General features: G+C 36.4%; 1 pseudogene; it reads left to right on the forward strand.

The window, feature by feature from the left end:
- Positions 1 to 38,118: 38,118 nt before the first annotated feature.
- LOC117998463 lies at positions 38,119 to 45,378 on the forward strand (annotated as a pseudogene).
- Positions 45,379 to 72,089: the final 26,711 nt, after the last annotated feature.

The following is a 72,089-nucleotide window of genomic DNA, read 5'->3' on the forward strand; positions in this document are numbered from 1 at the left end:
ATGTTCAGGTCTCCCCAGCAACAGCAACATGCACTCCATAGAAGCTGCCAAATGAAAACAGGAATACAAATAGAGTGGTACACTGTCACTTAAGTAAATCACATCAGCCTTGAAGACTGGGGAAGGTGGCAGGGCAAACTGGACTTTCTTGAAGACAAGATTAAAGAGCAGTTCAGGGAAAAGTCACTGAAATGAATACTTCATATTCAAAGGCAACATATATTTACAGAAAATGAAATCTTGGTTAAAACATTTTTGAATCATGTCTAAATGTTCCCTATAAACTAGAAAGATTTTGCTTGATTTACTTGGTTCAATTTCTAGGCTTTTCCACCCTCTGTGCTACTGGCAAGCTATCAATCATCAAAGCTGTAATCAGATTTTGCCGAAGGCCACCGGCATCATTTTCAATCATTTAAACTTTGCCAGCCTGCCTCCCTTCTTTATGAATCACAGAGATTAATGTGAAAGGATTTTTAAATGCATTTTAGAAAAATTAGCAAATTATGATTGTTCTTTAACTCACAGCTCACCATTTCACCAGGCATTATGCATAGTCTTTATTGTGGCTCCTAACAGCTTTATTGCTGGGAGGAAGAAAAATAGCAAAGGCATTCTATACTTAATACTGGGATGGCTCTTTGAACAGATAATGCATATATTCAAAACAGAAAGCTTTAGATAAATGTGCTTTTGTCATAATATTTTTCTTCCAAATTATTTTCCTGAATAAATACCTCCCAAAGTAGACTATGGTTTAAATAGCAATTCTTATTTATTTTTTTTAAATGACATATTTTTTTAGGCTGGTTCACCTTTTGAAATTCATAGACTCTTCAGGTACAAGATTTTTGTTTCAATTTAAACAAGAACATTTTTAGACTTCAACCTAAATATTTTCTTTCAAAAGCTTTTTCCAGTCCATTGAAATCAGATTTATTATGCTTTCCTCTTTATGTAAACATTGCATTCTCATTTTAAAGTAGGAAATGAAAGAATAAATTATAGCAATAAATTTAAAATGACCTAAAATCCCATCAGCCTGAGGTAGAACCCATTAATTTTAAGACAATAATTACATATATGTAGATTTATTTTAACATCTTTATTCTTCATCATTCCTCTCTTTCTCTTGTTCTTTCTTTTTCTTATATATTTTCCCTTTTGTCCTCATACTTCAATACCCTTATACTGTTCTTCCTCCTTAAAACCAAAGTTAGCAACTTGATGAATTCCTTCATATTTCCCCATATTCATATAAAACATACAGATGATTATGTAAAATATACACATACATGTGCACACATACAGCAGGCAAAAAGTCATCAAGGACATAGTTGAACACAACAATAACACAAATCAATTGGATATAATTGATATCTATAGACTAATTCATCTAGCAACAGAAGAATACACATTCTTCTCAAGCTAATATTAAATATCCATCAAGATACACCACATTCTGGGCCACAGAACATACATAACATATTTAAAAGAATAGAAATCCTACAATGTCTTTTTTTCAGACAACAATGGAATTGAACTGGAAACCAGTAACAGAAAGATGACTGGGAAATGCAAAAATATGCAGAGATTAAAAAACACAATTCTAAATAACACAGGAGTCAAAGAAGAAATCTCAAGAGAAATTGAACATTTGTAATTAGATGAAAATGAAAATGCAACTTATCAAAATTAGTGGGATGCAGCAAAAGCAGCGCACAGAGGGAAATTTATAGCATTGGAGGTATATTTTTAAAAGGAAGAAAGATCTAAAATTAAGCATATAAGTTTCCATGCTGGGAAACTAGAAAGAGAGAATTTAAACAAATTTAATCAATAACTTTCCAAAACAGAAAACACCAGGCCTTGATGAGTTCACTGGTGAATTCTACTAAAAATTTAAGGAAGAAATTATACAATATTTTCTTTCTTTTTTTTAGATTTTATTTATTTATTTGACAGAGAGAGATAGCGAGAGCAGGAACACAAGCAGGGGGAGTGGAAGAGGGAGAAGCAGGCTTCCCACAGAGCAGGGAGCCCAAAGCAGGGCTCCATCCCAGGACCCTGGGATCATGACCTGAGCCAAAGACAGACGCTTAATGACTGAGCCACCCAGGCACCCCAATTATACCAATTTTCTAAAATCTCTTAAGGAAAATGGAAGCAAAGAGAATACTTCCCAACCTTCTGAGGACAGCAATACCTCAATACCAAAACCAGACAAAGAAACTACAAGAAAGCTACATACCAATATTTCTCATGAACATGGATGCAAAAACCCTCAACAAAATATTAATAAATCAAGTCCAACAGTGAATAAAATGAATTATACATGATGATTAAGTGGGCTTTAGCCCAGGTATGCAAAGCTGTTTCAACATTTGAAAATCAATTAATATAAACCATCATATATACAGACTAAAAGAAAAAAAATCACATAATCCTATCCAAAAAATGCAGTAAGAGCATTTAACAAAATCCAACACTGATATATGATTAAAACAAAACAAAACACCCTCTAGGTAAATTAGGAATAGAAGGGAAAATCCTCAGCTTGATAAAGAATACTTAAAAATCCTATAGCTAATGGACTCTGAGAAACAAACTGACGGTTCTAGAGGGGAGGGGAGTGGGGGGATGGGTTAGCCTGGTGATGGGTATTAAAGAGGGCACATATTGAATGGAGCACTGGGTGTTATATGCAAACAATGAACCATGGAACACTACATCAAAAACTAATGATGTAATGTATGGTGATTAACATAACATAAAAAAATAAAATTTAAAAAAATCCTATAGCTAACATCAAACTTGATTGTAAGAAATTTACACTTTCCTGTTAAGATCAGATACAAGGCAAGGATGTCCCTTCTCACCACTTATTTTCAACACTGTACTGGAGTACAAATACCTAATGCAATAAGAAAGAAGGGGGGGAAATATACAGATTGAGAAAAAAATACATAAAACTGTATTTTCACATGACATGTCCACCTTTGTAGAAAATCTGAAAGAAGCAACAACAAAACTCCTGGTACCAATAAGCAATTATAGCAAGGTTATAGACTATAGTTTAATACATGGAAGGCAATTGCTTTCCTGTATACCAGCAAGTGGAATTTAATTTGAAGTTGAAAATTTAACATTTACATTAACACTTCAAAAAATGAAATACTTAGGTATAAATCTAACAAAATATATATAAGACCTGTATAAGGAACACTACAAGACTCTGATGAACGAAATCAAAGAAATCAAAGAATTAAATAAATGCAGAGATGTCTATGTCCATGGATAGGAAGGCTCTATATTGTTAAGATGTCAATTTTTCCCTACTTGATCTATAAATTCAATGCAATTTCAGTAAAAAACACCAGTAGGTTATTTTGTGGCTATCAACAAACTGATCCTAATGTTTAATGGAGAGGCAAAGAACCCAGAATAGGCAACACAATATTGAAGGAGAAGAACTTTGAGACTTACTGTAATAATGATGTAATCAAGACAGTATGATATTGGGATGCCTGAGTGGCCCAGTCAGTTAAGCGGCTGCCTTTGGCTCAGGTCATGATCCCAGGGTCCTGGGATTGAGTCCCACATTGGGCTCCTTGCTATGCAGGGAGCCTGCTTCTCCCTCTGCCTGCCATTGCCCCTGCTTGTGCTTGCTCTCTATCTCTCTCTCCCTCTATCTCTGACAAATAAATAAAATCTTAAAAAAAAAACAACAAACCAGTATGATATTAATGAAAGACTAGACAAGTAGATGAATGGAACAAAATAGATAACCCAACAACAGACTCAAATACAGTCAACTAATCTTTCACAAAGGAGCAAGGACAATATGATGCAGCAAAAGTATTCTCTTCACCAAATGGTGCTGGAACAACTGGGCATCTACATGCAAGAACATGAATCTAGACACAAACCTTACATCCTTCACAAAAATTAACTCAAAATGGATCACAGACCTAAATGTAAAATGCAAAATTGTAAATCTAGCAGATAACATGGGAGAAAACCTATATAACCTTGGGTATGGCAAAGACTATTTTAGGTATAGTATCAATGGCAAGATCTATGAAAGAAATAATTGAGAAGCCAAATTTCATTAAAATGATAAACTTCTGCTCTGTGAAAGACACTATCGAGAGAAGGAGAATACAAGCCAGAATGGGAGAAAATATTTGCAAAAGACACATCTGATAAAGGACTGTTACACAAAATAGACAAAAAACAAAGCTCAGCAATAAGAACCAGATTAAATAATAGGCCAAAGATCTTAACAGATACCTCATCAAAGATATGCAGATGACAAGCATATGAAAAGATGCTCCTTATTATATATCATCAGGGAAATGCAAATTAAAGTAACAATGAGATACTACTATATACCTATTTTAATGGCCCATATCTGGAACACTGAAAACACCAAATACTGCTGAGGATTTGGAGCAAGAGGAACTCTCTTCATTTGCTGGTGGGAATGGAAATTGGTACAGCCACATTGAGACTGTGCGGCAGTTTCTTATAAAACCAAACCTACTGTTACCAAATGACACAGGAGGTGTGCTCCTTGGTATTTGCCCAAAAGAGTTGATTACTTATGTCCACACAAAAATCTGCCCTTGATATTTACAGCAGCTTTATCTATAATTGTCAAAATTTGGAAGCAACCAAGATGTCCTTCAATAGGTGAATGAATAAATAAACTACTGTACATCTAGACAATGGAATATTATTCAGTCCTAAAAACAAATGAACTATCACACCATGAGAAGACATGGGGGAATCTTAAATGCATATTATTAAATGAAAGAAGCCATCTGAAAAGGCCTTTATGATTCCAACTACATGACATTCCAGAAAAAGCAAAACTATGGGGACAATATGAAAATGGGTAGTTGTCAATGTTTGGAAAATTGAGGGAGCAAAGATTAGGAAGAGCGTGGAGGAATTTTAGGGCAGTGAAATATTCTTTATGATACTATAATGATAGTCACATGCCATTATACATTTGTCCAAACCCATAGAATGTACAACACCAAGACTGAACCGTAATGTAAACTATGGACTTTGGAGGATCATGATGTGTCAGTGTAGGTTCAACGATTGTAACAATTGTATAACTATTATGGACGAGGTTAATAGGGAAGATTATGCATTTGTGAGGGTGAATGTATATGGGTAATCTCTCTACATAAAAGTGCTCTTAAATAGTCTTTCTAAAAAAAGTTTGAAGGGTAATTTTGAGTCTATTCATGAAAGAATTTAATTTGCTTCTGGATATGTAGTGAGGCCAGAGTCCCATTGTCTTAATTCAGTGTTTGCAATTATTCAAAGCTTTGTTTTATTCTTTTGAGAGAATTTCCAGTTTACTTTTATTTTCAGAAAGTAGCACATCTGGGTTCAAAAATTTAGGTTGTCTATTAGTGTCCTTCTTCCTTGGTAGGCCATGAATTCTAATGTTTTGTTCTCCTGGATACTGTAAAATTTTTTAAAGCTCTGCTTCATTTCTCTGCCATGACTTTTATTTTCAGAAGTAGCAGGGATAACCGACATTTAGAAACTATCTCAAGGGGAGAAACAGCACCAAACAAATGTCAACTTTTTTTTTTTAATTCCCTTGTCTTCTAAATTGGCCCAGCAAATTAACAATATCTTTGATACTTCTCTCATTCCTTCAAAGAGATTCCTATTTAATACTATATTTAGTTTAATACTTGTTCTTAGTGGGAAAGTTTGTCTGAAACAAAATAATAATCTGGAAGCAGCATCCTTTTATAAATTTCCTATCCATGTCCTTGTTCATTTTTTTCTTGTGGATCAGTTGTCTTCTAAAATAAATTATTAATTACTAATATTGTGTAATTTTGCATATTATTTTAATAGGTGAGTATCAATAACTATACCTTTCACAAATGAAGAAAACTTTGCTTTCCTTTTGATTTTTTTAACCAAAAATATTTAATGATTTCCTATCTGTGAAATACTATACCAGGTGCTAGAAATACAGTGAATAAGACAGTGACAGGGTAATACATATATAAATATATATATAAATATATATATACACACAGACATATGTAATATCTCCACTGAATTAGATGTATATATACACATATTCATATATACATATGTATTTATATACATATTTACATATATACCCACATATATACATATATATGTATATTAAGTGGAAAATGCATAACACTTGTTCATATTTTAGCCAGCTAATTCCTGGCCTGCATGTGCCTTTTTATGACATATCCTCCCTAGATTTACAGAGCTCTCTTCTGAAATACTATTTCTTGAGCATTGATACTTAACTTGTCAGCAGAATTTCTGCACAGCAGCTAGATAAACCTTATGTATTTGAGGGTCTTTGATTTATTGTTTTTTTTTTCAGTTTCAAGGGGCTTCTCAAAGGGCATTTTAAATTTGGTATTAGAATGAATTGTGCCCTTGGCAATGTAATTTTTATACACAGATGGACCATCTGTCCTTGTTATGAAGCAATATCGTATAAGCATAATACAATCTTCATTGAATCCTCTGAGACCATATAACATTCTGGACAACTGAAAAGACTCTTTCCTGGAATTAGATATGGAACACTACAGAATATTCCTGGCTCTCTTTGGTTGCAGGGGTACATTATGTACTAGGGCCAACACTTTTATGGCTCAAGAAAGTCATGATCTGAATCATCTGGAGTTCAGAAACTTGTTTAAACATTTCAGAGAAGAAATAAATTGTAGGAAAAATGTGATATTTAAGGTTAGTATGCAGGAGCTTATCTAAGACATTGATAGTCTTCCATCTCATTTGTTTTAAGGATAAATCTATTACAAATAGAAATCCAATGCTTTTAACAGAGTAGATGCTGACAATCTAAAACTAAGTGGAAAAAACCACCTCCAATAAATTCATCAGTCAGTGATCATTATTCTTTCATTTTATCATATTCCCAGAAATAAACTTGAATTTAATTCATAGAACTTCAGGAATCTGCTATTAGCTGAATAAGAACAGCAAAAACCTGATCTTACAGGGTACATTATTCACTATTATGAGTTATTTGATACCCAAACTTTGAACTTCATCTCAAACTAGGTACTTGATGAAATTAAAAAGAAAAAAAACGAGTAGTGTCTTTGTTTATATATTTACTATTTTAAAAGTAAAAAAATAGAAAGTATTGGCAAATAATTTTAAATGCTGTTTTGGGTAGATTTTTTAATTGGGGGTCTATCTTGAAGGCTAGGATTCAGCTGGTTAAAGTTCTGGCATCATGCAGAATTCTTACCATCTTTTTAATCTGGAAAAGTTGCCCAGAAACAAGAGGATTTTAGGTAGGCTTTAGAGGCCATATGTGGTAAAACCAGAAGGATTTTTCTACCATGTCCACTTCGACAAACTGCCACCTTCTCTTACAATTGCTAAGAAAATAACCCCAAATAGATCAAGTCCTCCCTATGCCTCAACACCCTCCTCTCCTCAGATTAAAGTTAGTTAATCCAAACAGCACAATTATTTTAAAATGAGTTAATCAGAGGATGAATATGTCAGGAATTTAATCACTCTTGTGATAAGATAGCACAAATGGACCCTCAATGTCATTCATCCAACCCCACTGTTTTGTTCACAAAGAGCCTGAAGCCCACAGACATTTGAAAAGTCACAAAGTTAGTGGTCTAAGTAGAAGGAAATACTTGGTTCTGTTATTCTTAGACTAGGACCCTTTCTACCCTAGAACACAAGCTTGCTAGCTTGAACTAGCCCAGATAAAAAATTTCATGCTGAACCTTCCATTACACATTGCCCATCCACAAATTTGAAATGGTCTTGAGAAATTATGCTGTTCAAGAGATTTTCATAAGCAAATAAAATAGAAACAAATTAAGTGATTTCACCTTAATTTCTTATCTGGCATTTCTCCTAAAACCTGTTTTTTTAATATCACCACTAGTTCAAATACAGTTAGAAATGATTTTCAGAAATTACTTGTTTGGAGATCCTCTGGGTCCCATCAATGAATTGGAATTCTGAGGACTCAGGAGGAATACTCTTTAGATAGCCACATCCCTCATGGCAACATTTATTTACATGACTTATAGCATAAACACATTTAAAAGGGACCATTGTGAATTTTCCAATATACCAAAGAATACAGTCTGTGTGACATATCAGCATATTTGGGGAGGGGGGAATTGGGATGGGATCATGTATACCATGACATTTAAATGTCCACAGCCCTATGTGGTTTTCTTGGGAAAAAAATGGATTTTACCATTCCTACTCATTTTCATGCAATGTCTTAATTGTGCTAGAGGCAAAAAATTGTACAATGTGATAAGTAATCAGCCATGCACTACTCTTTCGAGAATGAAACCTATGGAAGATTTTTAATTATCATGAGATGGCATGAACACTTCTACTCTATAAAAGCAACAGAGCTCTTTTCTCTTTGACCACTTTCACCTAAATTTTACCAAAAACTTTCTGAGGTTAAAGTAGAATTTACAGTTTGTCCTTTCCTTTTTCCTTAATAGTCAACTATTGTCTAAATATTGAGTCCAAGGCCACAGTTTGGAAATATACAAATGTAGCTCTCATTTTAAGTTAACAGGAAGATCTTTAATTCAAAAACAGGCGTCCAAAATGACTGCACTTCATTCTTCACTCAAGAACAGACATATCCTCACTACTCTACTACAGTTCTATTGTGTCTGATTATTAAAATTACCAAATGGGTAGTGAGTCTCTGCCATGCTCTAGACATTGTGCTTCTCATATTCTAGTGAGAAGAGACAAAAAAAATTGAACACATGTATCATGTCAGGTGGTGGCACATGAGAAGAAAGATAAAGCAGGAAAGGGACATGGAGAATGAGGCATCATGTGGGTGCTATTTTCTATACAGACATGGAGAGAGAACTCTCTACTAAGGCGATACTTGAAAAGAGTTTGGAAGCCAATGGGGGAGTGAATCATGTGTATGTCTGGAAAAAGAGCATTGTAGAAAAGGAAAAGACAAGTTCAAGGGCCCTAAAATAGGGGTGTGCTTAGCATGTTAAAGGAAAAACAATGGACGCCGAGGTAGCTGAAGAGGAATGACTGAGAGGTTAAGTTACAAGGAATGAGGTGGGAGAGATGGTAGGGGTTAGGTCATAAGGGACTTTGACTTTTGCTCTGAGATAGAAAACCATCCCACTGGTTTTGGAGGGTTTTGAGCATAGAGTTAAGGAATAGTGACTGATTGGTGAAGAATAGACAAACAGGTTAAAAGTAGAAACAGGGAACCAAGTTAGGAGTCTACTGTAACGATCTACATGAGAAATATGGCAGCTTGGATCAAGTAATAACTGATGAACATATGGTCTATTCTTTCTCAGTAATCCTTCCCTAACCTGGTAGACTCTACCTACTCAAGCAGCCTTCCCTTTGCTGAAACTGCCATCAAGAACTTCTGGAGTCTGCCACATTCTTTCTCCTTTCTAGCCTAGGCCATCACCACTACTGTGATGAGCACGATAAGCATTGAGGTAGACTCTCAAATCTATTCAAATATTTGGAGACCTAGGGAGGCTCACAAGTGCAAACTATTAAATTCATTCTGTCCTCACAATGGACACCCCTCCCCTCTTAGCTCTAGTTGGGTCTCACATTATTTGGTTTCTCCCAGACTGTAGGGGAAAGCTACCTGTGCCACGGGTTTTCCCCTCTACCCATACCTAGAGGTAGACAAGTGTACATGTGTGAGCATCTCTTCTGCCCTCCTTCCTTTTAATCTCTTCTGGGATAAAACAGTTAACTTCTCTTGAATGATCGTTGCGCCATATTATTGTCATTTTTAAGCAACAAGAGTTAGTCTAAGTATAATAGGGATGCTTATTCTCTAAGACAAGAGAAATACAAAGATCTGAGTCTGAGCTTTGTTCTTTGCAGAATTGCTAAAGACGACTGATGGCTTTGCTAAAGAAGTCAAGTCCCTACTTTCTCATTATCTGGGGTGAAACACCTAATAGTTCAAACCTGTTGGCTAGCTCTGTTCATGGTTCATCTCTTTCTAAGAGGTCTTTTGACCAAATACTGAGGTATTGACAGTCCAAGTATATTACAATATTGTCACCAACTGAAGATCAAAAGCTCACAATTGTCATTCAAGAATTTAGTGAAAGCTAATACACATTTATACATCTCTTGCTCTCTCTCAAAATTATCATCTTTAATATATTATATATTATAATTTTTAAATATATTATATATTAATACATTTTGTGGAAAAGCCATAATAATCTGTAGAAGCTTAGATAAAAAGATTCATACAATGATGCAGATTTTTGCAGTCAGCAAAAAGGGTGGAGTAAGGATCAAATTCAAATCAAAATATCTCCTCCATAAAAACAATAAGACCACCACCAAAAACTGAATCAAAGCTTTTTTTAGAACTCTGGAAAGTAACCAAATGTTTGCAGCAATCTGGGGAATGCTTAGTAAAGAAAAACAGCTGACTCTCAGTGAGAACTCCAAGGTTTGTGGCAATTTAACTTACACTATTCCCAGGTCTCCCTCCCCAGATCTGCAGTATCCTTGAAAACCAATAGTCCATAGTCACAGTAAAAAACAACCTGGAAAAGGCAGAACAGTGTTAGAGCTACTTCAAAGCCCAATTCCCAGGGATTTCTCATTATATGACCTGTCTTTTGGCTTCCTGGAATATCACAGTTATGAAAATGATTTTATTTGACTTGACTCAGCATACACAATACAAAAAGCCTTTTGCCCCAAGGCATTTATTGAAAACCACATGTAATTGTTAAACATTATGGCTGCCTAAAGTTCTTTAACAGGGCAAACGAGTGGCTAGCCAAAAAGCTTAATAGGAAAAGCTAGGGAATGAAATGCCCATAAGTGGATTTGAAAAGATCAAAAATATTTCTGGGAAACTAGGTCATGCATATGAAAAAGACAGTGCATATGCGCAGGAAAGACCTAAGAAGGTCCTAAACTCTCATTTGTGGCTGATCTTGAGGCTCTGTGCAAGCAGAAATTGAAGGTTAATATGGAATTGTAAACTGCCTGGCTGAGTGAAAACACCAAACAAAAACAGGGATGTCTCAACAAAGACTAAGAGACTTACTGGCTCCAGGCATCAAAGGAAATATCTATCCAATCACTGACTACTGAGCTAACTGAGCAAAGGCTTTAATGGCCACAGATAATAAAAAATAGAGATTCACATAATTAATTTTAAAAAACCACTAAAACAATTATAACAAAAACAGTAGAAAATGGGAAGAATCTGATTTCTAGAAATGTCACATTATACTATTTAAAATGCTCAATTTTCAACAACAACAACAAAAAAAACTGTAAGTCTTGCAAAGAAATAAAAAAGCATGCCCCACAGAGAGAAAAATAAAGCAATCAATAGAAAGAGAACCTGAGGAAGCCCAGACATTGGGTTTACTAGATGAAGACTTTAAATCAGGTATATTAAGCATCTTTAAAATCCTAAAGAAAACCATGTCTACAGGAAAAAAAGGAACTATAAAAATGTTATCTAACTAAATAGAAAATATCAAAAATATATAGAAGTCATTTAAAAAACAAATATAAATTGTGGAGTCTAAAAAGATAATAACTGAAATGAAAAAATAATCACTAGAGGGGCATAATAACAGATTTTAACAAGCAGAAGAAAGAATCAGCAAAATAAAGACAAGTCAGTTAAGATGAAACAGACTGAAAACCAAAAAGAATGAGATAACTGAACAGAGGCTTAGAGACTTGTGAGGCCCCATCAAGTACCTATACATGCATGCACATTCTGGAGGAATCCCAGAACACAAGAGAAAGGATCTGAAAGAGAACTTAAAGAAACAATGGCTAAGATATATCAAATTTTATAAATAACATTAATCTATGTTTCCAAGAAGTTCAACAAATTCCAAGTAGGATAACTCAAGGATCTCTATACCTAGACACATCACAATCAAACTGGCAAAGACAAAGAATCTTGAAAGCAGCAGAGAAGGGGCATCTCCCCATGTACAAGGGTATGTCAAGGAGATTAAAATCTGATTCAGTATCAGAAATCACGGAAACCAGAAGAGAGCGAGGTGACATTCAAATTGCTAAAAACAAAAACAAAAACTGTCAACCAAGAATTCTATATCAAATCTAATTACCCTTTAAATATGAAAAAGTAAGAAAACATTCTCAAATAAACCTAAGAGAATTTGTCCATAGCAGATCTGCCATAAAGAGATGTCTTAAGACTGGAGAGAAACACTAGACACTAAAAGAAATCCACATGAACAATAACACTATTAAAAATGATGACATAGGTAAATATAAAAGACAAATAATAAACATGTGTTTGATTGTAACAATTTTTTCCATTTGATTTAAAAAGACAACTTCATAAAGTACTAATTATACCTGGACTGATGTATATATAATATAGAAATATGCAATTTATAAGACAATAACAACACAAAGAAAGAGGGAATGGAGCTATAAAAGAGTAAAGTTTTGCCATGTTATGAATTATGAATAATAATCCTCAGAGCAGCCCCTATAAAATGATTTTTATTTTTTATTTTTATTTTTTTTAAAGAATTTATTTATTTATTTGACAGAGAGAGACAGTCAGAGCACGAACACAAGCAGGGGGGGTGGGAGAGGGAGAAGCAGGCTCCCCACTTATCAGGGAGCCCGATGCAGGGGCTCGACCCCAGGACCCTGGGATCATGACCTGAGCCGAAGGCAGATGCTTAACAACTGAGCCACCCAGGCGCCCCTAAAATGATTTTTAAATAATATAGTAAAGGAAATGAAAAGGGATTTAAAATAGGACACTGGAACATATACATTTAATACAAAATAAGATAGTAATGGAGAAATATATATGTGAAAAAATAGAAAATAAATAACCAGTGGCAGATGTAATTATATTAAATTTAAATTCATTAACGATTACAATTATAATAAAGAGACTGGTAGAAAAGAGTTTTAAATGATGCAACTATATAGCGATTCAAATACAAAAGCATGTTGAAGGCAAAAAGATGAAAACATATATGTACCATGAAACATCAACAGAAGAAAACTTGGATTGGGTGTACCAGGATCAGACAAATAGACTTTAAGACCAAATTGTTTAGTAGGGACGAAGAAAGGCATTTTATGATAAATCTAGCAACCTGTTAAGAAAATATGTAAGCCTCTAACAAAAGGGTCCCAAAATACATGAAGCAGAAACTGACAGAACTGTGAATTGAAGGGAGAAATAAACAATTCAGTAATGATAGTTGCAGAATTTAGTACTACAATTCAATAATGTATTGAGTGACAAGACAGAAGTTCAGCAAGGAAATAGAAGACCTTAATAATAAAAACCAACTAGACCTGAACAGTTGTTTATAAAACAGTCCACTCAAAGACATCAGAATACACATGGTTCTCAAGTGTACATGTAGCATTTTCCAGGATAAAGTATATGTTCATCTTTAAAACAAGTCTCAATATATTTAAAAGATTTGAAATCATACAAAGTATGTTCTCTGAACACAACAAAATGAAAAAGAAATGAATAACAAAAGGAAAGTTAGGATATTTACAAAATGTAAAAATTAATACATTCATGAAAAACCAAGAGATCAAAGAAGAAATCACAATTACAGTAGTAAATATTTTGAGATGAATGAAAACAAAAACACAAAATGCCAAAATTTTCTGGATGCAGCAAAAGCAGACTTCAAGGGAAAATCATAATTATAAATACACATCAAAAAAGAAAGATCTCAAATCAATACCTATTCTTCTACCTTAGGAACCAGCAAAAGAAGAGCAGACTAACTCCAAAGCAAGCAAAATTAGGAATTAATAAATATTAGAAACCAAGTAAGAGAAAAAAAACCAAAATAAATGTTAGAAAACAAATAAGAAAGCCAAAATCAACAAAAAGATAGTTTTTTGGAAGTATCAGCTAAATTGACACACCTTTAGCTAGACTGGCTAAGAAAACAAGAAGACTCAAATTACTAAAATCAGGAATAAGAAAGTAACTACTGACCTTAGAGAAAAAAGAAGTTTTATTAAATTACTATGAGCAATTGCAGGTCAAATAAACTTGTAGAAATAAACAAAATATTAAAACTCATTCAAAATAAATAAAAATTCTGGGTAGACATATAACAAGGAATTGAGGTAGTAATTAGAAAACAAAAAAATTCTCAAGTCCAGTACCAGAGGGCCCCACCAGTAAGTTCTACCATAAACATAAAGAAGAACAGATCCTTCACAAACTGTCAAACATTAGACAAGGAGAAACCAAGTCATGCTGTGAGGTCAGTGTTACCCTGATAACAACACCAGACTAAGATTTAAAAGGAAAGCAAAAACAAAAAACCAAATACCAAAATTTACCACCACAAAAATTCTCAATAAAGTAAAAAGCTAAACCCAGAAACACATGCAAAACATACACCATGACCATGTGGAATTTATCTCAAGAACCCCAGACTGATTCACATGTGAATATCAATTAATTAAGAGGAAAAACCTACACAATTAATAAAGGAGAAAAGCCAGTACAAAAAAAAAAGATACAGAAAAATCATTTGATAAAGTCCAGTACACTTTAATCAGAAAAACTTTCCACAAAGTAGGAATATAACTGCCTCGACATGATAAAGTTATCTATGAAAACCCATAGTAACTCCATACTAGTAACTCCATACTAAATGTTGACAGACTGAAAACTTTCTAAGATCAGGAACAAGGCATAGATGTCTCTTTTCTCATACTTTTATTCAACATTGTACTGAAGTTTAAAAAATTAGGCAAGAAAAAAAACCCAGCTGTTTTGGAAAGAAAAAAGGAAAGAGTGCTTTTTGCAAATGACATAAACTTACACATAGAAAATTCTAAGGAATCTATCAAAAAAAAAAAACTATTAGAACAATAAACAAGTATAGCAAGCTGAAGGATAAAAACACATATACAAAATTCAATTATTTTTCTAAATATTAAATGGAAGAATCCAAAAATGAAATTTAAAAAATAATTTCCTCTGAAATAGCATCAGCAATAATAAAATACTTAATGAATAAATTTATCAATTCATTCCTGCAAAATAAGAGAAGTTTAAGACTTACACACTGTGAACCATGAAACACTGTTGAAATAAAATAATGAAGGCCTAGATAAATGGAAAGATTTAATGTCATTAAAATGGCAATACATCTCAAATTCATTATCAAAATTTCAATTGCCTTTAAATTTTTTTTTCATTTTTCTTTTTTCATTTTTTAATGCTTTTTTGCAGAAACTAAGTGATCCTAAAATTCGTTTTGAAGTGCAATGGACCCAAGGTAGCCAAAACTTGAAAAAGAATAAAATTGGAGGGCTCACTGTACCCAATTTCAAAAGTTACTACAAAGCTACAGTAATCCAGATAATAGTAGTACTGACATAGGGATAGATCTATAGATCAATGGAATAAAATTGAGAGTTGATAGACCAGTAGACAGGCAGGTAAGTAGACGGATGGATATCCACACACACATGCTCTCACACAACCATTTATATATATGTCTTAGTAACGTGTAGTGCGGTCAATTTTTAATATACAGTTGACCCTTGAACAACACAGAGGTTAGGGGTGGTAAAACTGCAGACAGTTAAAAATCCACATATAATTTTTGATTTCCCCAAAATTTAACTAATAGCCTTATCGATAACTTAAACACTTGATTAATGCATATTTTGTCTGTTATAATGTATTATATAATACTATACTCTTACAAAAAGGGAGGGGAAAATGTTAAGAAAATCATGAGAAAATAAATTTACAGGACTGTATTTACCCAAAAAAGTCGATGTATATGTGGACTTGTGCGGTTCAAACCTGCATTGTTCAAAGGTCTACTGTATTATTTTTGAAATACAGATTTAGGCTATGACTGAAGAACAATGGCCACCTAGTAAAAGTATATCTAAATTTCAATAGAGTTATTTTATATAAGAAGAAAGCAGCCCTGCCAAAGAATGTAAGTACTTGTATGCAATTGGTAAAAATCAACCTAGATGTTGATCCAGCTAGATTTATGAAATTACATTTTTTTCTGTCTTAGTATCATCTGATAGTTTTAAATATGCTTTATTCACTTTTCTGCAGTTACATCCCAGATGACTGTAGAAAATAAAGTTAGCAGTATCCTAGTAAATATATAAAGAGAAAATTAAATTACCTTTTTAAGAGTGGCAAAATAAGTATGATTGGACAGAGAAAGCAATGGAGTAATCTTTCTGACACCTGGGCAATCTTTATCTCTAGGCAATAATGCAGACCTTCTTCTTTACCAACCAAGGTGCCTAATTGACTTCTACATTATGTGGGCTACAACCTTGCTTCTAGCCACTGATTGGAAATATATCATTGTCCTACTTTAAAGATCGAGACACCTGCCTTGAGCTATAACAACTGAACACTGAATAACAAGGCAAATAAATTATCAAGCCCCAGAAGCCTGGCTTCTGTAATGAAGTCTTTTGTTACTTTTCAAAAGTAATCCTTGGGATATGCAGAATGGGAAACAATACTTTCATTGATGAGAAATGAAGATTATTCTCTTTCCTATGATGAAAATTTATGAGAACAAATAGCAAAAAGGAATTGCATAATGCCAATGTGTTAACAGAAAAGTTTTTTTTCCCCCCAAAGTATGATGTGTGATAGGAATAAGAGAAAGTTCTTCATTTCCATAAAGCCCACTACCAACCCAGAAGATTAAGATGATGTTGCAGGCTTAAATTACTATTCCTTAATTACATGGTTCAGGTAAATAAATGCCAGCTAGGATTATTTATTAGTTTAAAAGCCCCTGGAAGTCTTATATCACTGCATAATAAATTACCACAAATTTAGTGGCTTAAGACAAAACATTTTTTCATGGTTTCTGTAGGTCAAAAGTCCGGATACGGCTTAGCTTAGTCCTCTGCTCTGGGTCTAAAAAATGCTATACTCAACAATTCACTTGGGCTACATTCTCATCTGAAGGCTTGACTGGAAAATAATTAGTTTCAAACTCATTCAGTTTGTTGGCAAATTCCTTTCCTTAAGGTTGTATGACTGAGGAGTCCAAACTTTTTGCTTATTGACTAGAAACCATCCTCAGGCCCTAGAGATGATGCACAGTTCCTAATGTCCCCTATTAGGCACCTTACCACATAGACTTCTCCAACATGGCTACTTACTTCTTAAAACCCACAGAGTCTCAATCTGCTAAGATGGAGTCTCATAATAAAATGTAACATCCCATCATCTTTGCCATATAACATAACTAATTAGGGGAGTGAGATTCCACACCTCTGTCATAGTGGTTAGAAAAAAGGCACAAGTCCTGCCTACACTCAAGGGGATCACAAAAGCATATATACATCAAAAGATAGGGATGGTTGAGTAGGACTCTAGTCTGCCTACCACAACTGCTCTTTGGCTACTTCCAGACCCAAAAACTTATTCCAAAGACCTAGTAGTTTAAAAATCTATCTTCAAAATAAGGCAGACATTGCTGGGACTCATTTTATGCTTCAATAACTAATAGGCATCGATCGCTTCCTTCAGGAATATCACTGCAATAACAACCAGTTAATTGGTGCCAACATGCTGGAACTCTAATATTCTCATCAACACCCCATTGGTTATATCCATGAACCTTGCATCAAAACTCCAGTGATAGGAATACAAATACAACTCCTAAATAGAGGCCAATTTAAAAGATAGCAACACAAGCTGCAGTGTAATCTCCCATGGGAGGATGCTGTGTGCATCCTTATGCCTTTGTATTCTGGGCATAACTTTCTTTTGCTTCTAAAACTAGTAAGCTCAGCTCTTGGTGCCTTGAGGACCCAATTAATTGAAGGCCAAAATAGAACATTCCCTCTCACTTTTTTTTTTTCAACTGCAATTATCTGAAGCTGAAAACACATGCACCTGTGGTATCCTAGGGATAAGTGGAACCATACCTGTCACCTGTACATATCTGTAAGGAGGCAAAAGTCCAGAAATCCACCCAGGTGCTTGGCTTGCTTTAAAAATATTTATATATACTTTGTTCTCTTTCATTTTGAGGGACTAAATTATGCATCAGACTCAGGTCTTGAACTGATGACAGGTTGATTCAAAAACAAGCTTTCATTGCTTGCTGCTTTGACCTAGCACTGAATCATTTCCAAAGCAAATCTCAATTCTGGCAAAATTGATAAATTCTTGGGGAAAAAGGCATGAAGGTCTCAGGTGGGAAAAACACAGTTGTGGACTGAGGGGGCAGGACATCTTAGGTTTCCAGGAAACAGGCAACATCCATCCATATTTGTTTTCCTTTGTAATTCTTGAAACTAACCTTCCATGCTGACCTATTTGAGAAAAAGAATTAGTCCCCACTGCCATTTAAGTACAGGCCATTATCTTGTAAATATAAGGCATTTTAAAATATTTTTTAGCTCTCTTGCTCAATAAGAAGATAAAGAAGATGGTAAAATCTTTATATAAACACCTCATAGCCCACTCCCTCCCTCTGCAAAGCAGCCTTCAGAGGCAAAATCATCTATTCAACATTTTCACCAAACACAAATTCTTACAAGCTTGTAGGGGTAGGGAGAGGTGGGATAACTCCAGAGAAGAAGAAAGCCCCTCCTGGTTTGAGTGGGAAGTGGACTGGAATGAGAGAGGGGAAAGAAAAATCATGGTAAATGGCTTAGAGGTACAATGATATATTTCCAGTGGTTTTAATGAATTGCATTTTAAAAGATGTCGATTCGGTAGTTCTCAATCCTGGCTGCACATTAAAACTACTTGGGGAGCTTTTAAAAATGCTAATACCAGGGCCTAATCTAGACTAATTATACCAGTATCTCTAAAGGTGAGGCCCTGGCATGAGCTTGATTTGAAAGCATCCCAGGTGATTATAATGTGCAGCTATGGCGGAAAACCTCTGCTTCAAGCTAGAAAATATCAATTTCGTATGAACACACACGCCTTCCTCAGTGCTAATTCTCTTGGGTTACACTTGAAAATTCTGGGGCACATCCACAAATCGTCACCAAATTCTCTGAGATGGTGCTCTGAATAATTTTTTTGAGCTTTCAAAATTATGATGCAACCCTCTTGGCTGATCTATGATTCATAGGCTTTTAGAAACCACTGCTCTAGGCTGATATCTTGCTTCTTTTTTCTTATTAACCAATAACCATTCGGGGTTCAGGATAAAACACTGTCTTGGAAAAATTGTTGTTTACTAGACTCACAAATGTTTATGTCCCATCAACTTTGGGCTTACATAGACAAAGATACATAATACTTGGTTCTTGTCCACATATTGCCAGCAATCTGAAAAGCCTCCCATTTAGTGGTATGTTATTGCTCCAGGGATTCAAAGAAGGAAGAAGTCATGGGGAGCTTGTGAAGGCAGATAAATCCTTCATAAGGAATACACATAAGGGATAGCTAAGATTAGAGCTACTAACGAAAATATGCAGAGAGGTGTTTATGGAACATAAACAGAGAGATAAAAGGTTAAAACATCTTTGAGAAATAGTAAACATGTTTTATGCTGAGCCATTGGGTTAGATGATACCGAAATAGAGCCCAAGAGAAGACTGAATGCCAGCGTTCAGGGTTTAATCCTAGAGGTAACAGATCATGGTTAAAGTTTATGAAGATGTTTTCACATTTATTAAGGTGGACAGTAACAACTCTAACCACAAACAGGCACATTTTATGACTAATTATTGATGGAGATATTAGCCAAAGGTGAATTAAATATCTATAGTCTTTGTGTGAGTAAACTGGACATTTATTCAGTGTCCAGATATTTTCTATTTACTAGCCTTTTCCATCTGCATCTTGTCATATTTTTGCAAAGCATATATACATACATGTGAATACACACATAATTCAATGTGAGGTGAAAAAAATAAATCCTTTCTACATGTTGCTTGTCCTTTAAAGAGGATCATGCCAAGAGGGTGAAGTAAAGATATTCAAAACTCAGAGACAGTGAGATCTCGGGGGAAGAGGACTGGGATTTTAGTTTCTTTCCGGTAGGAATTAACAGTGTTACCTTAGGAAAATTGCCTCCAATTCAAGCAGTAAATTTCTACACACACAGAGAAAGAGGGGTGGGGTGGGGGAGGGAGAGTGGGAGAGGAAGGAGAGAGAGAGAGAGAAAGAAAGTCCTTAATATTTCCAGAATTACATGGCATAAATGTTTTTGTGCTTTGGATACTCTTCAGTGAATAAACCTTACCTTCTGTCAACAGTAAGATAATAAAATATCTATTTTCAAGTGAGTTATTAGAATACATTTGGGATCAATTGGCTGACATCATGATCATTTGCAGTTTGCCAAAAATTCAACCTTTGCCCTCACTATGGCCACATCCTAACACTCTGCAAAACATATACAGGTGCAAAAAAATAAATAAATAAAGGAAAAAATAAATACCAACTAGTCGTAATTGATCATAGCACATCTGCACAGCAGTCTCACCCTGCTTCTAAATTAAAACCAAGCTATTTTCACTACATTTAAGGACTTCTATAGATTTACCATGAATTTAATAGCAGCTGTTACTATCTTTCAAAAATTGCATAAATCAGATTTTTAAGTGATTTCTTACCACAGTGAAAATTTTCAGGAAGAAAAAATGGGACACCTGGATGGCTCAGTTGGTTAAGATTTCGACTCTTATTTTGGCTCAGGTCATGATCTCAGGGTTGTGTGCTGGGGCTCTGTGCTGGACATGGAGCTTGGTCAAGATTCTCTCTCTCCTTCTCCATCTGCTCCTCCCACCATCTCTCTCCCTCTCCAAAAAAAAAAAAAAAAAAAAAAAATTTCAGGGAAGTATTTTTTTATTGCATTATAATTAATATACAGTGTTGTGTAGTTTCAGGTGTACAATACAGTGATAAACAATTCTGTACATTACTCAGTGCTCATCATAAGTGTACTCTTTAATCCCATCACCTAGTTCAACCCCATCCCCATATCTTCCTCCCCTCTGGTAACCATCAGTTTGTTCTCTATATTTAAAAGTCTCTTTTGTCTCATTTTTTTTTTCCATTTGTTTTGTTTCTCAAATTCCGCATGAGTGAAATCATATGGTATTTGTCTTTCGCTGGCTGACTTATCTTACTTAGCATTGTGCCCTCCAGATCTATCCATGTTGTTGCAAATGGCAAGATTTCATTCTTTTTTGTGGCTAATATTCCATTCCACCAAATACATAACACTTCCTTATCCATTCATTTATCTATGGACACTTGGGCTTCTTCCATAATTTGGCTATTGTAAATAATGCTGCAATAAACATAGGTATGCCTATATCCTTTCAAATTAGTGTTTTTGTATTCTTGAGTTAATACCCAGTAGTGGGATTACTGGATCATACAGTAATTCTATTTTTAATTCTTTTGAGGAACCTCCATTCCGTTTTCCACAATGGCTGCACCACTTTGCATTCCCACCAACAGTATACAAGGGTTCCTTTTCAGAGAGAACTTTTATTCCATGTACAGATATATAAAGATGTTTAAACATAGGCAGGTAAGAAAGTTAAAAGAAACCAAAAGGAAATACCTTCAAGCTCACTGAGAAAACAAAAACTTGTATTGCATCCATTTTCATGAACTTATTCAATGGATTATAAATCAGTTGGTAGACCAGTGCTACAGAGGAATTTGAGACAAAAATGCTTTTGATGAAATGGCTCAAAACTAGTCAAATCAAACATTTTCCAGAGACTAACCTTCCCTTTGCCCTTAGAAATCATCCTAAATGTGAGCAGTATGTTGTATAGAATTAAGAATAAAACTCAATATATTTGTACCACACTCGCCATGATCCATGACAGTGGCTTTCCAGGCTTTCTGCTAATTCTTCTTTCACTTCCATGCACATACATGTTTCTCAAGCTTAAAAAAACCTGATTCTAAAACATTTAAAATACAGAATAGTGCAATGAACTAATACCTATTACTAACTTTCAACAATTAACACATGACCAAACTTGTTTTATGCAAACTTCCTACATTCCCTGTTTTCCTTCCTAGCTGAGTTAGCATGTCGTTTCTTCTGTGAATACTTCCGTATGCAACTGTAAAAAATATTTTTTTATTAAATCATTAAACTATCATACCTAAAATAATTCAAAATAATTGTAATCAAATATCCAGTCATTATCCAAATGTTTTTTTTTTTGTATAGTTTTGTTCTTTAAATCACAGCCCAAAGAGGTACTACATACTTAGTATAAATATCTGACTCTTTTATAGTTTAAATTTCTAGTAAAAATCATTTGTGAAGATTTAGAATGTACAGAAAATTTAAAAAATAGTACAGAAGTTCCCATATATGTCACACTCAGTTCCCCTATTGTTAAAAATCCTACATTACTATGGTACATTTGTTATAATTATTGAACCAAAACTGATAAATTATTACCTAGAGTCCATACTTCAATTTCCTTAGATTTTTTTCCTAAGGTTTTTTCTTGTTCCAGGATCCCATTCAAAATACATTATGTTTAGTTACCTGGTCTTCTTTGGCTCCTCTTGGTTGTAACAACTTTTCATTTTCCTTTGTTACTGATGACTTTGACAGCTTTGAGTACTAGCCATGTATTTGTAGAATATCCCTCTACTGGGATTAAACTAGGTTATGAATTTTAGAAAGAAGATAAGAGATACAGTGCCATTTTCATCACAGAAGTATACACTATCTACTTGGCTTAAGTTACTGTTAATGTTGACCCTGATCACCTTGCTGAGGTAGTGTTTGTCAGGTCTCCATGTAAAATTATTCTCCCTTTCAACCCTCTTTTTCCACGCTGCACTTTTTATAATCAAGTCCCTCCATGCAGTACACACTTAAGGCATGAACAGTTATGCTCCACCTTCTTGAGCATAGAGTATCTACAGAACTATTTGAAAATATTTTTTTGCATTGTACATTTTTCACAACTTTCCATTTATGTATTCATTCAACTTTTTAATTTTATCAGTCTGGACCCACAAATATTTTATATGTGGAGTTATATTTTTCTTCGTACTTCCATTCCAATACTACTTTATTTTGTTGCTCAAAGTGTTCTAGGTATGGCCTTTGGGGCTTCCTTTAGCAGACTTCTTAGTCCCTTTGACATAGTATCATCACAACATTTTGTTTTTAAGCACTTCCTTACTTTCAGGCACTCCAGTCTCATCCTGTATGTTTCCCCACAGCAGTCCTAGAATCAGCCATTTCTCTAAGAATCTTAGTTCCTTTTATTGGAGAATGGTATTAGAAACCAAATTCTGGGTACTAGGGGTGCTCATCCTTGTTACTGGGATATCATTTCTTTTAGGCCTTCTCAGCTAACAGCAAAGAATCATTTGTGTAGTTATTAGTTAGTCCATGTGTATGCATCTACCTATATAGATGTGTTTCTATGTAACCATCTGTATATTAAGCTAAACCTAAGTTCATACTGACGTCTCCAACTCTAATTCATTACTGCAAGAATCATTCCAGCTAGCTCTTCTCATCTTCTCATCTATAAATTCTCACTTCAACAGTGAGAAACCTGGTTCACATCATCTGTCATTCATTTATTTAATTATTCAAATCCATTGTATATGTGTTGTATCCTTTATCCTTCTGGGGAGATTTTTCAAATGGCATATAGTACTTGTGTACAGTTTCTTTTGCTTGTCTTTACGAACTTCATTTCCAAAGTTATTTACATTAGCATTTTTTCCCAACCCCTCAGGGAGCTGTTTCATATTTTTGTAATATAGATTGTTTTAGTACATTCTGTATTCCATCATGAAGTCCCCTCACTTCCTATAAGACTTTTTAAGTTTGTATATGGTAAGGTTTATTCTTTGTTATAAAGCTCAATTCTATTGGCACCTGGGTGGCTCAGTCGGGTACGCGGCTGCCTTCAGCTCAGGTCATGGTCCCAGGGTCCTGGGATCGAACCCCACATCGGGCTCCCCGCTCAGCGGGAAGCCTGCTTCTCCCTCTCCCTCTGCCTGCCTCTCTGCCTACTTGTGCTGTCTCTCTATCTCTCTGTCAAATAAATAAGTAAAATCTTTTTTAAAAAAAAAAGCTCAATTCTGACAAATGCATACTGTCATATACCCGCACATGGTATCATACAGAATAGAAGCACTCTAAAAAGCCCTCTGTCACATAGTTAACACTATTCCCTCCTTCCAAATTCCTGAGAGCCACAATTTTTTTTTAACTGTCCCCAGTTTTATTTTTTCCAGGACATTAGCTAATTAGAACCACATGGTACATAACCTTTCATGTTGTCTTCTTTTATTTAGAAATATCCATCCATGTCATTTCATGACTTGATAGCTCATTCATTTTTACCACTGACTACTCCATTGTGAGGATATACCAGTTTGTTAATGCATTCACCTATTGAAGGACATCTTGATTGCTTTCAGTTTTTGGTGATTATGAATAAAGCTGTTATGAGCACATATAAGCACATATAACATTGCATGCAATGTTAAGAAGATTTCAAATCAATTGTGTAAATACCTAGGAGCACAATCACTGCATCATGTATGACTTTATTTAGCTTTGAAAGAAACTGAAAAGTGTCTTCCAAAACGGTTGTAACATTTTGAATTCTACCAGCGATGAATCAGAGTTCCTGTTGCTTCACAGTCTTGCAAGCAATTGGTATTTTCCTTTTTAATTCTCTTTTATTCATTATGTTCTTCTTCTTTCTTTTCTTGACATTAATATGTTAAAGAAACTGGATTTTTCTTCTCTGCTATTTTATGGATTTTTATGATTTGCATCCCCATATTTTTCTGTCCTCTATGTTGCTTGGAACTGATGATTAAATCTTGAAGTATAATCAGATTTATATTTGATTTTTTTTAAAGCATACATGATTTAATTCTTCCTTTACTATATTTGATTTTTTTGTCAAAACACTTCATAGGTTGTTTAATATGTTATCTATTGCCACCCAACTGCTGATATATAATTTTTGGTTGACTCTCTTTGTGACCTTAAGTCTGATCAATAAGCTTAAGTGTAGTCATTCTGATGCATCATTTATAATCGTTCTTATCAGTTTATTTTGTAATTGCCTTGATCCATGATTAAGAGTTATCTCCCATTTTTAACCAGTGACCCAATGGAAATTATTCTGACTTCAGTATTTTCACACCTGTTCTTAGTATTTGTTCAACTTCTCTTGCTATTGCAAAGCAATAGCTTTGCTGACAAGTATTAATTTTGAAATACCAAATATTAGTTTTCTAACTATAGGACACTCATTAGATTCAGATAGGACTCCTTGATGGGATTTTTTTTCATGCCCCACTATCCCATGGCAGTTCAATACCTTCCACCAATTTTACCTGCTCTGTACTCTTTAAATAATTGAGTCATTTTATGTCCTTACTTTATCTCTTTTGGACCACATTTATGCCTGATGGAACTCTCTATAAACTGTCTCACATCATAAATCACCACCTGAAGCTCTTTCATCATTCTTCTCTTTTCTAAACTGCCTCTGATATTTATTCATTTGACATCTTTCGATCAATGTGTTACCCCAAACCCAAAGCCATGTTGCAAAGGGACAATTAAAACTGACATCTATCTCAAGGGACTGTCTTAAAGATTAGAGGAAATAATATATATAAAGTTCCCATCACATTTTTAACATATAATACTTAAAAAGTGCTTGCTTGTAAGTCCCCCAATTTTATGACTTCTCTCAAGAAAACTTCACTGGCACATATAAAAAATGTATTTTTTTCAGGAGGTTGTTTAACACTATATCGCTTTTCATTATAGAAAAAATCAGATGTATAATCACTTCTAATCTTAACCTGCAATAAAAATGGTTACAATTTTAACTTACCTCCTTCACTTTTTTTCTGCTTATTGTTTACATAGCTGAACACATGCTATATATACAATTTTGCATTGTGATTTTTCATTTAACTTGTCCTATAATTCTATAATGTTTTAACACACTTGGTGAATATAATGTTTAATGCTATACTATCCTTCATGCAATAATTTTGATACAATGCTGTCTCAATTATAATTTTTCAGGTCTATGGTCCTATTTTACCTAAATCCCCTAACTTGCATCAATATAATTCATATCCTTTCAAACTTAAAAACCTCTTTTGTCTTTCTTGGATCAAATATTCCCAAGGCAACCTCTCTTAAGAATCAAATACAACCAAGGCAACTGGGTGGCTTAGTTGGTTAAGTGTCTGCCTTCGGCTCAGGTTACAATCCCAGCGTCCTGAGATCCAGTCCGGGGTTGGGGTCCTTGTTTAGCAGGGAGCCTGCTTCTCCTTCTGCCTGCCGCTCCCCCAGCTTGTGTTCTCTCTCTCTCTCTCTGACAAATAAATAGGTAAAATCCTTTAAAAATTTTTAAAAATCAAATACAACCGGGGCACCTGGGTGGCTCAGTCGTTAAGCGTCTGCCTTCAGCTCAGGCCATAATCCAAGGGTCCCGGGATCGAGCCCCGCATCGGGCTCCCTGCTTGGCGGGAAGCCTGCTTCTCCCTCTCCCACTCCCCCTGCTTGTGTTCCCTCTCTCGCTGTGTCTCTCTCTGTCAAATAAATAAAAATAAAATCTTTAAAAAAATAAATAAATAAAAATCAAATACAACCTAAAACTAGGAAATATCTTTTAAAAATATCTTTCTTCTAAGAAATGAAAAAAAAAAATTAAACATCAGAGAGCCTCTTAAACCAAATATAGCTTTTAGAGCTAAATTAAAGACCAGATCCAAATTCTTTGTTTTACTTTGAGCTACCTGATCACTTTACTTCCAAATTCTATCACATTGGCATGCACTAATGTGTTAAATTTTTCACTCTTCTACACTGGTAAGAGTTTCTAGCCACAAAATTGTCTCTTTGAGACCTCAAATGAGGTATTAAAATTTGGCTCCTCTCAAAAGTGGGAGAAAAATTTAGTTTCATTTTAAACCCAAATGAACCAGAATAGCCTACTCTTTTCCAAACTAGATACTTTGCTGTTGATATTTTACTGTTTGAGACCTTAAGTAGTTTTCCACCCACAGGCACTACTCATTTTTCAGAAAATTTGAATTGATACAAATTTCACTAGAGACTATCACATATAATAAAATAAAAACATATTACAATCACTTCCTTTCCATAGTCTATTAATTTGGTAATCCTATCAAAAAGCTATTAAATCCCATCTGTCACAATTTTTTTTTTATAAACCAATTCTATTTATTGTTCATGATTTTGTTACCTTTGAGAGGTTTTTACAGGTTCTTCTTTTTAATAGTTGTCCCATTATTGAAGGATTTAAATTACATTCACTGAACCATAATTACCATGATAGCAATTCTTTCTACTCTGGAAAATTGATACAATGTTGGCATTCAATTCTGTCATTTCCCAGTTCTCAGTAAATTTTCATAAATAACCATCAGCAGTGGTTCAGTAAGTTTTTCAACAAAATCCATTAACACCTTAGATGGTAGATCATTCAGACCTTGCATGCTTATTTTGCCCAAGTGTACCCTTACCTGTTTTTAATCAACAGCTATTTTTGAAAGTATTATGTTACATTGAAATCTTAGAGTAAGAATAATGATTTTGTGTAAAGTAATTTCTTTGTGTGAAATAGAGTTCTCGTATTTGTCCTGTACAATAAGAGTGGCTATATTCTGAGGAGTTACATAGGTAGGCTTATAACAAATAGTTTGAGGTTTGTGTTTACAGAGTAGCTCCTCCCTGGCTGTGAGTGCTCCAACTTATACCTTTCTCTCTTGGTTGTTCAGAAGACATCCTGTTATGCCACCAAAACATCTTTTGTTTCTGAATATGAAAATGAATCACATTTATCTGAATATATAATGGGCACTTTAGTAGGTTGGATAGCAACCCCCAAAAGAGAGAAGCTCATGACCTTACCTCCAAAATCTGTAAAGTTATCTTGTTTGGAAAATGTATGTTTGCAGATATTAGTAAGTTAAGGATCTTGGGATGAGATTCTTATTTAAGAGCCCTCATAAGAGAAAGGAGGAGGGGAGGGTAGGAAAGAGACTTGAGACAGGAATACACAGAGGGCAAGATCATGTAAAGATTGGAGAAGGGATTAGAGTTATGTTGCTATAAGCCAAGAAATGCCAAGAATTGCTGACCACCAACAGATGGCAGAGAGACATGGAATGATACTCCCTCTAAGCCTCCAGAGAGAACCAGTTGGGTCGATACTTTGATCCTGAACTTCTAGCTTCCAAAACTTGGAGAGAGAGTACATTTCTGTTCTTTTTAAGCTAACCATTTTGAGGTAAATTCTTACAACAGTCATAGGAAACTAGTACATATCCTTTGGGAAAAAATGATAAAACTGTGGTCAATAATACTTAAATATACAAATCCATTTTTTAATCAATTTGTATTCAAGTAAAAGTGTGGGGTTATCTTTTAACTAGGATCTTTATAAAGCTGATATTTTTTGTGATGTTAGTTTTTCATTTCCAATGTTTTTTCAGAGTCCTACTCTTTTACCTACAATCTAATAGATTCACCTTGAGGGTACACTGGAAAGGTGGAGATTTCCCCAGAACTGGCTAACATTATTGGTGCTCAGAGTCCATTACTTAAGCCATAGAAAAATAATATTAGTGAGGGATTTGAGAGTTCAGCTATTTGTTACTATTTGTTGCCCTCACTAGATATTATCACAATTCTGATCTCTACTCCATAGACTTTAAGAGGGTTGACTGCAAATGAATACTTGCAAAACTTTAAAAGTGATTTGATAGTGAAAAAAATGAAGGCCTCAGTTGAATCTAATTGCTCTATGAAGAAACTAAAATATTCATAAGTTGCACGTGTTTTACTGCAAAGTAATAAAGTAACTCATACAAAACTATTTTTCTAGGTCTTTAAAACATGGTGGATATAACCCAGTGCTCTTGATTTATCATAGTTCATTTGCAGCACCATAACAGGTAAAGTCATCTAACTGGCTTCCAAGCCAAGGCACTTCCTTTGAGCAATAGTTTTCTCACTTATGGGTGAGAATCTAGAAAACCATGTTGAAACTAGAATATTATATAAACCAAAAATTTTAACATTCAGTGATGGCAAAGGCACAAAGGAACTTCCAGATAGAGAATGGAGTGGAAAGGGGAGATGGAAGATCTCGATGAGAAAACAAGGAATCAATTTTATTTATTTATTTATTATTTTTTTAGGGAGGAAGAGGGGGTGGGGGGGCAGAGTGAAGGGAAAGAGAGAATCTTAAGCAGACTCCATGCTCAGCATGGAGCCCAAAACAGGGTTCGATCTCAGGACCCTGAGATCATGACCTGAGCCAAAATCAAGAGTCGGACACAACCAACTGAGCCACCCAGGTACCCCCAAGGAAACTTTTTAAAAGTGATCTGTGATGCAAAGCTAATTGTTGTGGACAAGACATAAGACCACCATTCATCAGTAGGTTAAGTGAAGAGAACAGAAGAAAACATCTACAGATGTTCAATAAAAACTCCAGACATAAGTTCATAAAGTAGTGATATCTACCACCATGACATATCAAATATACTATAAATGAAGATCTAGAAAAACAAAATACCATAAGGCTGTAACTGCAATTAAGTTTAGGTAGGTAACAGAAAACCTAAAACAATAGTACTTAAAGCAAAATAAAAATCTGTATTATATATATATTTTTTTAAATATGGTTGATCAATCCAGGCCTAGTATGTTACTTTGTTCCACAAAGTTTTCAGAGACCCACATTTCCTTTGGTATTCTACTCCACTATCATAAAGGAGTGACCCACATTCTTATGACCCAAGATGGAATTTGGATGATAAAATGATCAGCAATATTATTATATTCCAAGCTATAGAGTGGAAAAAATGAGGAAAACAGGTCAATAATGACTGACATCTATCTCTTCAGGAAGTTCCTCAAAATTGATAGAGGATATGCTTATATCTCATTGGCCAGAACTCCATCATATAGCTGCACGGAGGCTGAACTTACTGCCTTAATTCTGAGCAACGATGGCCTATCAAAAAGTTATATTATAGGAGTGCCTGGATGGCTCAGTCAGTTAAGCATCTGCTTTTGCCTCAGATCATGATCCTAGGTTCCTGGGATTGAGCCCCATGTTGGGCTCCCTGCTCAACAAGGAGCCTGCTTCTCTCTCTCTCCCTCTGTCCCTCCTCCCCACTCATGTTCTCTCTCATGTGCTCTTTCTCTCTCTCTCTCAAATAAATAAATAAAATCTTTTTTAAAAAAGTTATATTATAGGGGCGCCTGGGTGGCTCAGTCGGTTGAGCGTCTGCCTTCGGCTCAGGTCATGATCCCAGGATCCTGGGATCGAGCCCCGCATCGGGCTCCCTGCTCCGCGGGAAGCCTGCTTCTCCCTCTCCCACTCCCCCTACTTGTGTTCCCTCTCTCGCTGTGTCTCTCTCTGTCAAATAAATAAATAAAATCTTTAAAAAAAAACAAAAAAACAAAAAAACAAAAAAAGTTATATTATAGAAGGGATGAATGAGCAGATAGTAGTTTCTGACATATGTATAAATCCTGAAATAAGAAAATATCATTTCAACTATCACAATACACTAAAACTGACTACACATTTATTAAAAAGTAGATTTTCCAAAATAGAAATAGCACTCTAAAAATTATACTCAATACAATTAACACTTAATATCAAATGATAGAAAACAAAATGGTCTCTAATTTTAAGAGTAGAGAAAAATTATAACTGCAATAATGAAAACCTATCTTTGAGCAGTTAAAGCAGAGATCAATGAAAAAAAATTAATGCTTTTAATATTTACATTGTAAACAGTAAGTGATGAGAAAAAATTAAATAGTAGCATTTAAAGCAAAGAGACAGCTGAACTGGCTATATTAATAGAAAACAAACTAGATTTTAGAACAAAGGAAATTAAATAGGATTGGAGAAACATCGCATAATGGTAAAAAAAAAAAAAAAATCTGTTCTCCAAAATTAGGTAACAATGTCAAATGAGTACCCACCTAATAACAGACTTTCAAAATACATGAAGCAGAAATTGAAAGAACTGAAGAGAGAAATGGACAAATCTATAATTATAGTTGGAGACTTCAACATTTCTCTTCCCATAATCAAGAGCAGTAATTGAAAATTAGCAAAAATATAAAACTGAGCAGCATCAACTAATGAGATTTAATTGACACTTCTAGAACATCCAATTAACAGCAAAATACACTTTTTTTTTTTTCCAATTGCACATGAGACATCTACCAAAATAGACCATATTTTGGGCCATAAACTTTAACAAGTATAAAAAACTTGACATCATACAATGTTTTCTGAGTATATGAAATTAACCTAGAAATCAGTTAAAAAAAAGATAACAGAAATCTGAAAATATTTGGAATTTAAGCACTTACATCTAAATAATCTATGGGTAAATGTGAAAAGTCTCATGAGTTATTGGAAAATATTTTTAACTAAACAAATACGGAAGTACAGTACATCAAAATTTGTGGGATACTACTAAGGCAGTAAATAGGAAGAGTATGATAGCAACAAAGCTTCTATTAGAAAATAAAAGGGTGGAGGAAATGGAAATATATTGGTCAAAGGGTACAAAGTTTCAGTTACACAGGATGAATAAATTCTGGAGCTCTATTTTACAGCATGGTGATTATAGTTAGCAATATTGTATACTTGCAGTTTGATAGGAATATCAATATTAAGTAGTCTCACTACAAGAAAAAAAGAAGTAACTAAGGTGATAGATATCTTAACTAGCTTAATAATGGTAATCATTTCACAATGTATCAATTATCAAAATATCCAGTTGTACTACTTAAATATACACCATTTCTATTTGTTATTTATACCCCAATAAAATTGAGGGAGGGGGGAGTTTTCAAAGAAATAATCTTATTTTTTTCTTTCAAGTTTTAATTTAAATTCCAGTTCATTAACATACAGTGTAATACTAATTTCAAGTGTAGAATTTCGTGATTCATCATTGCATATAACACCCAGTGCTCATTGCAAGTGCCCTCCATAATATCCATCACCTATTTAACCCATTCTCCCACCACCTCCCCTCCAGTAACCCTCAGTTTGTTCTCAATTGTTAAGAGTCTATTTCCTGGGGGCACCTGGATGCCTCAGTCATTAAGTGCCTGCCTTGGGCTCAGGTCATGATCCCTAGGTCCTGAGATTGAGCCCCACATCAGGCTCCCTGCTCAGTGGGGAGCCTGCTTCTCCCTCTCCCTGTGCCCCTCCACCCCTCTCATGCTCTCTTGTTCTCTCTCTCTCAAATAAATAAAATCTTTAAAAAAAAAAAAGTCTATATCCTGGTTTGCCTCTCTTTCTTTCCCCTGCCATATTCATCCATTTTGTTTCTGAAATTCCATATGAGTGAAATCATATGGTATTTGTCTTTCTCTGACTGATTCACTTCATTTAGCATAATACTGTCTGGCTCCATCCCCATCATTGCAAATGGCAAGATTTCATTGTTTTTGATGACTAATATTCCATTATATATATATATATGCATATGTGTGTGTATGCGTACATATGTATATGTGTGTGTGAATGTGTATATAGCTACATCCCCATCATTGCAAATGGCAAGATTTCATTGTTTTTGATGGTTGATGGCTGAATAATGTTCCATTACACACACACACACCACATATTCTTTATCCATTCATCAGTCAATGGACATTTGGGGCTCTTTTCATCTATTGTTGATAATGCTGCTATAAACACCAGGGTGTATGTTCCCCTTAGAATCAGTATTTTTATATCCTTTGGGTAAATACCTAGTAGTGTAATTGCTGGGTTGTAGGGTAGTTCTATTTTTAACTTTTTGAGGAAACTCCATACTGTTTTCCAGAGTGGCTACACCAGCTTGCATTCCCACCAACAGTTCCCCTTTCTCTGCATCCTTACCAACAGCTGTTGTTTCCCGTGTTGTTAATTTTAACCATTCTGTGAGGTAGTATCATTGTAGTTTTGATTTGTATTTCCCTGATGATGAGTGATGCTAAGCATCTTTTCATGTACCTGTTGGCCATCTTTATGTTTTCTTTGGAAAAATACCTATTCATGTCTTCTACCCATTTTATATTTGGATTATTTCTTTTTTGCATGTTCAGTTTTATAAGTTCTTTATATATTTTGGATAATAACCCTTTGTCAGATATGTCATTTGCAAATATCTTCTCCCATTCCAAAGGTTGCCTTTCAGTTTTGTTGATTGTTTCCTTCACTGTGCAGAAGCTTTCTATTTTTATGAACTCCCAATAGTTTATTTTTGCTTTTGTTCCCCTGCCTCAGGAGACATATATACTAAGAAGTTGCTCCAATGTCAAAGAGACTACTGTCTGTGTTCTCCTCTATCATTTTGATGGTTTCCTGTTATCACATTTAAGACTTTCGTCCATTTTGAATTTGATTTTTGTGTATGGTGTAATAAAGTGGTCCAGTTTCATTGTTTTGCATTTTGCTGTCCAGTTTTCCCAGCACCATTTTTTGAAGGGACTGTCTTTTTTCCATTGGATATTCTTTCCTGCTTTGTCGAAGATTAGTTGACCATATCACTGTGGGTCCATTTTTCGGTTTTCTATTCTGTTCTATTGATCTATGTGTCTGTTTTTGTGCCAGGACCATACTGTCTTGATCACTACAGTTTTGGAATATAACTTGACATCCAGACTTGTGATGCCTCTGATTTTGCTTTTCTTTTTCAAGATTACTTTGGCTATTCGGGGTCTTTTGTAGTTCCATACAAATTTTTTAATTGTTTGCTCTAGCCATGTGAAAAACACTGGTGGTATTTTGATATAGATTGCATTAAATGTGTAGAGTGTTTTGGGTAGTCTAGACATTTTAACAATATTTCTTCCTCCAATCCATGAGAATGGAACATTTTTCCATTTCTTTGTGTCACCTTCATTTTCTTTGACAAATGTTCTATAGTTTTCAGAATATAGACCTTTTACCTGTTTGGTTAGATTTATTCCTGGGTATCTTACAGGTTTTGGTGCAATTATAAATGGGATTGGTTCCTTGATTTCTCTTTCTGCTGCCTCATTACTGGTATATAGAAATGCAATAGGTTTCTGTACATTGATTTTGTATCTGGCAACTTTACTGAATTCATGTATCAGTTCTAGCAATTTTTTGGTGGAGCCTTTTGGGTTTTCTATAAAGAGTGTCATGTCATCTGCAAATAGTGAAAGTTTTACTTCTTCCTTGTTAATTTGGATGCCTTTTATTTCTTTTTGTTGTCTGATTGCTGATGCTAAGACTTCCAGTACTGTGTTAAGTAACATTGGTGAGAATGTTCCTACCATAGAGGAAAAGCTCTTGGTTCTTCCCTATTAAGGATGATATTAGCTGTGGGTCTTACATATATGGCCTTTATGATGTTGAGGTATGTTCCCTCTATTTCTACTTTGTTGAGGGTTTTTATCAAGAAAGGTGCTGTACATTGTCAAATGCTTTTTCTGTATCTATTAGGACGATATTGTGGTTCTTTTCTTTTACGAATGTGGTGTATCACATGATTGATTTCCAAATATTGAACCACCCCTGCAGCCCAGGAATGAATACCACTTGATCATGATAAAGGATGCTTTTAATGTACTGTTGGATTTGAATTGCCAGTATCCTGTTGAGAATTTTTACATCCATGCTCATCAGGGATATTGGCCTGTCATTCTCTTTTTTAGTGGAGTCTTTGTCTGGTTTTAGAATCAGGATAATGTTGGCCTCATATAATGAGTTTGGAAGTTCTCCTTCCATTTCTATTTTTTGTAATTGTTTAAGCAGAATAGGTATTAACTCTTCTTTATATGTTTGGTAGAATTCCCCTTTGAAGCCATCTGGCCCTGGACTTTGGTTTGTTTGGAGATTTTTGATTACTGATTCAATTTCTTTCCTGTTATTTGTCTGTCCAAGTTTTCTATTAAGAAATAGAGGTTGGTAGCTTATATGTTTCTAGGAATTTATCCATTTCATCCAGATTGCCCAATTTGTTGGCATATAATTCTTCATAATATTTCTTATAATTGTACTTCTGTGGTGCTAGTTTTTATTTCTCCCCTCTCATTTGTGATTTTATTTACTTGGGTCCTTTCTTTTTTTCTTTTTGCTAAGTCTGGCTAGGGGTTTATCGGTTTTATTAATTTTTTCAAAGAACCAGTTCCGGATTACATTGAACTCTTCTGTTATTTTCTTTGTTTCTTTATCATTTATTTCTGCTCTTATATTTATTATTTCACTTCTCCTCTGGCTTTAGGCTTCATTTGTTGTTTTTTTTTCTAGCTCCTTTAGGTTGCTCCTATAGGTTAGGTTGTTTGAGATTTTTCTTGCTTCTTGAGGTAGGTCTGTATTTCTATATACTTCCCTCTTGTGACCACTTTTGCTGCATCCCAAAAGGTTTTGGACAGTTGTACTTTCATTTTCATTTGCTTCCATGTATTCATTAATTTCCTAGTTGATCCATTCATTCTTTAGTAGGATATTCTTTAACCCCTATGTACTTATGATCTTTCCAAATTTTTTCTTGTGGTGAACTTCAAGTTTCCTAGCATTGTGGTTGGAAAATATGCATGATGTGATCTTAATCTTTTTGTACTTGTTGAGGCCGATTTGTGGCCCAGTATGAGATCCATTCTGAAAAAAAATGTTCCATGTGCACTCAAAAAGAATGTATATTCTGCTTTTTAGGATGAAATGTTCTCAATATATCTGTTAACTCCATCTGGTCGTGTGTCATTCAAACCCATTGTTTCCTTGTTGATTTTCTGCTTAGATGATTTGTCCATTGCTGTAAGTGGGGAGTTAAAGTCCCCTATGATTATTGTATTCTTATCAATGAGTTCCTTCACATTATTGTTTTATATATTTGGGTGCTCCCATTTTGGGGCATAAATATTTAGAACTGTTAGGTCTTCTTGTTGGATAGACCCCTTTATTATGATATAGTGCCCTTCTTCATCTCTTGTTACAGTTTTTAGTTTAAAATCTAGTTTGTCGGAGTATTGCTACTTTAGCCTTCTTTTCATGTCTTTGCATGATAAATGTTTCATTATTCCCTAACCTTCAATCTGCAGGTGTCATTGAGTCTAAAGTGAGTCTCTTCTAGGCAGCATATAGATGGGACTTTTTATCCATTCTGACATGCTATGTCTTTTGATTGGAGTATTTAGGCCATTTATATTCAGAATAATTATTGATAGTTATGTATTTAGTACCATTTTATTACTTTTTTGTCATTGTCTCTGGAGATTTTCTATGTTCCTTTCTAGTCCTTGTCACTTTTGGTCTTTCCTTCCCACTCAAAGAGTCCCTTTAATATTTCTTGCAGGGCTGGTTTAATGGTCACAAACTCTTTTAGTTTTTGTTTGTTTGGGAAACTCTAGCTTTCCTTCTATTCTGAATGATAGCTTTGCTGAATAGAGTATTCTTGGCTACAGATTTTTCCCATTCAGCACACTGAATATATCAGGCCACATCCTTCTGGCTTGCAAAGTTCTTGTGGAGAGATCTGCTGCTAGCCTTATGGGTCTTCACTTATAAGTTAGGAACTTCTTTTGTCTTGACACTTTTAGGATTTTTTTTATCACTATTATTGCAAATTTAACTACATTATGTCTAGGTATTGGCCTGCTTTTATTGATTTTGATGGGAGTTCTCCGTACCTCCTGGATTTGGATCTCTGTTTGCTTCCCCAGCTTAGGGAAGTTTTCAGCTCTTATTCCCACAAATAAGCCTTCTGCTCCCTTTTCTCTCTTCTTCTGGGACTCCTTATGATATGAATGTTATTACATTTTAAGAAGTCACTGAGTTCCCTAAGTCTACTCTTGTGATCCATCAATCTTTCTCTTTTGTTCAGTTTCCTTACTGTCCATTAATTCTATCTTCTGTGTCACTTATTCATTCCTCTGCCTCTTCCATCCTTGTAGTCATTACATCCAGTCAGTTTCTAATCTCAGTTATTGTATTTTTCATTTACTGATTATATTTTTTAGCTCTTTTATCTCTGCAGTAAGGGTCTCCCTGATGTCTTCTATGCTTTTCTCAAGGCTAGCAAGTATCCTTATGATTGTTGCTTTAAAATCTGCATCAGGCATATTACTTCTACCTGTTTCGATTAGATCTCTGGCCATGACCTTTTTTTTGTTCTTTCTTTTGGAATGAATTCTTCTGTCATGGCATTTTGTCTAGGTCTCTTTCTTCTTTGGTGTGTTAGAAAATCCTGTTATTTTTTTTTTTTTTTTTCTGCTCCTGAGAGTAATAGCTTTATGAAGAAGATGTCATATAATGTCCAGGGCCTGGTGCTTCACAAAGTGTCTGGTCTGTGCTACATGCACTCTGCTACTGTGTTTTGGCTGCTCTATCCCTTAGGTCAGTCCTCTGCAGAGATTTTCCTTGCCTGCAATGGTCAGTGTTTGGACCTTGGCCACAGTGTGGTGAGTTGTAACCAGATGTGTTCTGGTCTGCTTGTTAAATGACACCTGATGCTATTTCCACTAGAACTAAAGCTTTGCAGAACTCTCTGGTCAGTAGACATGGTGTGTGCAGGTTTGTGCTGGTCTTCTGGGGAAAGGGCCCAGCACATTGGTACTTAGGCACACTTGCCCAAGAAAAGCAGTACCAGTGGAGCACAGGGGGCAAGACTTGGTGTAAGCAAGTTAGGCAGTCAGTATTGGCACTGTGCTGTTTACTTAAGTTGGCTTTTGCTGAGGGTGGGGGAGGGAAATGGTACCAGTCATCTCCTTTGTTCCTGGAGAGGGGAGTCCATGCTTGCTGCTCTCAGGGAACCCTCTCAGAAGAGCAAATAATAACCCCTTGTGCATCCTAGGCATTTTTCAGATTGCTGTTTTCACACTGTCTGCAGGTTGTTTGCCTGCCTGGAACAGCACAGAGTGCTTTAGGCTCTATCTTACCCAGGCTGGCTGAGTTTTAAAACTCCAAACTTTAGTGACCTAGTACAGCAAGGACCTGCACTGGTCTTCTAGGGGAATGTATCACCATGCTGGGAATGATGCAGGTATGGCCCAGAAGGGCAGTCATACCAGTGCACAGGGGTATGGAATTTGGAGCAAAGTAGGCTAAACAGCCAGTGTCTGGGTTAGTTGCCCTCAGCAGGTGTTTCTGTGCCTATCAAAGCAATAATCTCAGATTTTATCTTAAAAAAATAAGCAAAAAGTAGAACAAAATGAATCCAAAGCAAAGAGAATAAAACAATGAAGTGTAGAAACTAATGAAATTCAAAAATGAAAAACAGATTCTTGAAAAGACCAGTAAAATTGATAAATCTCAAGCAAGACTAACCAGAGAAAAAATACAAATTATTCATATTAGAATTGAAAGCAGACTACTACTAGAGAGCCTAAAAATACTAAAACCATAATGAAAGAATACTAAAATAACTCTGTGCACTTAACGATTTAGATTAAGTAGTCCAATACCTTGAAAGCCACAAATTGTCCAAAATCACTCAAGAGACCCTAGATAACCTGAATTGTCCTGTAATTGTTAAATATATTGAAATGATGGTTAAAATTCTTCTAAAATAGGAATCTTTAGGCCCAGACAGTTTCAGTGGTGAATTCCACCAATTGCCAAATAAGAAATATCAGTTCTACGTGAACTTTCCCAACCAGTCTTAAGCAAGGGAATACTACCTACTCATAAAATGAAGCCAAAATTAATGATATCAAAACCAGACAAAAGGGTACAATAAAATAATGCTACAGGAGAATGTATCTTATGAAAAGATGCCAAAGTCCTCAACCTAATAGAAGTGAATCAAATTTAGCAACATATAAAAATAATACATGATAATCAAGTAGAGTTTAATCCAAGAAAGCAAGACTGATTCAACATTCAAAAATCAATGTAATCTAATGGACTATTACTCAGTTATCAGAAAGGATGAATACTTACCATTTACATCAACATGGATGGAACTGGAGGGTATTATGCTGAGCGAAATAAGTCAACCAGAGAAAGACAATTATCATATGGTTTCACTCATATGTGGAATATAAAAAACAGCACAGAGGATCATAGGGGAAGGGAGGGAAAATGAAATGGAAAAAATCAGAGAGGGAGACAAACCATGAAAGACTCTTAATTATAGGAAGCAAACTAAGGGCTGCTGGAGGGGAGGTGGGTGGGGGGATGGGCATTAAGGAGTGCACGTGATGTGATGAGCACTGGGTGTTATATGCAACTGATGAATTATTGCACTCTACAATTGAAACTAATAATGTACTATATGTTGGCTAGTTGAATTTAAATTTAAAAAAAATCAATGGAATCTACCACATTAATAGTCTAAAAGGAGAAAAACTATATAATCATGTCAGCCCATGATAAAAAAAGCTTTTGACAATTCAACATCTATGATAAAAATTTTCAACAAACTGTAATTCCTTAAAAAAATGATCAAGAACATCTATGCAAAAATAAAACCTACAGCTAGCATTATCCTTGGTTACAAAAGACTTAATATTCTTCTCCGATTATCAGTATCGAGGCAAGGTTTTCCATTCTTACTATTACTAATCAACTTTCTATGAGAAGTCCCAGCCTAAGAGTAAGTCAAGAGAAAGAAAGAAAAGGAATGCAAATAGGAAAAAATAGGTGTCCCTATTTACAGATGACATTGTCTGCCTAGAAAATGTCAACAAATCTACCAAAAAGAAACTTCTAGAACTAATCTGAGTTTAGCAAGGTCACAAGATGCAAGGTCAGCAAAATTAATCATATCTCTATATACTATTAATGTATGATTATATACTGATATTTAGTAAATAATCTCATTTAAAATAATTTCAAAATGTTTTGTTATAAATGTAAGAAAACATGTACAGGATCTATGTGCCGAAAACTACAAAATGCTGATAAAAGAAATCAAAGATGATCAAAATAAATAAAAGGATACACTATGTTGGTAGAGTTGAAGATTCAATGAAGTTCAGAATCTGGCAGAAATCTACAAATAAGTCTAGATAACTGAAACTCAGTTTTTCATATTCTCCTTTCTAACTTCAGTCCAAATTTAAATCCTGATCATAAAAAAAAGGCAAGAGAAAAGGAAGAGTCTGCCTCAGTAAAATGTTTTGCAACTGCTTGTGATCACTGACAAATATAAAATGGTTGTCCTTGGTTGGATAAGGTCAAGTTAAGAGCTTTGGAAGCATTTGTGAAACAAGAAAATCGATAGTTTTGTGTATTTGGTGTCTCCTCTGCAAGCAGAGTCACAGAAGAAAAACAATGCCATTTTGTATGTAGTGTTCTACAGGAGATAAATCCTTTCAAATAATCTAGCTGGAGGTATACATTATCTGAGAATTGGCAATTTAGCACGAGCTAATAAATCATTTCACTTGACCTAAAAACGTGTAGAGAAGATGCGATAAAATGGCACCTAATGCACACTCTCTTGATGTGCATATTTTACTTAGATGACTGATGGCTTTTTTCACTCCTTCTCTGTAACATAAATTTAATGTACTATTTCAGATATGGGAAGCAATTTTTTTTCTCACAATTCAACCACATTGAAAATATTAAATGTCAACAAGTTTTGTTGGTGGTGGTTTTCATTTGGTATCAGTAATGCATTTCCCATGTGGTTGTCCCACATCCAAGTGGAATGTCCCCACACATTCACTCTTGGATTTACTTCAACATGCAAGCATAGATCCAAAATATATTTGCTAGTAAGAATAATTCACAAACCCGGGCGCCTGGGTGGCTCAGTTGGTTAAGCGACTGCCTTCGGCTCAGGTCATGATCCTGGAGTCCCGGAATCGAGTTCCACATCGGGCTCCCTGCTCAGCGGGGGGTCTGCTTCCCCCTCTGCCCTCTTCCCTCTCGTGCTCTCTGTCTCTCATCCTCTCTCTCTCTCAAATAAATAAATAAAATCTTTAAAAAAAAAAAGAATAATTCACAAACCCTTATAAAGTCTCCCTTTACAATATAACTCACATTTATTATGCCCTTTACATTCCAACCGTTGCTATCTTAACTCAGGTCCTACATGCTCCTGTCTTATCTCCCTAATACTAGCCCTTTAAGACATGTTCCCAGTCTATTCTTTCCCAGCTCCAGGGCAACTTATATATAAATGCTAGATTTTTTAAAACACTGTTCTATTAATAGTTTTCTTTCTTCAAATTAGTGGTTCTTTATTATTCTTTCAATCAATCAACACCAATGCATACATTCAAAACCCTCTGTAATCTGGCCCAAGTCTGTCCCATACACACACATACTCTAAACTCAGCCACACTGAACTGTTTTTCATTTCCTGAACGTATTTGGTTCATTTTCATAAGTTACTGCTATACATAAAGTTCTCTCCCCTCTAATTTAATCTGTATCAATTTAAAAGTTTCTATTCATTAAGGCAAATTTCAAATGCACTTTCCCCCATCAAGCCTTCTCTCATCACTTCACAGACACAGGTGATCTTTCAGGTCTTATCACTTATGTAATATTTTCCATTTAAGTTCTGTGGTAACCACTGGCCAAACACTGAACAAAATCAAGTTTTTGCCCATTTTCTATCCCTTAGTGATTACAAAGGTCAGAGTCTCCTTTCTAGAAACTAGGGCTGCTTAGTCTATATCTCATACACAGCAGTATTCAACAAAAACATGTGGAGAGATGGAATATGAAATCACCCATGATCTACCCAGATTTATAATACATATGATTTCTTTCCTAACACATAAAATACTTAAATTTAATATCTTTAACAAATTTTCTCTCACAGAAAACCCATTTTAAACTTTACATATCTCTCTGGGAGAGACAAAGGATTAATTTCCTGGGGCACCTGGGTGGCTCAGATGGTTGGGCATCTGCCTTCGGCTCAGGTCATGATCCCAGGGTCCTGGGATCAAGCCCCGCATCGGGATCCCTGTTCGGCGGGAAGCCTGCTTCTCCCTTTCCCTCTGCACCTGCTTGTGCTCTCCCTCTCTCGCTGTGTCTCTCTCTGTCAAATAAATAAATAAAATCTTTAAAAAAAAGGTTAATTTCCTGATATTTTATCAGATTCCTGTTTTTGCTAAAAATTGAGTTCCTTCATAGGAGAGCTCTTTACAGGTATATGAAGGGGATCTGAACAGATATAAAGTGAAGGTCAGTCCCTGAAGACAAAGGTCTCCTGGCTTCAACACTAATGAGAGGTGTGGTGCACAATAAGAAAAAGACATTATATATAATGAGTGAGGAAAGCTAGAGAGGGATAGAATGTTAACACATGAAGGAAAATAATAGCAGAAGTCAGTCTTCAATTCTAAGAATGGCCCATAAAAGGAGTATGCTAAAAATGGCAGTTGTACATTTGAAACAAATGGTCTTCCCCAGATAGTAGGAAATGGGAATTTAAAGAGAGCTAATATTTACCTGGTTCCAACTATATGCTATGCACTTATATCCATTATTTTATTTGGTCTCCATGGAATATAGATATCATTACCCTCCTTGCATAGAGACAAGTGGTGATGTTGATATATTTTTTAAAGCACATGCTGTTAGAAATGATGTAACAAGGATTTGAAATCAGTTCTGGCTGGTATTAATTCTATGCTCATTTCAGTACATCGTGTCAATCTAGCAGAGGTTATTTTTCCAGGATTGTTTAAGACATGACCAAATTGTGGCACATTAAGATTAGGAGGGGGTAACTATGTAGACATTAATAGTTGATGATAGTACTCTGAGTCCAGATTCTGCATCAGCATTTTTTACATAGTAATAGGAGTGGCCACTAAAAGTAAGAGTTCTTGGGGCACCTGGGTGGCTCAGTTGGTTGAGCATCCAGCTCTTGGTTTCAGCTCCAGTCATGATCTCATAGGTTGTGGGATCAAGCTCCACCTCGGGCTCTGTGCTGTGTGTGCAGTCTACTTGAAGATTGTCTCCCTCTGCCCCTCTTCCCACTCACACACACGCACTCTCTTGCTCTCTCTCAAATAAATAAATGAATCTTTAAAAAACAACAACAAGAAAATAATAAGAGTCTTTGTGTAAGTTAAACTTATGGAACATTCCTAATGCCAGTTACTTTTCTCGCAGCAATGAAATGAGCACTGTGATCACAGAGATTCTCTGGCCTGGAAATTATGTCAACATTAACAACAACCAGTTAACATAATGAAAATTGAAACTCGTTTATTCTTAAACAACATTTTTTAAACATGGACATCTGAAGAAATCTATTACGGAGGCATTTTTTTTTTCTTACATACACACTTCTCAACTAGTTCGCTACAAAACTCATTATGAGAATTTACAGTAATCACTAGTCCTCAGCACATTGTAAGGGCTGAGCCCTGGGCCAGACTTTTATTTATCCCCCCTAATGAGGTCTGGTTACAACATTTGAAGCCCCCTCACGTCCAGATCAGCGGGGTTCGTTTGACCGATCACTGTGACCACAAAAGTATTCCCTTCCTCCCCAGTTTGTCTCTTCATAGCTTCTCCAAAAGCACCACAAGTGTTTGAAGAGGGCTTTTCCAAACAGAATATTCTGCAGTCAAAGCTACATGCTATCCACCGGAAATTCCCACATGGTTTCCTTGAGTCCGTTTGTAAGAAATCAAAACAGCGGGTGCCTGGGTGGCTCAGTTGGTTGGGCGACTGCCTTCGGCTCAGGTCATGATCCTGGAGTCCCGGGATCGAGTCCCGCATCGGGCTCCCTGCTCGGTGGGGAGTCTGCTTCTCCCTCTGACCCTCCCCCCTCTCATGTGCTCTCTCTCATTCTCTCTCTTAAATAAATAAATAAAATCTTTAAAAAAAAAAAAAAGACAGAAATCAAAACAGCAGAAGCCCTGTGGCCACCTGTACAGCTACTTGAATTAGGTAAGACACCATCCCTGTATAGTTACTTAGCAATTACAGAATGTATGGTGTTTAAAAACTGGGCCTATTCATGAACTAATCAGTTCCTCCCTTATCTTTCTTTTCTTTGGGGTATAAATCAAATTTATCAAATTTATCAATTCACTTTGCTTAAAATATTTCTGTGCATTGCTTGTTTTCCTAGAATATCTAAAATACAAAATGTCAGGGTGCCTGGGGGCTCAGTCGGTTAAGCATCTGCCTTGGGCTCAGGTCATGATCCCTGGGTCCTGGGATTGAGCCCCGCATCGGGCTCCCTGCTGCAAGGGAGGCCTGCTTCTCCCTCTCCCACTCCCCCTTCTTGTGTTCCCTCTCTTGCTGTGTCTCCCTCTGTCAAATAAATAAATAAAATCTTAAAAAAATAAAAAAAGTCTATATCATGGGGGCAGGGGCTGGTGGACATTGAAATAAAACAACAAAACGCAATTCTCATTATTAAGCAGTAGTTACAGTCTATAACGTCACCACAAACACTGAATTAATGAATACTGAGCCACTGCTCCTAAGGGAAAAGAGTTTAGGTACCTGCAAGCTTCTGATCGCAACATTTTCATCAAGCAATCAATACATAACCTTGCTTTATGTGTGTTTCTGTTTAGAAACACCTTATTTAATATATATTATTCATTCATTAACACTGACCTCAGGGCCAGCAACACTAACTCATGCCTAAACAAAGCTTATTTAATACAGGTATTTTCTCTTTAAGGAACACTAGAACCACTTAAGCGGTTTTAAACTGTGAACTCACCAACAACAGACAAAAATGAGAAAAATCTGCTTTTGGCTTTCGGCTCGGGGAGGCAAAGGTGCAACTTTCTCCGGTCGTCCCGAATCCGGGTTCATCTGACACCAGCCACCTCCACCGTGCCGCCTAAGTTCGACCCCAACGAGATCAAAGTCATGTACCTGAGCTGTACCAGTGGCAAAGTTGGTGCCACGTCTGCCCTGGCCCTGAAGATCGGCCCGCTGGGTCTGTCTCCAAAAAAGTTTGGTGATGACATCGCCAAGGCAACCGGTGATTGGAAGGGTCTAAGGATTACAGTGAAACTGACCATTCAGAACAGACAGGCCCAGATTGAAGTGGTACCTTCTGCCTCTGCCCTGATTATCAAAGCCCTCAAGGAACCACAGAGAGACAGAAAGAAGAAGAAAAACATTAAGCACAGTGGAAATATCACTTTTGATGAGATTGTCAATATTGCCCTACAGATGTGACACCGATCTTTAGCCAGAGAACTCTCTGGAACCATTAAAGAAATCCTGGGGACTGCCCAGTCTGTGGGCAATGTTGATGGCCGCCACCCTCATGACATCATAGATGACATCAACAGTGATGTGGTGGAATGCCCAGCTAGTTAACTACAAAGGAAAATGTTTCAATAAAGGATCATTTGACAACCAAAAAAAAAAAGAGAGAGAGAGAAATCTGGCACTAACAGACTGCAGGGACAGTTGTTTGCAGTTTGAGAGCTGAAGTAAGAAAGCAGAGCATCCGTTGTCTGACCTCAGCTGGACATGCATGCATCATATACTCCAATTTTTCACCACTTTGCACATGTCTGTGAATGGCCATGAAAACGCTGCAAGTATTGATTTGGGGATTACAAATCCATTTTATCAAGTAGGAGAATTCACAAATGTGTAAGCTGTGAATAATGGAACATCAGCTATAATTACAGATGATTGCAAGGATGAAAAATACTAAGAAAAATTTAAAGGCAGAGGAAGGAGAATGAATGTGTTAGTCCAGATGGCTTGGTCAGGGAAGGTCACTCAGAGGAAGTAAAATTTCAACAGTTAAATAAAATGAAAGACAAATCGAGTAGGTATTTGTGGGGAAGAACATACCCAACAAAGAGAAGACCAAGTGCAAAATCTGGGGGAGATGTGCTTGGAGTTGGATGTGGACACAGAAGTAGCAGACGCTATAACAGTTTGGGGTGGAAGGGTAAAAGCAAGCCATGTATGAGGTCATTACTGGGTCTCTGTTACCTAGAATAAGATGGAAAATCACAAGAGGGTTTTGGCCACAATTATATCAAATTCTAAATGTTTAAATGCCCTTGCTGGCTGCTCTATGGAAAATAGACTCTAAGGGTCAACATTGGAAGGTGAGACCAATTGGGAGTAAGTCCAATATTCCAGATAAGAAAACTTGATGGCTTAATGTAGCCCAAAAGTAGAGATAATATTTAGAAGCTATGGAACTGGAAATATATTTCAGGTTTACCATTAACAGAATATATTCTAGGGCACTTGGGTGGCTCAGATGGTTAAGCGTCTGCCTTCGGCTCAGGTCATGATCCCGGGGTCCTGGGATCGAGTCCCACATCGGGCTCCCGGCTCAGCGGGGAGCCTGCTTCTCCCTCTGACCCTCTCCCCTCTCATGCTGTTTCTCTCTCGCTCACTCTCTAAAAAATAAATAAAAATCTTAAAAAAAAAAAAAAAAAAGAATATATTCTAGATTGGATTTAGCGAAGTACAGTGAGACAGAATGAGGGAAATAAGGAGGGAGAAGGATTACAGAGGACTGGAAGATTTTTAGCCAGATCAACTAGAATGAAGTTAGTATTCTGTGGATGGAGGAGGGGAGAAGAAGAATAGACTGGGAGAGACATGGATGGTAAGAGGAAAAAAAGTTCTGTTTTTAACAGTTAATTTAAAGTACCAAATCATCAGCCCAGTGAAGATGTTATCAAGGAGATATATATCTGAAGTTTAAGAAACAGGCCCACAGAAAAGGTAATTTGTGAGTCAACAGTTTATACTTGACATGAGTGCCTTAAGACTGAGGTAATTGACTAGGGAATACCAAAGCGGGAGGTGTGAAGAGGTCAGAGGACAAAGGAAGGCAAGTTTCAAGAGGGTAGGGATCTTATCTGCCTTATAACCCTTAAGCCTATCATCATTTTCAGGGCACCTGGGTGGCTCAGTTGGTTAAGAATCTGACTCTTAATTTCAGCTCAGGTCATGATCTCAGGGTTGTGAGATCAAGCCCCATGTATTTGAAAATACATTAATATTTCGTACCAAAAACATGATACACAATATATTTTTATTTAGCTTTTTCAAATATCTTGTAAATATATTTTCCATGTGTCTATAGAGACAGAGAGAATAACTGCAGTAGCGAAGGACTTTGGATTAGGTTTTTTCCCTTAATTTCATTTTATTTTAACAGAATTCATATATTCTGAGGCCTTGTGTATTGTTCAGAAGAATCGGTTTCTATAAATCTAGGTTGATGATTAGGGTAAAAAAGAATTGCCTCCAAAATGTCAATCAAACAGAGGAAGTTTATTCTCCTGTTTGACTTTCCACACCCACTCCTGAAAGTAACAGCTTCCTGAAATAACAATGGTAATTACTGTTGTTGTTACCAATGTTGTGAGCTGGTACAGAAGCAATTTTAAAATGTTAATTCTTATGTTGGCTCATCAGCATTTCATCTTTTTTCAAAGGTTATCCTATCCTCCTAATTGAGCAGCCTTCTCAGGAGAATGAGCCCGTCTGACTCATCATTAGAATACAGCCTTAGAGACATCAAAAGGAAAAATAAAAGAGATAAGGCAGCGCAGGGCCCTGTTGTAGCCTCTTCCCCATTGCACTGTATGTATCAGAGATTTAAAATTTCCAAAATAAAAGTGTTGTCTTGAAGATTTTGAAATCAAAATGCAATGATAACTCTCCCTGACCTTATCTCTAAATTTTCTTTGGCAGCTGGGCACCTCTCAGCATACTCAGGACTTGTATTTAGCAACTGCATTTCCAATTCAGACCTTATTTCAGGTTTACTATTAACAGAATATATTCTAGATTGGATTTAGCGAAGTACAGTGAGACAGAATGAGGGAAATAAGGAGGGAGAAGGATTACAGAGGACTGTAATGTCCTCTGTAATGATTGAATTACTTGCCCTGGCCCACTCACTTTAAAGAAAGGTCCCCCATTCAGGGCTGGAGACTTAGTCTAAAGTTCTACTAGTTTATACGTAGCAGTGGAAACACAAGCTTTTTTTTTTTTTTTTTTTTTTCAAGTGTGGTTACTGAATTTGGTCCACTTACAAGCTCTTAGTGAACAGTATTTTATTCTTCTGTCCCTGAATCTCATGGCAAAGCACTCTTAAAATGTTTGTCAAATGAATGTATATTTAAACTAGTTGTAAGATAATTTCACTTTCACAGTTCTTATTTCCCCAAGAGTAGCCCAGTTACCATTATCCAATAATCCCTAGTTAATCAATCATCTCTGATGAGATTACAAGAACTAAGCTAACCACTTGAGACAGGTGGGCATGATGACTACTTATTTCAATGAGTTCTTGAAATAGTGCCTTGACAAAAATCACTTTTCCTGATGTCAGATGGCAGATGAGTAAGATATCACATGTGTCTTCCTAGATATCAGTATCCTGAGACACAGTTGTCTCGGAATGGCTCACAGTTACTGTAATTCTTCATTCTTGAACAAGTATCAATTGAGCAGTATGTATATGCTTTGATGGTCTATGTGCAAATGCTTTGTCATGGACATTATCATTCCATGGTGAATGTTATCTCTAAGCTGTGGCACCGTCCTTAGTAAGGATTCCACAAAGGCCCTTTACTGCTCAGAGTGAATAGAGTATCAGAAGATCTAAAATATTAATGTATCCTTTCAAATCAGCTAAGGATGAGTGTATTCCTCTTAGTAGGAAAGCCAAGTGGGAATGACGGACTCCAGGTAGGGTGTAAAGGTGAAAGTAGACACTTGCACTCAAGTGAGTTACAGGTAAAATGTAGCTGATAAATTTTGAGGTGCAAGAAATAAGCTGTGAGCTGTCTCACAGAGAAATTTGCTAGGAGGGGAAGAAATCCAAAAATGGCCTAGTAAGCTGTTCTAAATCTGAACCCTAGATGGTTCAGATGGGAGTGAGCTGTTCTAAATCTGAACCCTAGATGGTATTTGCAAGAGCAGCAGGACCTTGTGTTGTGTAACCTCACTAATTATATGACTCTTAATTTATGTCCTTCCTATTGTTACTTGTATTTAAAATAATTCTTTTTGAAAATGCTAATCTCTCATGGATGGGCTAGTAGAAGGCTAAAAAGGAGGCTGGATATAGACATAATAACAAAAGTTAAGGGGAGGAAAACCCTGTGCCTATCTGGGCAGCTTGTTACTTACAAATTCCTATTACCGGCCCCCTCTCCAGACCTCCTAAGTCTGAATGCATGAATAAGAGAACACACAAATAATTTTTTAAAAGCATCCCAATGAGTCTCCAGATCTTTAAATGTTGATCCTTATACTTAAAAGGAAGTTACAACTCAGAAGTATCACCTTCATCACCTTCTCTTTCTACCCAGCTCATTACGTATTCTCCTTTGTCAAATATTCTAAGTTCAGTGTTTTCCTTACCTAGATTTTTTTTTCCTGAGTTTTTTCAATGGATCTTGATTTTGCCACATTCCTACCAATATTAAGAATTCTAAACCACAAAAAAAGTACATTTGAACAACACTTTACCTAGCCAACATCCACCTATCTTTTGAGACTCAATTCAGATGTCGATTTCCCCTGGAGACTTCCCCTATCTCCCACCCGCCATCACAGTCTAAATTAGGTACCCCTCCTCTATATTCCTAGAATACTCTGTATTTACTACTGAGACACTGTGGTAGAATCATCTATTTACTTGCCTGTTTCCTAAATCAAAGGTCCTCCATATCAGATTTTGCATTATTTGTCATTCATAGTTTTACCTCCAGCTTCTCAACCAGCACCTGGAACATGGTAAGTATTCAATAAGTGTTGGTTGAAAATAAACATGCATGCATGAATGAAAGCATAAAATATGATTCTGAAAGAAGAATTGGACCAAGCAAGCCTGAAGCTGCATATTTAGGAACTAGAGCTTCAATTTCTACTTGACACTTAAAGACATAGAATTATCTGGGAAACAGATCAGATTCATAGACTTCTAAGACCTTGAGAAAATAAAACCTAATAGTTACCTTGCCATAGCATCTATTTCCCAAAGCAACTGAAGGAAAAACCAAACCCATTATTCTTTTTTCTCGTTCCAAGATTACTAATGTCTTGGATGTTTTACTAACAATAACTGACATCCTTTTACACTAAATGGGTTTTCTATTTGCCATGAAATGTGCTGACTGGAAAATACAATTAGCCAACAACTATAGATTAATAAAAAGAAGAACCAAAGACATTAGGGAGAGAAACTTCAAATTTTTACTCTTTCACAGGCCCCCTTATGCTCTTAGAATATGCTACCTGGCCCAGATGGAGGGAGATTTTCCCATCAAGGTGAAACAAATGTCATGTTTCACCATCAAGGTGAAACAAACAAAACGGTATACATATATACTGAGGCAGTACACTTAACTATACACAGCACAGACATTTAAGAAAAACAAAGTATTTTCTCTAGTGTTAAAGGTTTTTGTTTTTTACATGGTATGATGTTAGATTGTATACCCCAAGAGCAAGTTTTCAATGCAGGGCAACTTTCTCAGCTCATTTCCAGTGGATGGCCTCAGAGTCACCAGCTCAGACACTAATGAGCTGTAGTCTAGTTGCTTTCCCACAAATCACCGATTAAAGGTAGCCTCTCGTTGGTCTAGGTACAGCAGAAGAAAATAAAACAAGGTTCTCCAGCACCAGTCTCCTGAAATTAAGTGGGATATAGATTGACTCATGGTGGCTTCTATAATAAATCCATAAATAAAGAATGTCTACCAAAGATCAAGATGAGAAGAATGGCCTAAGTTAGTCATCAAGTTAGGGATTGCCCCTTCAAGACTCTAATTTTTCTGCCCTAATTTAACACTAGAAAAACATCTAACTTTATCCAGTGCATAATTTAAACATTTTCAAACTAGCTATAATGATTCTGGTTTTGCTTGATGGTTGTTTAATGGCAAAAAAAACAAGGCGGAAGGGAATCGGACTCTTTTACATTCTAGTTTGGAGGACCAAAATTCATTTATACACTATTAGCTCTAAAGCACACATTCCTCTTCTGTGATTTCCCCCTTCAACTGAAAATTTTTATTCAAGTACATAATAGGATTATAGCTCCCCATAGGAAAGCATAGGGCCAGGAAATCTCATTTTGGTGGAGAATCTCAGGACCACCTGGAGACCCATTCTCTAAAGTCTTTCTAACCTGATAACATGAAAATGCAAGCCCTCACATAACTACAGGCCATTAGATTAGGAAACCATAAGGAAAAACCAACATTAACCATGCACATAAATCACACCATACGAAGTGTGGTTTATCTTCCCCCCAAATGGAGGCAGCTAAGTGACACAAACAGCATTATTAATAATTCTAATGCCCCATCCTTCCATAGTCACTCATTTTTTATCCATTCTATAACTCTATTGAAAGCCAAAGGAAACTTCCTTTATTAATATTATCACAGGCAGTGTTTTCGAGGACTTTTTAACTACCAAGCAAAATGTTAACATATATAATCTCATTTAATCTTTCAAGTTATGGGACAGGAGCTATTCTCGCCCTCATGCTTTCCTTTTTCTTTTATTTTTGTTTTTAATTGAAGAGTACAGAAATGACAAAACTTTAAATGGGACAAATAAAAAATGAAGTAAAATGTGATTCTTTTTACTTATGATCTATGGTGTCCCAGACAGCTTTCATAGAGGAGCGATTATAACCAATTTCTTACTCTTCCAGAAATATGCAATATCTCATTTTTCATGCAAATGGGCAGACACTGTGCACTACATTTTACAGAATTTTTTTTTTATACTTCACTGTTGATATCGAACATCCTGCCTTTTTGGCACATGAAGCTCTATCAGACTCTTGTACCATAATTTAATCATCTCATCTTGATAGATGCCCAGCACAATAAAAATACAAGAATAAAAACCTAAGTGTTTTTGCGTATTAGCTAATTTAATCCTCATAACAACTCTGAGATAGGTGCTATTAATTTCAATACATAGATGAAGAAACAATCTTCAGAGATGAATAATTTACCCCAAGTCAGAAAACTAGTATATAAAATCTAGCTACTTAATCATGATGCCTACCTATCCTTTCTTTATATTTTCTGTCTCTCCCCTCTCTTTCTTGCTTTTTCAATCACCCCTCCCTACTCCTCTATCACACACACATACTCCCAGTTATTGTCTCTTCCTTCTCTTACAGTGGTTGGTCAGGTGTGTGAGCAGAGCCCAGTTATGTTAAATCCAGAGTGAATGGTCTCCCAAACCTGAAAAGAGCCCCTCAAGAATAAATTGCACTAATACAGGTTCCCTCACACCTTCCTGAGATATTTTGCCAAGTGCCTCATTCACAGTGGAAGAAATCATCATCTATAGCTGGTCTCCCCACACACTCCTCTTTCTTCTCCTCCCCACCCCCTCACCGTCTTGTTGTAACGATCTTTAGTAGTGGCCAATCCTATATAAAAAGGATATAGTTTTGATTCAGGAAGAAATAAAGATACACACCATGAAAGCAGACCTCTTTCTTATCGGTACATGCTCCATCTCCACTTTGCCCACAATCAAATCATTAAGTTGTTTTGATTTTTGCGTTTTCTTCTTTCATTTGTTAGTTTGCTTTTCTGAAGATGTCAGGTCTAGTCTGTTCATCTCTGAAGTCCTTGCTCTTCTCTGCTGGTCTGTCCTATCAGCATCCAACCCTACCTGGGACTGGGGAGTAACTGGTGCTAGTACTTCCAGAATGGCCCTGCCTTATACCCATACCTAGGAGGTACCTGTGCATCACATATTGCACTGTACCTCTGGCTTCCTGCTCTTGACTCCTAGAACATCGCCCACTCACTAAATGACCAATGTTGGATAAGGCAGAGTGATTAGGAAGTTGGGACTGTGACAAAACAGTATTAACAATAAGAAAAACTGGGGCGCCTGGGTGGCTCAGTCGTTAAGCGTCTGCCTTCGGCTCAGGTCATGATCCCGGGGTCCTGGGATCGAGCCCCGCATCGGGCTCCCTGCTCGGCGGGAGGCCTGCTTCTCCCTCTCCCACTCCCCCTGCTTGTGTTCCCTCTCTCGTTGTCTCTCTCTCTGTCAAATAAATAAATAAAATCTTAAAAAAAAAAAAATAAGAAAAACTAATCATCACTGAGAACTTACTATGAGCCAGACAGATTATGTGTATGTATTAGTTTGCTAAGACTGCTGTAGCAAAATGGCACAAACTAGATGGCAAAAAACTCGAAATGTATGGTCTCAGAGTTCTGGAGCTAGAAGTCTAAGATCAGGTGTCAGCATGGTTGGTTCCCTCTCAGGGTTGTGAGGGACAATCCATTCCAGGCACCTGGTGGCTTGTTGGCAATCTTTGGTGTTTCTTTTCTTTTCTTTTTTTTTTTTATTTGAGAGAGAGAGAATGAGAGAGAGAGCACATAAGAGGGGGGAGGGTCAGAGGGAGAAGCAGACTCCATGCTGAGCAGGGAGCCCGATGTGGGACTCGATCCCAGGACCCTAGGATCATGACCTGAGCTGAAGGCAGACGCTTAACGACTGAGCCACCCAGCCGCCCAAGATTTTATTTATTTATTTGAGAGAGAGAGAATGAGAGAGAGAGCACGAGAAGGGGGAGGGTCAGAGGGAGAAGCAGACTCCCCATCGAGCAGGGAGCCCGATGCGGGACTCGATCCCGGGACTCCAGGATCATGACCTGAGCCGAAGGCAGTCGCTTAACTGACTGAGCCACCCAGGCGCCCAATCTTTGGTGTTTCTTAGCTTGAAGATACATGACCCCAGTCTCTGCTTTCCTGTTCAGAGGCTGTCTCTCAGTGTGCCTGTCTCTGTGCCCAAATTCCCCCTTTGTATTAGGACACTAGTCATATTGGATAAGTGTCTGCCCTAATGAATTTATTTCAACTTCATTACCTCTGTCCAGGCTATTTCTAAATCAGGTCATAATCTAAGGCCATACCTTCTTAGAGGTTAAGGCCCCGATACGTTTTTTGGGGGCACAATTCGACTCATACCAGTATATTATCTAATTTTAACTGCTCTTGAGAAGTAGGTGTATTACCATCCACACTAAAACAAAACAAAAAAAGAGTATACTGAGACTTTTTAAGATTAAGTAATTTACCAAAGGTCACACAGACAGAACATGGCAGGGCTCAGACTTAACCCAGAGCACATGAATCTATATCCGGAATCCCCAGTCACCATGCTCTATTGTCTCTATGTATAATAGGTTCCTCTAATGTGTAGACTGAGCTGTGCTAATATATATTCTCTAATGTGGCATCACCTGTACATGCTAGGATATCTTTATTCCAAAAGCATAAAGTTTCGGCTCAAGTAAATAACACCCATTAATCTTATCTGTTTATTTCAGAGATGAAACCCTGAGTGATTATTGCTAAAGGGGATTCGCTGTCATCCACAACAAAAGGAAGAATTATGCCTTGTTGCCTAAACTGCAAACTGATTTGATGCCCAAAAATTTCCACCACTTGATACCATTACATGTTAACTGTGTACAACTTCTGACCTGAGTAGATCTAAAACAAATCCTTTTGTCAACCTTCCCGTTGCTTTCAGGACAAAATCAATAACCCTAAATATAAAATCTGAAGATTGTTTTTTTTTTTTTTTTTCTCTAGACTTAACTTCAGGATCACCTAAGATGTGTTATCTCCAAAAACATGACTTTGTCAGAAAGGACTCTCCCACCCCATCTTGCTTTCCCATCTTCTCAAATGCCTCATTGTCCTAAAGGCTGCTTATCACTTTAGAATCACCTCTTTTTTTTTTATCTCCTTCAGGATGTATTTCTTGACCCTCCCCACATCCCTGATGCTAGGCTAGATATTCTTCCTCAGGGCCTACTTTAAGTACATCTCAAAGATTACTGACCAGACACAGGTATCTATTAGCTTGTCTGTGTATTTTACTCAACCATGAACAAGCATCTTGAAGGCAGGATCCATGACTTCAGGACCAGATGTTCTGTACATGACAGGAGGTCATTACTAAGTAAATGTTATAAAAACTAGACTTAAGTTATTAACTGCAGCAGCTCTAAGCATCTAAGTATATTTTCAAAAATGTAAAAAAATACCACCAGTAGTGAAAGATCTATATATTGAAAACTATAAGACATTAATGAAAGCAATTGAAGACAGATAAATGGAAAGGTAACTGATATTCATGGATTGGAAGAATAGTTAAAATGCCCCTATTACCCAGTGCAATCTACAGTTTCAATGCAATTGCTGTCAAAATTCCAATGTCATTTTTCACAGTAATAGAAGTAATAATCCTATAATTCACAGGGAACCACAAAAAACCTTGAATAGCTAAAGCAATCTTGAACCAGAAGAACAAAACTAGAGGCACCACACTTCTCAGTTTCAAATTATATTACAAAGCTATCATATTCAAAACAGTATGGTATTGGCATAAAAGCAGACACATAGACCAGTGGTATAGAATAGAGAACCCAGGAATGGATTCACACATATACTTTCAACAAGTCTTTGAGAAAAGCTGGGACAAAAAATACACAATGGGGAAAGAATGGTCTTTTGAATGAATGGTATTGGGAAAACTGGATGTCTAATATGCTAAAGAATAAAACTGGACCAAATTTTATACCACTTACAAAAATTAATTTGAAATGAATTAAAGACTTAAATTTCAGACCTAAAGCTTTTTTACATTGGTCTTGGCAACAATTTTTTAATATGACCCCAAAAGCACAGTCAACAAAAAATAAGACTACATCATATTAAAAAGCTTCTACACAGCAAAGAGAACAATCAACAAAATAAAAAGGCAACTTACAGAAAACATTTCCAAGCCAAATATCTGACAAGAGGCTAATATCCAGAATATATAAGAAAGTCATACAACTTAACAGCAAATAAAAACAAAAATTAAATGATCTGAATCAAAGCTGAACAAAGGATAGAATAGAAATTTTTCCGAGGATGATCTACAAATGGAAAACCAGTGCATAAAAATGTGCTTAATATCACAAATCATCAGGTATATGCAAATCAAAACCACAATGAAATATCAGTTCACACTTCTTAGGATGGCTTTTATTCAAAAAAAGCAACACATAAAAAGTGTTGATGAGGATGAAGAGAAAAGGGAACCCTTGTACATTGTTGGATGGAAATATAAATTGGTATAGCCATATGGAAAACAGTATGGAAGTTCCTAAAAAATTAAAAATAAAACTGCCAGATGATCCAGCAATCCCATTTTCAGATATATATCCAAAGGAATTGAAGTCAGGATCTTAAAGAGACACCTGCACACCCGTTTTCATTGCAGAATTATTTATAATAGCTAAGATATGGACCCAACCTAAGGATCTGTCAGTGGATGAATGGATAAAAATGTGAGATGACATTGTAGATAATGGAATATTACTCAGCCAAAAAAAGAGTAAGATCTCTCCATTGACAAGAACATGGATGGAACAAGAAAGTATTAAGCTAAGTTAGAGAGAGACAAATACCACATAATTTCACTTATATGCAGAATCTAAAAAAAACAAACAAATGAACAAAAAAAACAGACTCATACAGAGAAAAACTGGTCCTTACCAGAGGAGAGGTGAGTGGGGGGGGGGGGGGCAAAATAGGTGAAGGAGATTAAGAGATACAAATGTCCAGTTATAATATAGTCACAGAAATGGGGCACCTGGGTGGCTCAGTCAGTTAAGTGTTGGACTCGATTTTGGCTCAGCTCATGATCTCAGGGTCATGAAACTGAGCACCTTTGGGCTCCATGCTGGGCGTGGAGCCTGCTTAAGATTCTCTCCCTCTCCTTTTGCCCCTCCCCCACCATTCACAAGATCCCTAAATAAATGAATAAAACAGTCACAGAGATGAAAGGTATAGCACAAGAATATAGCCAATAATATTACAACAACATTGTATGATTATAGATGGTAACTATACTTATATTAAGAATTAAATATATAGAATTGTTGAATCACTATGTTGTACTCCTAAAACTAATACAATATTGTATGTCAACTTTTCAATAATAAAAATTTTAAGTTTTTAAAAGATGTATTCACACACACACACACACACACACATGCATGCACACACACTCACACAGGAATATTATTCAGCCAGGAGAAAGAAGGTAATCCTACCTTTCACAACAACACGAATAAACGTAGAAGACATTACGCTAAGTGAAATAAGCCACACAGAAAAAGACAAATACTTATTAATCTCACTTCCATGTGGAATCTAAAAAAAGAAAAAAACCTCCCAGAAACAGATTAGAATGGCATTTACCAGAAGCTGAGGAGAGAAGTAACTGGAGAGATGCTGGTTGATGGTTTAAGCTTTCAGTTAGAACATGAACAAATTCCGGGGATCTCCTATACAGTGTGGTTACAGTTGCTAATACTTGTATTGTATACCTTCAATCTTCTTAGAGTAGCTTAAGCATCCTCATCACACACACCAAAAGCTAACTATGTGAGGTGATCAATGTGTTCATTCATCTGCTTGTGGTAATCATTTCACAATGTACACATGTATCAAATCATCATGTTATATATTTTAAATTATACAACTGTATTTGTCAATTTTACCTTAATAAAGCTGGGGGGTGGGGAATGGACAGTGACTTGACTGAATTAGAAATTTAGCAAAGGCAGGGTGCCTGGGTGGCTCAGTTGGTTAAGTGTCTGACTCTTGATTTCAGCTCAAGGTCAAGAGATCAAGCCCCACGTTGGGCTCCATGTTGAGTGTGGAGACTGCTTAAAATTCTCTCTTCCTCTCCCTCTGCCCCTTCCCCCATACATGCACACACATGCTAAATTAGAAATTTAGCAAAGGCAAATTAGAGAACAAGGAAAAATGGGGCAAATGGGGGTAGAGTTCATGCCAGCTAATCTCTAATTTTATTGTGCATATACTTCAGATTCCTCCTATAGGAGTTCTTAGGTGGGACACAGTCATTTGCCATTTTAATAGGCATCAAGAGTGACTATTACAAACGCTGAACTCAGAATAATTGCTGTGGGACTTACAGTAGAGTCAATAACAACAACAACAAAAAAAGCAACACAACTACTGACCCCTTTTTCTTTTTTTACTCCTTCTCAAGGCATAATGTTATAATTTAAAACAAGAGCAGATTCATTAGTCATTCTAGCTACACGATTTTCTCCTTGTCACACTTCTCCACTTTTCTTTGTGCAAAGCCTGGTTAAGTCATTTTTCCTACTTCTAATTCATCACAAAGCCCTTCCTGAAAATCTGAGCTTCATTACTTAATTACATGTCATGGGGGCCCTGATTGAGAAATTCATCCAAAGACATTTTATTAAGTTGTCTTGAAATAAAGTAGAGTTGTAGCTGAAGACATGAGTTTGTGAAAAGTCAGGTAATGAATACCTCCCATCTCTAAACATTAGTATAAACGTATCTTTCTTAAAGATGATCATTAGTCAGAATTTTTCTAATATAAATTTATCTCTGGTCTCAGTAGAAAAGAACCACAAACAAAGATGTGAGAGCATTTGTTCAAATAGTTGTATCTCAAAAAAAAAAAAAAAAAAATCTGACGTTTTGTTGGCAAACTATCCAAGCTTCCACCTCTCAAACACCCTACAAATTGTCTATCTTTAAAGAGTGTTAAAATAATCAAATTTATTCCCAGGATGAAAGATGTTGCCATAAAGTACAAGTGCTATGAGAAATCACAGGCCCCAGAGGGCTCCCCTCTCTCCTGTGGTTTCCTGGTTTTATCATGTTAACAAATCACTGAGTACTTACTCCAGGTCAGTGATATTATCTGAAAGGAATTTCATATCCAGAGATTTAAGAGAATTAGGAACCGTAACAACCTCTCTGGCTGTACATCCAAAGTATAATGAATCATCTTTGAGAAACTGAAAACGACTTTAGGAATAAATATAACCCTGATGGAAGATTAAAGCCTATCAAAAGAACATGTTGGCTCCATACCAAAACACTTCACGGCTACTTCAAGAACTTTTGCCCATCTATACCACAGCAAGCTGGCCCTTCTGACTTTCCAAGAGGTGTGTTTAATCTCTTGATAGAGAATGCTGGAGAGCTCTCCAGAGTGGATTTGTGGACTCCTATCCACTTAAGATTGAAATGTCATCAAGATTGTTAAGATTTATACCTTGATGACTTGAACAGCTCTAAAGAACTGAATGTTACCTATTTAAAAAGGGAAAAATTGGAGTTAGCAGAGTACAGCAAGCAAAGGGACATCTTAGTAATACATTAAATTAAAAGAGCCATTTAAAGATATTGAGTAGTATGTGTCAGGAACTGTTCTTTGTATGTATCAACTTTGTTAACCCTCCTGACAACTCTAGCGAGTGGCATTATTCCATTTGACTTTGCTCTTAGGTGCAGAGGGTTTGAGCAACCTGCCTGAGATCCTACTACCAGTAGTAGAAGAACAGAAATTCAAGCCAGGCAGCCCGGCTTTCAAGCCCAAATACTTAACCACTATGTATACTGCCTTTACCTACCTCTGATGGGTGCCCCCTGGCCCCCATCTCCTTCGTGGTAAAAGAATGCAAAGTTAGGCTTTGTGATGAGATTTTATAGAAATTGCAAACTATTTCATTTACAAAGGACCCTGAATAGGCTTGAGTAAGAATAGATTTAAGAACTCCTGTGCCAAAGTCAATGTGAGCTATTTTGAGCTTTAAAATCATTTTCACTCTTGAAGTTTTCCCTCACCACCTATCTTCAGAGCAGTATTTGTAGTTCTGAGTTTTGACAGAAACCCAATGAGCCAAAATTATGTTGGAGCAGCTGTTCCTGAAGCGTTTCTAGATTGACTGGGATCATGAGACACTGAGTATACCCTATTTATTCATAAGTATTGACAATGGAGGCTGTTTGTTGTTTAAAATCACCAGTGACAGTTGATCAAAATTTATCAGTATGATATATGTGGATGACAGATTTCTAGGCTTTTAAATTGGTTTTCTTGAATTACAGTTCACCCAGAGGCCATCCCAAACACTAATAGTAGCGAGTGAATTTTTTAATATTTAATACAAAAAACAGTGAATATTTGTCATCATCATGTGAACCAGAAAGTGCAAATACCTCTATATTCCAGATGTTCATTAAAGGGTTTATTAAATTCTAATGGTCTCCTTTGACAATCTGGCATGGAGATTTAACTATAGAGTTAAAAGTTTTTTCTGGCCATTGTGTTAGTGGGTAAATGAAATCCCAAGCTTGCCAATACTGCATGAGTGTTTCAAATTATCATCTTCAGTTATCTTAAATTCATGTTGAATGTGTATAATTATTTGAGTGAACTTAATTAACTTTTCCCCCTATTATAATTTCGGTGAATTCTTTGCTCACAACATTAAAGTGCTATTAAATTCATGTGTAGCCTACTATTTCTGCCAAACTTATCTTTCTTCATACCAGAATTTCTCAGACAGAAATAAAGTCTTCAGCATTAGAGTTTGGTTCTGTAGGTGTTCTGAGGAAGATTCCAGATTGAAAGGCATCTAGGCTTTTCTCTACAATATATTCAGATAGAATAAATCAGAATTTTATAACCTAAAGAAACATGAAAATCCATCTAGTTCAGAGGTTTTCACATCATGTTCTGTGGAATTCTGGTTGTTTGGTAGAGTAGTCTCAAGTGCAAAGCCAACTTCCCAAGGAATGCAGACAAAATGTGGAAAGAACCCGAATCTTGAATGATGTCATGGAACCTGCCCTATCTACCACTCTATTTCTTGTCCATTTTGAGTGGTTTCTTCTGTGACCCATCAAAAGCATCCTAACTGATATTTCCTTAAACTTCTATTGTCCAATATAGTAGGCACAACTCCTGGATATGAGTAAGATGTACTGGCCAAAGCTAAATACCTACTTGCACCTAAACCATAAAATCTCCACTTTTCCCTGACATTCCACAGGGCACATGCGCACACATATCATATATTCAACTTCTTTACTCCCTGTTTCCATAAGAGATTAACTCAACTTTTAAGGGAAAGAAATGATCATCTGAGTTCTGAACCTCAACATAACCACTATCAAACTGAAAGAAAATTAAATTGAAGCAATGTAAAATTTTCTCCAACCACTCATCAAGCTGCTCTAAGGATTGGTTATTAATGCTCTTAGCTTGCATCCTGATGGCAATGCTGTATTGGGTTTTGTTTGTGCTTTCTTTTCCCTAGAAAAGGGAATATGTGAAGTTTCCAACATAAATCAAATATGCTTTTTCTACTAGCTTTAGGTCTAAGAATACATACTCTACTGACAACTCAGTCAAGTCTTGAAAATTCATCAGGAGTATAGTTCCTTTGCAATTATACTTTAACCAGTAATTATAAACCATCTGATTCAGTTTGCATCAAAATGGCACATCTTTTTGAGACAATTTCTAATTTGCACTACTTGTTTAGGTGAAAGCGAACTTCAGGAGAATTAATAACATATACACACGTGTGCTAAACTATGTTTTACTCCAATTAAGCATGTGAGAAGCTCATGCTAAGACCTCTGGTTTATGGTCAAAACCCAGTTCAATGAATTTGTTGAAACCACACAGGTCTAGAAAGTTTTATCGTTCATTATTGTGAGTTTTGCCTATTTTTTCTGGTCTTATCCCTTTTCTGAGATCTGTGCCCAGAGTCTTCTGCTTTGAAACAATGACAGCATTCAAGATCCTGCTTGATTCAATCCCAGATATGTGTTTTGAATAATACCAGTTAGGGGTCCGACTGTGCTTTAGTTTTCAACAAGTTTCTCTCTACACTTCCTCATTTACAAATTGGACCTCAGAAGCTACATACGTCAATGAGAAGTTTTCCCCCCCTCTGTGCTTAGTTCTCTAGAAAGGCAGACTATTCCCTGGACCAGTGTTGCAATGATCCCATGATGTAGACTTTCAGATTTTCTTCCTATTCTATCCTGATTGTTTAAGCATACTCTCTTGTCTTCTTGGAGAAACTGGGAAGACAGATGAACAGTTAATACATCTTGTATGATCACACAAAATCCAACTCAAAATATCCTTAATATTAAGAAAAATAACTCCTAAGAAACTCCAAGGTAGGGCAGCTCCAATGTGATTCACTCATTATCTCAACAACATCAAGTACACATGTAACCTCCCACTTTTCCCTTAGCCATTTCAGTTTGTTGGCTTTGTCTTGAGGGTCATCAAATGGTTTCCCAATTCTAGATATAACTTTCAGACATAAAAAATTCCAACAGAAGAAAGACAAGGTCTTTGTGCTTGGCATTACAAATAGGGCAAACTTTCCCAGAAGACTTTCCCTTGACTGCCATTGGTCAGAATTCTATCACATACTTCTTTCCAAACTCAAAGAGGAAAGGAGGAAATTCCTGAGACTGGCTTAGTGAGATATAGGACCATGCTTAGAAGACTGAAGTACCAAGAAAAGGCATTGTTTTATTAGAATCTATTAGAGAAGCAACTGGCCAAATCTACATGTCCATTGAGGTATGGAATGGTAAAGCTGGTTACTGTGCTTTTACTCAATAGCCCAGAATTCATGTCGCACTACAAACTCAGCAAAAACACACCTAAAACACACTGAAAAAACTGCACAATTTCTTTAATCTTTCAGAGTAACTAGCAGAAGATCAGGCCAGTCTAAAGAAGGTAGAGCAATAAATTCATTTTAGATATGGCCTGGTTGTAGTCAATATTTTCTTAATGCTTCTACAAGTCAAATCTGAAGAAAGACGCGAAACACCCAGAACTGTTCTAAGAAAGAGGCAGCACACAAGCAGTTTACCTATGATCCAAGGGGCACTGTAAGTCTTCTCCAAGGCAAACACAGTTCCCCAAATCCTGACCATCAGGGACTCCACATTCCTGAAAAAATGCAAAGATGGTATCTTCAAACCTGAGTAGTATCAGATTGAGAATTGAACCTCACCTTTTATCTCCATTTACATTTTAATGTGCCCTGCTCCTGAATTTAATAAATTTGCAACATAATTCTTAATGTAATACTAAAGTACAAGGGAAAAAATGTGGTTTTCATAAATATCATGGAAACATCTAAGGAATGCTTGCTGTATTGGGGTTTATTAGTTCTTCAGCAGTGCACAGTTTTTATTTATTTTTTATTTTTTAAATTTGTTAAAATTTTTATTTATTTTATTTATTTATTTATTTTTTATTATGTTATGTTAGTCACCATACAGTTTTTATAATGATGAAAAATTAAAGTGCAAATCTGACTATCATCTCATATAGACATCGACCACTATCACACCTACATATTATGTAGGTACCTAATACTCCCGGTTTTATGGTTATGCCCAAGGTTGCCATCAGCCAAGGGATTCTGGGAAAACGAAGCAGTGCAAAAATCCATTTTTTCCCTTAATATGATTTTCCTTGTGTAGAAAAGATAGGCAATAACCTAATGATCTCTTACATAACAGGAGCCCTCTCTTAGGCTTCACCCCCTATCAATTTGTCTTCTGAGTTACTGGGAACAAAATTTCTTCAAAGAATGTGTGAGTTAAGGGAGGAAGTATGGGAGGTCCAATTTTTTTTTGAAATTCAAGAGTAGTACTTTTTAATATCTAGGTGGTCTTAGTTGGTCATAAGCCAACTGGCTCAAGTTGACAAATCCCTTTGGAGTTCAAGTTTAAGTCCGTTTACCCACAGGGTTCAGTTTAAACTGAAGTCCATTTATAAATAGGGTTCAAAGTCCCGTATAAGGGGAAGAGTTTGAGGTAAACCAAAAGAATCCTCAATATCTGCTATTAATCATTCTGCAGGCACACTTCAGACTAGCTCATAACAGCACTTTTTTTTTAATTTCAAATATCATTAACATCCTAAGTATTATTGATTTTCTGTTTACTAAACCAGATTTTTTTTTTTTTTTTTTTTTTTGCTTTCCCAACAGATTCTTAGGGCAGAAGGCAACTCTGAGGCACTTAGTCCATTTCTCAATTCTATTGAACTTCATTCTATTCCTAAATCCTCCCTAGAAGTGAAAGTTTCAGCTAAATCTCTACAGCACTGAGTCTCCTGTTACAACCTTATCAATCAGATACCACCAGAGTCCCTTTTTACTTTGGAAACAGACCACCAAAATCCATTATCAAATGCCAGATAAACACTGCCCAACTGTTTTAATTAAATCAACCAAATTAATTAGATCCTTGGGTGTCCTCTAGATCTAGTCACACTATGCAAAGGTGATCTATTAGGTTATTACTGAGTGTTGTTGATGTATAGAGTGACTTCACTCAGTTTAAGGTCCTGGAGGTATTAACATCCCAATAAGAGGTGAGGAGGCTCAATATAGTCATCTACTTATCCATTACTGCTTATTCCTTATTTCTACCTTCAGCGGCAGCAGCTGGGCAAGCTTGAGCCTATTTGCTCATCTATAAAATTGCACTATATCACAGGCTTCTTCCACCTTGAAAATGTGATGATTAATTAAATGAACAATAACTGTATCTGCCAAACTAATCAAAAATTGATTTTACCAATGGTCATGGAAATAATTCAGAATCATGAGGATAAAGAATGTTATCAAAAATGTCTTCAGGAAGGTTTCCTTGGTTGACATTCTATGAGCCCCCAGAGACTATTATCACTTGCACGCATGTACTATAGGCAGAAAGAGCAGTAACTTCTACAGAGTTCTTCACAGTTTTACTGGGTACTTCCATGCCTGTTGAATTGATGGACTCTCACAATAAGCCTGGAAAGTCAATGGTTCTATGCTCCCCATTTTACAGGTAAGTAAACTGGACTCAGCCAAAAGAAATAATTTACTCAAGCCTTAACACTTGTACCTTGAGAGCAGGGTTGAGGATTCTGCCTTAGTAGCATGTTTAGATCATCAAAGGTTTTCCCTGAACTTCATTGTGATGGCAGAAACCTTTCCCTGGTCTGGGTGCCAGTATCTCTGATGACTTTGCTCTCTCTTGTTTGCTAACTTGTTATGCAATTGGAGGATACAGCATTTTACAATATCACATCCCCATTAAATAATGCAGACTAAGTCTCCACTTCCCAATTTTTTTGCCTCTCAGTAGAGTTTTTAATTTTTTCCATGTAATTACAATACAGTTTTTATTTGAACTTTTAAAAGAGTATTAGATTTCTACAAATAATGTAATATATGTTAAGAAAAAAAAGAAGAAGATAGCAGGAGGGGAAGGATGAAGGGGGGAAATCGGAGGGGGAGACGAACCATGAGAGATGATGGGCTCTGAAAAACAAACTGAGGGTTCTAGAAGGGAGGGGGGTAGGAGGATGGGTTAGCCTGGTGATGGGTATTGAGGAGGGCACGTTCTGCATGGAGCACTGGGTGTTATGCACAAACAATGAATCATGGAACACTACATCAAAAACTAATGATGTAATGTATGGTGATTAACATAACAATAAAAATTTTTTAAAAAGAGTATTAGATTTCTTTCCTACTGTATTTTGTAATTTATTACAAGTACACAGAAAATAAATGTATTTTTACTTGCAGTTGGTTACTTAATGAAATATCTCCTTGTTCTTATGTTTTAATTTTTTACATCTTGTCTTTTATTCTCTTCTTTAACAGAATAAAACCAACTTGTTATAAAATAAACTCATGCTCATTGTCAATGAAAAATGCTGAAAGCAAATAAAAGCAAACTTAAATCCCACCATTCAGAAAAAGATAAACTTGAAAAGTATTTTGGTACATCAGAATATAAATTTTTCCTTCCACTTCTTTTTTATGTGTGTTTGTGGGATATTTTTTTTTAAAGATTTTATTTATTTATTCATGAGAGACAGAGAGAGAGAGAGAGAAGCAGGCTCCCAAGGAGCAGGGAGCCCGACTCGGGACTCGATCCCAGGACCCTGGGATCATGACCTGAGCTGAAGGCAGACGCTTAACCATCTGAGCCACCCAGGCGCCCAGATATTTTTTTTTTAATTTCTTTCTGCAAAATTGAAATTTTAGAGCATATACAATTCTATCTTCCTATGTTTAATTAATATTTTTGAGGTCATTTCCTCATGCCATTTAAATGTGTTTTCAATGACTATATATTTCAACAAATGGATATACCAAAACTTAATAGCAGTAGTGAGTTGAATAGTGATTTTCAAAAAAGATGTATTTCTATCAGAACCCCTGAAACCTAAGAATATTACCTTATCTGGAAAAAGGGTCTTTTTGTAGATGTTATTAAGTTTAGGATATCATCCTGGATTACCTAGGTAGGCCCTAAATCCAGCCACAAGTGTCCTTAAAAGGACACATACAGAGAAAGAAGGAGGCAACATGACCATGGAGGCAGAGACTGGAATGATGCAGCCACAATTCAAGGATTTCCATCAGCCACAGGAAGATAGAAGATACAAAAACCAAATTCTCCCCTAAAGCCTTGCCCACACTGATTTCAGAGTTCTAGCCTCCAGATTGAGAGATTTCTGTTCCTCTAAACCACCAAGTTTGGGGTAATTTGTTACAGTATCCATACTCAACAAGTACAATGGCCACCCTAATATTGTTAAATACTTACACTAGTTTCAATTTGGAACATTCTAAATAACACTACAGTTTGTGTTCATCTGATTTTGCAGTAGTTATGTAATTACTAGGTGAAAGTGTATGAATAGGTTAAGATCACTTCCAGGGAAGTTGTACTTACAACAAATTGCACTCCCAAAAGTCATAAAGGATGGTTCTCCTTCACTGTAACCTTGCCTATAATGTATAATGTAATTTTGCATATTTAATGACAAATACTTTGATATTTTAATTTTAAATACTTAAATTATTGGCATATTTGGATATGTTTTCATAAACTTATCAGCTATATTTCTTCTTTGATTTGTTATTTAAAATTATCATTTTCTTTTGGGTTGTTTATATAAGAACTCTATGTATTAGTGTACTAATACTTTGCCTTGTAAATGTTAGCAAATTTGATTTTACTGATATCTCACTTGTCTTCAATTTTATCACATTCAATTTTATCATAATTTATACAAAAAAAACTTTTTTTATCCTTTTGAAGTAGTCGGTATTGTTATTTTCCCCATTTTATACACATGGATACAGATATACATTTCATACTTTTATGATCATATCTTGCTATCAGAGATAGCTTGATTGAAAAAAATGAAATTGAAACATATCCCGCAAATAGGTTAATGGGCTGAAAATTATGCATTTGTGTGGTAAGTTTTGGTTTGGCCTGAGAAAGCGGGGGGAGTTTACAGGTACCTGGGAGCTGTATGGCAAACTGATGAACAGCATAGTGTGGGAGTTATTTTTAGCTGGATGAACTGAGTCTCTGAGCCCTGTGAAAACAACTGCAGGGACCAGCTTAAAGACCTATTTGCATGCAAACACAAGCATGACAGCCTCTGGAGAAGAGCTCTTCTCCCCCTTCTGCATGGAGCCAGCAGCTCAGACCATCAGGAGGCAGCCTGGAGGCATACCACAATGTAGAAAGAATGGCACTGCTGTGACATGTTCCAGTGGATTCTTGGTCATCAGGCATCACTTGAGGGAGAGGGTTACAGACATGGGAGAAGAACAAAATCAGATGCTCCATGGCATGTGCAACTAACCAATCAGCTTGTGAACACATATCTCCTCAGGTTCAGGCAAGATTTTCTAGGAGCTGTAGGCCCTATGGGGACAGGGAGGGACAAGAGTCAGTTTCACCTAAACTGAACCCCATTTAGCAAGTCCTAGGGAAATTCAATCAGTATGAACATCATTCCTCCATGGAGCCCTCTCAAACCCCAGTGAAGTGGGAAGAACAGGAATTTCTCCTGTATTGGCCAAGTGTCTCCAATGTTGACTGGAGACATGTTTATTGAACTGCTAAGATGTCTAACTCTCCTTACCAAAAATAAGGGACTATAAATAAACCAAGTATGGGAAGCTGAGGTCCTGCCATAAATATTTACACAGGTAAATATATCAATTCATAGACACCCTTGGGGGCAGGGTGGAGACAGGCAATGCAAGATATTTCATTTGAACAATTCTACAATAAAAATGTTTAAATTAGATGTAAACAAGAGTCCAGGTATTGGGGCATCTGTGTGGCTCAGTTGGTTAAGCGTCTGCCTTCCGCTCAGGTCATGATCCCAGGGGTCCTGGGATCGAGCCTTTGTCAGAGCTCCCTGCTCAGCGGGAAGTCTGCTTCTCCCTCTACCTCCACCCCTTCCCCTGCTCACGTGTGCACGCCCGCGCACTTTCTCTCTCTCTCAGATAAATAAAATCTTAAAAAAAAAAAAAAAAAAAGAGTCCAAGTATTTTCCCCCTCTATAATCATTAGCTATGTCTCTTTAATTTTTACTTTTATTCTGGAGCACATTTGATTTGAGGGTGGGTGGGTGCTACTTCGGAGCTTCATACAATTTAGGAGAGGGGTTCTGTGCTTTCTCTTTTCTCTAATCATTTTTTCAACATCAGAATTAATTGCCAGACACTAACCTGCATGCTGAAAACAGGCCACTCCACTCTGAAAGTGTTCTTTCCAGGGAAAAGATCACTGTCTCCCTTTTTTTGGCAAATGAAAGAATGCTTTTTAGGGAAACCTTGTTCCTATAAAAGCCAATGAAAAGGAAACTAAATTTTCTTTCCTTGCTGTTTCCTGAATTATCTAGGTATTTTAAAACCAAGAAATTTTTGTTTATTAGGGTCTTTTAGTAGGTACCAGTTGGGAGTTTTTTGCAAATGAAAGGCACAGTTAAAACCACAGCTACATGTGTTTTCCACAATGTTGAGATCATCATGTGCTTGAGATCTTTTTCCCCATCTGTTAGAGCAAATTGATTTCTGGTCAACTTCTCATGCTTGCCAAAGATAGGAATAAACTAATTTTTCTGCAGTTTACATCACTGATCGTTTCCTTTTTAAACTTCTCTCCACCTCTTTGGCACTGGATTTTCCTTCTCTCTCTTCTCGGACTTTGGCTGTTCTTTCTCAGTTTCCATCACTGGATTCTGTTCTTATTCCTACTCACAAGACGCAAACATTTTTCAAAGTTTTGGTCTCAACCTCTCCTTGTGGTCCCTCCCCAGTCTCTCACTGGTCTCATGTGCCTCCAAACTTTGACATTCATCTCATTGCAGATAGCTGCAGGGTCTCTAGCCCAGGTTATATCCCCACCTGCGGATTGGGCAACCCTTCTCAAACCGTGCAAACAAATCTTAACCTTCTTCACATGCATTTTGTTCCCTGTTTCCATTATAGCAGTACTTGCTTCCTAACCACCTGTGCCTGGAATCCCGGAATCCCAGCCATTCCTGACCTCACTCTCCTCCCTTAATTTCCAGCTTAATTACTCAGGAGCCAAAATCTTTTACATTTGACCCTGGTGGACTTTCATATCTGTCCCTCTTGCTATATTTACTACTAAAAACAAGATTATATCCTATTAAGACGACCGTGACAATTACAATAACCCGGCAACTGGAACTTGTGTTTCCTGCACCTTCTCCCAAACAAAATGGGCTGATGTTCTGCAGAATTCTACATTTTCATACATTATACAAATGCCTATTGGGCAACACAACTGCCTGTTGTATAATGTATAGAAGTATAAAATTCTGATTTCATGACTACTCTGCACAAGAACCTTCCATTGCTCCTTATTACCTTCGTCCTAGCATATAAAGCTTTCCAACACACCATTCTATATCTGTCCATCTGTCTCTCTATACTGTTTCTCTATACCCCCTTACCTATTGCCTTAATTTATTAAGGACTAATTTTCTTATTTAGCCCCTGTGTTAGGTAGAATTCTAAAGAAGTCTCCTATCTCCCAGCCCAGATTTCTGTCCTCTGGTTATTCAAACACTAGATACTGCAGAAAAACTTTGCAGGTGGAATTACTAATTAGTAATTACGAATCAGCTGATTTGAAAACAGGACGATTATCTTTCATTATCCAGTTGGGTACAATGTAATCACAGGAGCTCTTAAAAGCAGAACGTGAAAGCAAAAAAGGCAGTTGGAGAGAAAGGAAGGATGAGGAGAAAAGCCACCCACTAACCCAATTGCCACAGCAGGAGAGGAGGGAGGCAGCCGCTAAGAGCAAATGTCAGTTCCCCGGGCTGACAGCCAGCAAGGAAAACAGACCTCAGTCCTACAACTGCAAGGAACTGACTCTGGCTAACACACTGAGTGAGCTTGGTTGTGGATACATGCCCAGAGCCTCAGAAAAGGATACAGCTCTGCCTTCCCTTACTACAGCTTTGTGAGATTCCAAGAAGAAAGCCCAGCCACATGAGGCTGCACCCAGACTTCGATCTACGCAACCAGATGATAGTATTGTTTTAAGTCACTAAATTTGGCATAAATCATCATAACAGAGATAAAAATCAAAAACATCACCCCATATACACTGCTTTCTTTCCGCAGTGGATTCCACCTTATAAACTGAGATACTACTTCGTGCCCTGGCCTCAGCCTTTCCACAGTGACATTATTGTCTAGAAATGCCTGGGGGCCCCCATACACGTATTTCCTCCTTCACAGCCAATGTTGCGACTGGACCAGCCCTCATGCTTCTTATTGTGACTGCAAGACACACCTCGGCCATGACCATCAAATAATGAGGAAAAAAAAAAAAAACAAGTCTTACTACTCACAAGTCTTGGAGGGTATGCTGCCTACCTAGGGCCCCACAGCAGGGTTGCAGATAGAGAGCCTGCTCATGCGCATGCAAGCCCTGCATTCTGTTTTTATGGGAGGCAGGTTTCCTCTGGGTTTCTCAAGTGCACTCTTTATTGGTGAATGTAAAACTTGATTGGGAAGGGAAAAACAAGCAATCAAATGGTCAGTTACTAAGTCAACCAGAGATCTCTAAAACAAAGAAACTTCAGCAGAGGAAGCCTGGCTGTTTTTCTAGGCCCATATCTGGCAAAGTGTTTTTTGGGGAGAGCTGTGTTGGAAGTGGATGAGGAGAAAAGCCTTAATGCCAGGCACTGGTGTTACAAAAAAAAAAAAGAAGGCAAGCAACTGTCAGGTGCTTACACCAGATACTTTCTCCTTGCTTCCCTTGTCTCCCCACAATCTGATCAAATCTTATCCTCCTTTCAAGAGTACTGCTATCCCTTTCATAGAGTCTTCGTAAACATGGGGCCTCTCACTTCCTCTGTGACGCCACTTCCCCAGCATACTTTATACTACTTTCAAGACACTTATCCTATTTACTGAATAGGGCAGTCATTTAATAGTATAGTTATTTAAACAAACCATTATTTCCCCTCTAGATTCAAATTTATATGGGGGCAACCTGAATTTCTATTTTTCTCAGTCAGTTTTTACTGGGTAGCAAAAAACTCCAATATCTTAGTGGCTTATAACAAACATTTATTCTCCTACTCCCGATCAGTTTAAAAATAAATTAGCCGATCTCAAATGAGCTCTACTGGGGAGTTGTGCTTTTGCATAATGGAGCCCAGCTGTTCAAGGATACAGTTGAGTGTTGGGCATGGATCTGCTCCATGTATGTTCCTTCTCAGGTCTGGGCAGAAGGGGACATATTTCAGCAGCTTGCTTCATGCAGCAGATTTAAAGACACAAGAGTGAGTTCAACAATGCCAGTGCGTGCCATGCTTCTGCTCCCATCACATCCAGTAACAACTCATTTGCCAAAGGAAGTCACATTGCCACCACCAAAGGGAAAGGACGTATATACACCCAACCACACACCAGGTATGAGTGTAGATGTAGAATCCTATTTTGGGGAAGTGAAAAATTGGGACCGTCCATTCAATTTACCTAGGTATTCCTCATGGTGATACCCTTATTCTTCCCCCATCCTCTATAAAAAAATGTTTAGCACATAGCCTTCTGTATGTTAGATGGTCAGGAAGGAATTGATTTAATCTCTCCTCATGGGCACAGTTCTTTCCTCCATAGATGTTCTCTTCCTGATCACTCAAAACATGCATTCCCTTTATCATCCACTTGCATACATTTGCCTATGTTCAGTTAAGCATTCAGTTCATTTATGATTTTAAAAATTATTTCCAGTATATACGTTTCACCTCCCTAGAGAAGTGAT

This window comes from Mirounga leonina, unplaced genomic scaffold, assembly GCF_011800145.1.
Source record: "Mirounga leonina isolate KUSES-001 unplaced genomic scaffold, KU_Mleo_1.0 Mir_114, whole genome shotgun sequence".
Lineage (NCBI taxonomy): Eukaryota > Metazoa > Chordata > Mammalia > Carnivora > Phocidae > Mirounga > Mirounga leonina.